A 72089-nucleotide genomic window follows, 5' to 3' on the forward strand; every position below is an offset into this window, starting at 1 on the left:
AATGATAATATTTTCGGCTGCATAAACTATACAATCAGCCAATGAACGAGGGTTTGCTCGTTCATCGGCTGATCGTTGCCCTGTTTACACAGAGCAATATTCTGGAAATAGCGTTCAATGAACGCTCGTTTGCCCAATCATTGGCCTGTGGAAAAGGGCTTGCAGCGTGGGCCCCTATCAATTCATGGAAGGAGGTGAAATATGGAATACGAATCAATCCATTCCGCAGGCTGCTCAGTTGTTAGTACAGAAAGTAAATCTTAAGAGACTTCTCTGAGCAGTGACGGAGACACAAGGCACGAAATACAAACGTCTCTGTCCTATATCACTTATGTTTATACAGACGTCAATAGCTGCAAGGAGACCTGGAGATGCCTTTGGAATATATCTTTCTGCATTCAGTGATCTCTCAAGTGTCACATATTTTCAGAATTTACAAACACAGAGGAGTGTGGGGGAGGGAAAACTGCAGCCACGTGAGATTTAATATAACAGTCTCATAGGAGAGCAGGTTAAATTTAAGGAGATGTTCACACGCGGCAGATTCGTTGCTACTGAGAATCTGTTCCTTACAAGAGAATGAGGTTGTTTCTGCAGCAGGTGCATGGATTTCAATAAATCCCATTCAGATGTATGGAACAGTTGTAGAAATTTCTGCAACAAATGTGAATATACCCTTTAACTCCTTAACGCCGAAGGACGGATATATCCGTCCTCAGCAGCTGCTAGTTCGCGCAGGAGGACGGATATATCCGTCCTGTGATGGCGCGGGTACTGTCACTGTACCCACGCGATCAGCGGCAGGAGCACGGCTGTTATACACAGCGTGGCTCCTGCTGCAACTGCCGGAATCGAAGCGCGCTTCGATTCCGGCAGTTTAACCCATTAAATGCCGCTGTCAATAGTGACAGCGGCATCTAATGTGTTTGACAGACGGAGGGAGCTCCCTCTGTCACCCGATCGGCGCCCCCGCAAACAAATCGCGGGTCGTCGTCGGGTTTCCATGACAGCCGGGGGTCTAACAAAGACCCCCAGGTCTGTCTTCAGCAACTGCCTGTTAGGCGATGCCGGAGGCATGACCTAACAGGTTGCCTGTCAGTTTTACACTGACAGGCAATAATGCTTTGGTATACTAAGTATACCAAAGCATTATATATGCGATCGGCACATCGCATAGTGAAGTCCTCTGGTGGGACTTAAAAAAAAAAAATGTCAATCAGTTAAATAAAGTTTGTAGAAAAAAAAAATAATAATTACAGTCAAAATCAAATAAAACTACTTTTTTTGCCCAAAAAGTGGTTTTATTCAGTAAAAGTGTCAAAACAAATCACACATACACATATATGGTATCCCCGCGATCGTAACAACTTGACCAATAAAATTAACACATTAATTAAACCGCCGGATGAACGGCGTCCAAAAAAAACGCAAAAAACAACGGCAAAATTCTCTCTTTTCTCCCATTCCCCCCATAAAAAATAAAATAAAAGTTAATCTATATAAGTCCTATGTACCCCAAAATAGTACTAATGAAAACGACACATTGGCCCGCAAAAATCAAGCCCACATACGACCACATCGACGGAAAAATAAAAAAATGACGGCTCTTGGAACGCGGCGATGCAAAAACAAGTAATTTTTTTCTAAAAGGGTTTTTATTGTGCAAACGTAGGAAAAACATAAAACCTATACATATTTGGTATCCCCGTAATAGTGCCGACCCATAGAATAAAGTGAACATGTTATTTATGCTGCATAGTACACGGCGTAAATTTATAACGTGAAAATTAATGCTGGAATAGCTGCTTATTTTCAATTCTCTCCTAAAATAAAGTTAATAAAAGTTAATCAATATATTGTAAGCATCTAAAAATGGTGCAATTACAAAATACAACTCGTCCCGCAAAAAACAAGCCCTTATACGGCTATGTCGACGGAATAAAAAAAAAGTTACGACTCTTGGAATGCAACCGTGAAAAAACAAAAAATAATCCTTGGTCATTAACGTGCAAAATGGCCCGGTCATTAAGGGGTTAAAGGGGAAGTCAAATTGATTTCCAAATTTACCTGAGATTGCTTTGTTGATGTGAGTTTGAGAATATAAGCTGTATATCCATCAATAAGACACGTCAGAGGAAAGCTCTCGTGGTAGGGTGATAATATAGGGAGGGCAGAAGGGGCAATTGCCAGGGGCCTCCAACACCCTCCAGCCCTTCCTAGAAAGCTCCCAGGATCCAGCCATTGGAGTTTCATCCAATCAGCAGGTGCCACAATGTGAGCATGTAAATAAAAAGCCCAGCAGGACGGAATCTCTCTCCAAAAAAAGGCATCCATATTTAGAGGCCCACTTGGGCTGGTCTTCAGTCAGCTAGAATTAGAAGTGAGTGGCTACTATCGTATGGAACCCATAAACTGGAGGGAGCCTCCACCAAATTCTATGTCCAGGGCCTCCATCAACATTGAACGGTCCATGGTTTGTGGCCTCTAAGTTAAGACCCAAACAGATGGTAAGAATTTTAGGGGTCAGAGATGACCATGTTAAGCCAGAGGAGCACAGCCTTTAGCCTACCATGGCCATAGCTACCGAGCAAGTACTATGGGGCCCTACATCGGCACTCAGAGGTGAGGTATAGTGATCACTGTAGATGATGGGGAGAGAAGAAGGGGCAGTAAAACATTTTACACAAATCACTGGGAGTATAAGGAAAGGAGTAAAAGACATAGGGACACAGTAGAGGCCAAAATACCCATAAGCATGTCATGTCCTGATCTCACTTGGTCATGGTGGAGTGGGGCCCCGTTCTGTGTTTTACTATAGGGCCCAATGATTAGTTGTTATTCTAGTTTAACCCTAGGTTTTATATATCGATTAGACCTATCAGTGGGGTCAGATTGTAGGTTTGTGTGCTGTGCCTCATTGGTTTTCATTCTGATGATATCTTTTTTTAGTCTACTTTTTCTACAAGATTATGGGGCCAGTCGTGTTGCTGCAACTGCCGTTCCAGAGATTTTTTTTTACAGCAAGCGCCTTGATAAGAAAACAAATCTAGAAATGACCTGTTAACTTCTATTGGAAACTGTAGTGAGCATGCTCTGTGACTGTGCTCTGAGGGAGGAGCGGTGTCTACTACTTATTACCAATGGTGTGATCCGAAAAACATATGTTTAACACTCGATATGGGCATGATACTTAGATTCCTATGCATGCTTTCACCCAAACATACATACAGAGGCATAACTTTAAGCTCCTAATGTGAAATCTTTAATGGGGCCTCCACTTAGCATGTGTCATTTCTTCGGTCTCTTCTTCGGCGATAGAGAGGCTTTTGGGCCCCCTGAGCACCAGCCCGGGTGCAATTGCAAGCTCTACCACGTCTATAGCTACGCGCCTGCATACAAACCCCCTCCGACTGTCGTATATCTATAGGTTTGATAACAGACAAAACACAAACCACAAAGGATGATAGAAATGAGTTTTATTTTGTAAAAAGTTAAAAAATGAATATTGTACAAAAATAAAGTTTGTAGAGAACTTTGGTTGAATAACACAAATAAACAAGACATAACTCATAGGTGAAATTGAAACTTTCAGATAAGCAAATAGTTATAGCTTCATACCATTTTGGAAGAATATATACGACAATCACAGACTTTACCCCTTTCTCCAGAATGCAATGAACCAAAAAGCAGGCAAAAAGATATATTCCACATAAGTCAGTCCTAATTCACAGACTGCAGTACAGCACTTCATAATTCTCAAGACTTCTGAGTGGATAATTCCCGACAGTCCCTGCTGGTTCAGGGTCTGCACAGTGCTTATACTAGTGATTTACAGTCTATAAAGTAGTTGCTGTACTGTAATATGGTGTAAGTAAAACTAACGATTGCATTCTAGAAGCTTTGCTAAAGGGAAGACAAGTTTTCTGACCGTTTCCAATAACAGGATGTAACTCTGCATCAGTAAAATGTAAGTTATGTAATGTTTGTACACAGTGACTCCACTAGCAGATTAGTGAGCCCAGCTTTGGACTGTAATAAAGGATATAACTCAGGATCAGTACAGGATAAGTAATGCAATGTATGTACACAGTGACTCCACTAGCAGAATAGTGAGTGCAGCTCTGGAGTATAATACAGGCTTTACTACCAGAATTTAGCAAACATGTATCGGCCATACAGTTTACATTTTTGTTTTGTAATAAATGAAATATATATGTTATCCGTTTCCCTGGACAAGCTAAATATGGAAAAGCCCACAGGGTCCTGCAGCTGAACTGGCCCCTTCCTAATCCGATTGGTATTACGCAGCATTCTTACAGAATGGGCAACTAATTGGAACCAGGGCAGAAATGAGCTTTATGGCTTAAAGAGGGCCTGCCAGCTCTCCTGCCGGTCTTCTCCAAAAAGTAACAATCCTGGGGCATCTTTTCTTAGAACTCTGCATTTGCCATCCCTCAGTTATTCCTCCTGGAAATGTATGAACAATCTGGGTGTCTTTATACAGTCTGACACTCTAGGCACTGATTGAACAGTTTTAGACTGTGTAAGGACACGACCCGTTGACAAGGGTACTGTAAACACCCAGTTGTCAATTTATTCATACATTTCCAGGATGGATAACAGAGCAACAGCACAATGCACATCTTTTTGGGTTGAGTGTCTGGTTTGAGGCCTGCACCTCCTAGTATAAAATTCACTATAACCAGCAAGGGCCGCTTTTAGTTGATGATAAATGAAAGGAAGTATGATTGCAGGATCAGACTACACAGGGATTGTTTGTAGTCTGTAAGCATGGAGACACATAGTTCTGAATAAAAGCTGTATACACAAAACGGTAGAAGTTTATTATTTTTTTTGCAAAGTTTAAGATGTATTTGAACAATGCAAATCGTAGTAAAGGTGAACATAGCCTTAAACATTTTGGCTTTTATCTGCAGTCACCATAGTAATAGTAACCGTTTATGTACAGCCATGCCATAGGGCTCTCCAAATAATAATAATCAGCCATTGAGAAATAATTAGCTTCCTCTATATTGGGGTTGTTTGGGTTAGAAAACCCATTTTCATTCACCCTATTAGGGAATTCTGAGTTAATAGAGGGGGTTCCTCTGTTTAGGATCCTCATCTATTAACCAGAATGGAGAGCGGCTCTAGAGGACCCAGTATGCATATGTATTACATGGACACCCCATTGATTTTAATGAGAAGTATGTTATACTCAATTTTTCCTGTGGTGGCGCCGCAGGGAAATTTTAATATTTCTACAAGTTTCCCCAATGATTACAGCTGATTGATGAGGATCTCAGCAGTAGGACAAGAAAGTATTGTCCAAAGTGGACAACCCCTTTAAAATTGAACAGTAGTAACTTTCTAATCTTCATAGTTGTAATTTACTGATATAACATAACAATTTATAAAGTTCTCCCTTTATATTATAGATATATACGATATCCTAAACTCTGGAACCGATCACTGTTTTATTATAAATCATGAATACATAAGGAAAAATAGAGCTGTGTGTATTATTTAAAATAAAGTTTCCTCTGGACAAGGTCGCCTGACCATTTTATGCTATAAGAAAAAGACTCACCTCTAATGGGTTCATTTTAAAGGGGATGTACAGGACGAGAAAAAATATCTTCTTTCTTCCAAAAATGGCACCACACCTGTACACAGGTTGTGTGTGGTAGTGTAGCTCAAGTCCATTAACTTCTATAGAGCTGAGTTGCAATACCAGACACAACCTGAGGAGACGTGTGGTACTGTTTCTGGAAGGAAGTAGCTATCTTTTTCTAATCCTGTACAACCCTGCCTTCCAAGAGCAGAAAAAAAAAAGGGTAAAGTCTGTGATTCTACAACTACCAACATACACTTGCTTGCATCCATCTCATCGTAGTTTTGAGAGCATGCTTTGCTTTGGCACCATCAAAGAAGAAATTGCAATAAATAGGAAAAAGAAACATTCATAACTGGACTGTAATAAATAGCAATAACTTAATTATCAATAAATATATTCTATATCTTCATGTATCTGAGTGGATGCATGGCATCAAGTAGTCTGCTTGATCTCTTGGACCAATTACCAATGTACTGTCAAAAAAAACATAAACCCTAAAATATGTCCTGTATATAGATTAGATGTTAATGAACTGTGGGTGTTAAGGCAGCCCCAATAAAGGTCCTAATGCTGGGGCACATTTGCGTTGACTAGATGTCCTCAGTAGGCATGACCATATAGTGAGTTTTCAAGGTAGTTCCCTGAGGACTTGAGTGGGTATATCTGAAGGCATCTTCAAGTGTGTCATACCAATGCCTTCCAAAGGTGTAACTTCTACTCAGGGACTCAAAATTACTCAAAAATGCCCAATACTTTTCCACATTAGGCTCCATGTACATTGGATTATGGCTCCGTTAATGGGCTGTATATTCAGTCCTAATGACGCGGTCTCATCGTTTGAGAAAGGCCTCTCTGATCATATAGGATAGGTTCCGATCCCATTCTTGACACTAAATATACAGCCATATGCAGAGGCCCTAGCGTTATTTTTATCATGGCTATATGTTATGTATTGGCGAACGTGGAATTCGGTTATACCTGTATACCTGTATAATATACTGGGCAGGCCATTTTGGCCTGTCCTTAGACCCTACCCTCTTATGTACTGCACTGAATAATGGTGGTACGCCTTCTCTTTTTGTATATAAAAAGATATATTAGGTAAATCATAGTGAAATTTCCCAACATTGACAGCCTCAAGTCTTCAGTTGGAAGCCCTCATTACCACCTCCCAACAAAGCCCAATTCTCAGTCAATTGTAACAAAAATAAATGACCTGTGTATGGTTGTCTTAAGCAGATCTGATCTTTTTGTTAGGGCTATGACCCGGTTAGGCTTTTATATTGTTTTTAACATTATATATAATATTGTGCATTATTAAACAGGCATAACTGACGTCCACTTTCCCATAATTTGGGGGCAAAAATAAAAAAAACACATGAAATGGAAGTTACGTCGTTGTGTACAGTTACCTGTAGATTGTACTGAAAAGGACTTAGCAGAGTACAGTATGGACTAAAGTAATATGTACTGTAAGTATGTAACAAAAAATTTAATTAAACCCCAAAATACAGAACGGATTATGTAATACGTTTTTTTTTTTGATGTAACAAAAAGATTTACAGGAAAAACCTGACATGCCTGATGTATAAATGCCGGTGCTTAAAAGCTGCTTATTGACCTTTCCAGTCAACACTGCTGGTGAGTCATGTATATAAAAATTGGTGAAAATACATCCTCCGTATAAGAGCAGTGTCTGCTGTCTGCATCTCTCTTGTGGAGGTATTTAATTTTATCCTTACACTCATTGGATAAATGCCACAACAGGTTTCCATGATAGCTCCATGCTCAACCATTCTTGGTCCTCTTCATTATCTCTGTCTTCGGGAGACCTCTACGGGAATCTTGATCCCTTGCTTTGCTTCATTTCAGGAATGCAATACACACTGCCGCATGGCTATCCAAAAACAAAATCATACACATCCACATTTCTTAGCGGAATGTTGCCTTAAGGTGTGGTAAACTAGATTGTCATCCAAAAATGAAACATCGTCATCAAAGGAAATTGGCCTGCAACATGCTTGTTTCACTTTATCGTTAACCAACTTTTTCTTGATTGTCAAGTTTTTGAGAATTTGGTCGTAAGTTGTCTCTGGGTTATTGCAGGACCCACTGCAGTACCGAAACTTAAGTTCTTCCTTAGCTTCATAGCCCAAACCCAAGTCAGTCACATTCAAGTGTATCTCCCTAAGGACACATCCTTTGTTTCTCCTTTTTCTAGTCTCCTTGGTTGTCTTTTTACTGGAATTCCGAGTGTCTGTTGCAGCAGCTAGTCTCCCTCGGTCTCGTCTGGAGAGGGATTGCTTGTTGGATGACCTCCGAAGTCTTTTTATAGTGTCTTGAATAAACTCCAACACATCATCAAACTGATCTGGATAATCGTCGGGTACTTCAGCTGCATTTTTAAGAAAAAAAACAAAACATATTAAAATATCATGCCAGAATAGATGCTAAATTAAGTATTTTCTTTTTAGATTTGTAAGTGTGAAATGCTACAAATTTGCTGTTCTTTTTTTGTTCTTCGGGACTCTAGAGTCAACACAGATCTACATTCCTTAATCAACAAACAAAAATTTTGTACACATGTACCATGAAGTAGTACGGTAATAGTCAGAGTACACTAGTAAGAAAAAAACATGAAAACAGACACATTGCCGACAAATCAATGTGAGTCTGGCTCAAAGAAAGACTAATTGAGTGGGGTCCCAACCAGAGGACACACCTCAATAGCATCCATATACCCTGATAGGACATATAGAGAGGGATTGTTCTGTTGAGACAATTAATTTAAATTAAAGGAGTACAATTTCAATAGACCAAAAGCAACCATATTAGTCTTCATTCAGACAACATTTAAGACTCCGACTGTCCACTAATAAAAAGTAAAGTAGGAAATTTCTTTTATATTTTGTACTATTTTGCACACGATCCATATAACGCTTTGTTCACCTATTTATTTCTGTTGCTTATATAATGCGGACATATTCTGCAGCATATACAGAGATTGTCCATATTTACATTAGTTTCTGTCCCAAATGGAGCTCCTAATTTTCATATCTCGAAAACACACAGATACCAATTTTATAGGAAGCCAATTATCCTGTCAGGGTGTTTTGGAGTGTGGAAAAAACAAGAGGACCCAGAGGAAGCCCACAAGAACACAAGGAAAACAAACAATCTCCATGAAGATGTTGCCTTTGGTGAGATTTGAGCCAAGGGCTGCAACCTCTAAAGCACCATATGTAAATTTTGAGACGGTTATCTCTCACAGGAGTCTCTGCCGTGTGGAACTCACATTCTAATTTTCCAATTTCGGACACATACAGTGGCCAATTTCTTACTAAGCCAATGAACCTATCAGTATGATTTTGAAGAGTGGGAGAAAGCCAGAGAACCCGGTGGAATCCCGCAGGAACTCGGAGAGAACATATAAACTTTGAATCACCCTATACAGGGGATTTGACTATGCCCACATTTTAGACCAGCTTTGCAATGTATGAAAAATGCAACTAATTATTATAACAGATTTAATAATTTATCACATTGGTGAAAATGCATGAAAAGCGTGATATAGAGCATATAAAAATTAATTTTAATCTCTACTTTAAAGATTTTTTATCAAATAATAGATTAACAATGTATAAATATCAAATTAAGTTCTTGAATTTGATTGAGTTGTTTTGGGGTTCCCGCAGAACCCATTGCGGTTCCCAAATGTTATCATGTTAGAAAGCTGTGTTATATAAATATTATAGTATTTGCTATATAGTTATTAGCTTGCTATATAGTTATTATAGTTTATGCATCAATTGTGTTTCCATTCAGGTAATTAACAGCACAATAGATAATGGTCTAAGTAGCATTGTAGGTAATCGAGCCCAGTCTTCGTAGTTGGTTTTTTTCTTCAATTTAATCTCCCAGAACCTACTTATTGCATCCCTTCACTTTTAAGTTCTGTCCATGGTAGACAGAGATATTGCCACATTACTATTCAGTCACAGCAGACATTTTTACAAATGTAACAACATGAATTGCAGCCACATTGAGTTTGAGAAGCCAATTTAAAGGTAACAACCCATATGGCTACACTCCATGTAGTCATTTTTCCAAAGGATCTCTTCAATGAGTATGCAACTAATGTAATTCTAAATGTACTGGAATGTGTAATGGTCACTAGAGACCAAACAGGCTAAGGAGAAGCATTAATACAATTTATTGTGATTTCTTAGGTGCAAAGATTTACCCATGGCCGTATCAAATAAAAATGTCATGGAAATACAGAGGAAATTGATCTGAGATCCATTCACTCAGAATACAACCCTATGTCTGTTTCTATATTTGCTTAATGCAGTATATACAAGACTATGCAGTATATACAAGACTGGCTAGTTTATTAAAAAGATCTGTGCTCAGCCCAAACTATGTAATGAAGGCCACATGACAGCCATATGTTTGAATATGGATCTACACTATTATTGTACCAATACATTCCATCAGCAAATAACACAGCTTTGTAGTAAAAATGAACAAATTCTTTATAGAAACTTTTTAGACATAACAAAGAAGTGAAAAATTGAGGTTCATGTTTCTTTTAGGATTTTATAGTGTAGATATGGTTGATACATAGGAGAAATCTGGTCAAAGACATAGTCAAACTAAAGTCTGGTCTCGGGCCACATGGATTTTATAAAAAAAAAAAAGAGGTCTCTATAGACACTCAAACCCCTTTAGTAATACACAGAGTTTTCTGCTACTGGGAATCTGACAACATTCTTAGCATAAATATCACAATTTGGACTGGCTAGAAGCTTGCAAGAAAGATTGTGTGAACAATAATATATTATTTAACGGAATGGGCTTTTAGAAAATAAATATATAGAATTAAGCTACAAAAAAGTTGAATTACTTTGTAAATACATCAAATTACTTATTTTCTACTGATACTGAGTTACAACCTGTATTGAACGCCCGACCTGCACTTACAATTCTGCTTCTGGAGTCACTGTGTACATACATGACATTACTTATCTTGTACTGATCACGAGTTACACGTGTATTATACTCCAGAGCTGCACTCACTATCCTGCTGGTGGAGTCACTGTGTACATACATTACATTACTTATCTTGTACTGATCCCGAGTTACACGTGTATTATACTCCAGAGCTGCACTCACTATCCTGCTGGTGGAGTCACTGTGTACATACATGACATTACTGCACAGAACTACAATGTAGGAAAACTAAGGGTATGTGCACACACACTAATCAAGTCCGTAATTGACGGACGTATTTCGGCCGCAAGTACCGGACCGAACACAGTGCAGGGAGCCGGGCTCCTAGCATCATAGTTATGTACGATGCTAGGAGTTCCTGCCTCTCCGTGGAACTACTGTCCCGTACTGAAAACATGATTACAGTACGGGACAGTTGTCCTGCAGCGAGGCAGGGACTCCTAGCGTCGTACATAACTATGATGCTAGGAGCCCGGCTCCCTGCAGTGTGTTCGGTCCGGTACTTGCGGCCGAAATACGTCCGTCAATTACGGACGTAATTAGTGTGTGTGCACATACCCTTAGTTTTCCTACATTGTAGTTCTGTGCAGTGTTTGATTAAAGACCACACTTCCCAGAATGCAAGCCACTAAAGTAAGCCCTGTGCAGACTTGAGTCAGAAAGGAATGCTGGGACATTTCAGCTATGAAACCTGTGACTTTGTGACTTCAGCTCTGCAGTATATAACTTTTTATGTAGATTATTTTTATAAAGAAACTGTAAAATTGTGTCTGAAGGTAGACATGTGCTTAATCTAAATTGGTCCTAAATTCCGTACTGATGAATATATCTTAGTGGCAACCACTAGGGGGAGCTTGCTGCATACGGTTCATTAAAGACCATAATAAAATAGTATACAGTAAGCTCCCTCCACTGGTGGCAGCAGTCAGATTTGTTGCATTTATTTCTACGTTTTTGTGGGGATTTGGAGTTCTGTGTCAGAAAAACGGAGCACTGACCCTTACAAAGATTTATTAAGAGATGAATTGGCACAGGATGTTGGGCCTAAAACAATGTGGTGTTCACTTTAAGGGTAAGGAGAGGAAGGGAAACCGAGTTCTGTAGACATTAATGTAGCAGTGATGTCTTGGAACAATGAACTTTCAGGGGAGGATATATGTCTTGACTAGAGGGGAGTCCTGAGTGGGGTACCCCCTTCTGTGACGTCCATATGCCCCAATAGGAAATATGGACAAGGGTTGTCTTCTAAAACAATCCCTTTAATGTACAGCACTGACCATCCCTTCCTTAATTCCTAATAATACTGTATATATCCCAGTGTTTAGGTCACTTTGACTTCAAACCTTCAGGAAATACACGAAGCAATGCAATTCCACCATAGCTTTCAATGACAGAAATGACAGAACAGGTGCAATGCATACTAAGCCCAGCATCCCATAAGCCTAAGTCCAAATGCACAGCGCTCCACCTGTCTGCAGGTTGTGTTTGGTAGTGCAGCTTGGCCCTATTACTTTCAATGGAGCTGAGCTGCAATACCAGACACAACCTCTAGACAGGTGTGGCGCTATTTGTAGAAGAAAGCAGCCATGTTTTTCTAATCCTGAACAACTCCTTTTAATCACAGTCACCAATGGAGCTAAACCTAAGACCAGTATAATCACCAGATGTTAAGTTTGCAAGTCAAAAGACCGCCTGCTTATAGTTCATATAATAGTCGTCTCAAATGTCCCCAGGAGCTTTCCTGTGTATAAGTAGCATACAAATGTGGATCAAGTTATTCACTTGTTCCATTGACATTCATGATGTCTTGTTTGCTTGATTACTTGTTTTTGCTCCAATGAATATTCTATTTGATTATTCAAATCCTGCTCGAAAGGCTGCATCAGTATAGGGTTTCTTATGTATCTGAGGCCTACACAGGCTTCATTGTGTTCTCCTGCAGTATTACATTAATTGAAATAGAGAGTTTCTTAAGGTAATGTATAATTGCAAAATTACATATTATTTAAATATTTTTTTTGTCATAAATACCATTTTGGTGGTGCTTGTTATTGTTCTTAAAATTTTACCATCCATATAAAGAAAATCTTGAAATATTGCAGTTCTCACACTGGGCACTAGCGCAGACATTATATACTGACATTTCCTGTTTTTGCAGCTCACTTTTCAGCTTTGCTGTGTAGACTTGGACGCTATGAGCAGAGTCATATCATTAGAGGGTGGGTGAGTTAATGATAGATGACAGCTCTATTGTACTGCTGGGATTCTGGATAAGGTTGGATTGTAACAATATACACACAGGCAAGGCTCTGAAAGCAGCACCCCTGCCGCTCTCTTGGGGACGTGCTGTGCTTCATCACTTCCTGGAGACTGTTGTAGTCTATTGACATTTCTCTGACTATTAACGCTCATTCATTGCAGTAACCATAAAGCACATACACCCTGCTGCACTACCTATGTGGACCACACAGGAAGGAAGTGTGTGCCTACAAAAAAGCTACAGGATTTAAAAGAAATAGTAAACATATTGGGATTTTTTTAAATTAATTCTCTCCTTAAGAAAGACAATATAAAATTAGACCAGACGGGCAGAAACGGCGCCAAAATTAGCATAGGGGCGCACTTGCTAGACATATTAGACACTTTGGCGGTAATTCATTAACCTTTCTGGCATAGAAAAGTCACAAAGGGGCTCAAATGTTTTGGCCTTTTTACACTGTTCTCACCACTTCTGAGGAAAGGGGTGTGGCTTCAAAAAAAGGGGGCAGAGTCACAATGGCCCAACAAAATAATTTAAATTCACTCTATGAGGCGTACCAAGGTCGAGGCCAATGCTGGGCCCCTACCTTGCCAATCCATCAGATTACCCCCCGCTCCCCTCCTTGATATGATGAGGGACCCAGAGGTGGAGAAGAGGAACGATGAGGTGTGTATGTGTTTGTTTTATTTTATGGTCGATGTAGGGGGAATGTATGGTGCCTCTTAATAAATGTGTCGTATTTTACGCCAATTTTTTTAATTTATTAAGACTGGCATATAAGAACGCCAGTCCTAATACATTGCACCCTTTAATCTTCATTACGGCACCACTTGGTTGGCTTATTTTACACCAATATTTTGTGCTAGGTGCACTTCCATAATAAATCTGGCATATTTTAGAACACCTCTTAGCCACACTCCTTTTCTGGACACTTTCAAAACGGTCTAGTGAGGCGCAAAAAGGTTTTAAAACACATAATAAATCTAGCGCACGCCATATACACCAGTTTTTTTGGTACAATTTGAGGCCGAATTCTGGCAGATTTTGCTTAGTAAATTCCCCCTATTGATTCTCTTCACAGACTTGAATGTAATTAATAAAACTAATATTAGATACATGAGACATTCCCTTTGATAACCAGTGGCTTGTGCCTAACATAGAAGAGAAGGTGACTACCTCAAGCTCCACAGGAGTAAGGAGATCTGTTGTAGTCACCCTCCAGTCTACAAGCAGTTATCTACACTGCACAGAGTAAAATGTAAATGGAAAAAAAAAAAAAAAAAGGTGATGAAGACCGTAAAGAGGAGCAAATGACTAGTCAGCCACTAGTGGAGTTTCACTCTAAGAATCGCAACATAAATGGAGAGCTTGTTACATTTGGCGGAAAACAGCGGAAATATTGAGGCCGAAAAACTGATCTGAACGTTACTGTTATAAAACAGCATCCATCACCTGTCAGAGAGGCACACATAGATATTTAAATGAAGGCCTACAGCTCAGAATAGCTCAGAATACCAGGATATCGCGTATCACCAGTGCACAATACAAGCTCTTCTGTTGCAAGTTCATACTGAATGTTGCTGAGTGAGGTATGTTACACAAGATTCCAAAAAGTTTAGGTGCCGTGCCAGATTGCAGTGCTAAGGAGCTGCTAATATCCTGATTCAGAGAACACTATGGCACTTCTGTTTTGTGGCTCATGTTCCATACGTGGATGCTGACATATTTGTGTCGCTTAGAACATGCAGTATAAAGAAAAAGTGGTTACCCAGGATCATGTCGGGCAAAATGGGCAATACCAGTTTTATAAAAAAATCCCTTGGTGAGTCCTCTAACATGTAGAATGATGTAGCTGAAGATCATTCCAGTTCCATGTGCCAGACTAGACTAAACGATTGGTCGAATTTTAACTCTCTGATTCCCACACTACTGAATGTTGACTTCCAGCTACATTACACAGTTATTATTTGTACACTACATCGCCAAAAGTTTGTAGACCCCCTACTTAATATTGGGTGCAGGTGTTTCAGCTACACCCATTGCAAATAGGTGCATATGTCAAGGACACAATCATATAATCTTCATAGACAAACATTTCTATTAGTATGGGTCGTACTGACTTTATATGTGGCACTGTCATATGATGCCACCTTTGCCACATGTATGTAAGTAACCTCATGGGTCATTTGTTTACATAAACACTACTAAAATATTTGGAGATTCAATCATTGGATTGATACCCGAGACAAGAGCAGGTGTTTCTATGTCTACCACTTCTATATGAAGAGATGTTTTTCTTCAAATGGAACGTAAAAGTGGACTAAATTCTATATTCTGATATTTCATAGGGACATATGGGAAGATAGTATCGGGGGGAGTCAAAACACTGAGACCACCGCCAACAGCTAGAATAGACATGAGGCACTATTCATTAGACTGTTCCTAACTCTGAGCCTGACCTTGACTTTGACCTTAACCTTGTCTCTGGATTCTGCTACATCCTGCTCTTTCAGATTTGTCGGCTGGTACCTTCTGAATTTGACCCCTGGCTTATCTCCTAACTAAGTCTTCGTCTCATTCTCTGGTTTGTCGCATCTTGACTGTCCTACTAGTGACTTCCCCTGATTCTATTCCAGACTTCGCCCTTGCCTTGTCTCAGCCGTTCCAGCAGGATACTCGAGACCAATCAGGGACTACTCTGAAGACAGCGACTTGGGTTCTCCAGCCTGGAAAGTCGATACCTCTTTTGCAGGGGTTAAGAGTAAAAAAAATGGGGTGATTCCTTAGACACTACACCAGTTTAGCTAGGGCAAATCCAATTGTGGCTCAATAATCTAGTCCTCCAGTGAATATCTTAAGAACATCAAAGTATACTAACTGAATGATAGTTGAAGGGACTATGGCAGTAAAAATTCCGGTGGTGATGAGATACATTGGGTCCCTCCACCCATTCTGATACTTTCTCTTGACTTATAGTCAAACAGAGAAGGCGCCTAATCCAGACAGTAGACAAATATAAATCATTTCATCACATATCAGTCTTCAAGGAGAGATATGTGCGTGCCGTTGTAAATCTGTCTGCCACAGACCAAATGTAACTTCAGATGAACTAGTGTAGAGGAAGACAGAAACTGTATATTATACAGCCTTATAAAATGTCACATAACACCAAAGACGAAGGGATGGCTATAAAAATATTGTGGAGTTGAGAGCCTCAACCACTGCTGAACAAATAGTCACAACCTTCTATTGCATCATGAGGTCCTACAAAATCGGGCAAAATTCGACTATTACTAAAGATGAGCAAACCGATCTTCCAGAATGACTATTTGACCCGATCTGCCAGCCCAAAAAATACAATGGGTTAATTCCTTCTCTTTAACTTGTCAAAAAAACATCAATTTGATTGGCCCAATGTATCCCAATGGAAAGCAATTCAATCTCCAAATCGAAAAACCTGATTCTCTTTCCATGGCTGGTCGCTCGAGGGCCTTCGTTTCTTCATAGCCAAAATCTAAGGCTCTCAAGTCTTAGATTTAGGCAATGAAGAAGCTTGGCTGATCTTATCCTCTCGTGTATTCCTTAGACTTGTGTTCCATTGGGCAATGCCGTTTTACCGTACTGCATCACTTCCTGTCTACTCTCCCTCCAAGACATTCTTTCATTCGAGATAAGACCATCTTTGAAAATCTTTGCGTGGGCAAGGGATCAGTCAGACACGTACTATCGATGATATACCAGGTACTTTCCTCATGTTCCGTTTCTTCCCTTCTTGTCTTTGTCTATCCCACTGTCCTATTCGCTCCTTAAAAGCCCAGCATGCAAAGTTGTAATGCTCTCCCTTTCCCCATTCCCACTTTTCCCATCTATCCCTCCTTCTTATCCCTCAGAATATAGATAAATCACCATACAAGTTTCAACACAACATATTTAATAATGATTTTCTTTGGCAGTTAATTCCAGCAAATGTTGCGGCATGCTCTGCATGGAAGGGGCCACCTTTCCATTTTTGCCCCCTAGGCACAGAATCACAGTTCCTCTTTAAAATAACCTGGTACTGACTAGGCTGAAAACTTAAGGAGCCTGTAACAATGATATTCTTTCAAAAATTCCATTATGTTGGTCTACGTGGGTCCATGGCCTAACTGTATGGAGCAAACGCCCCATTTGCCCTTTATACAAAATATGTGAATGACAAATAACGTTTATTTTCTCAAGTGTCTGAAGTTGGTAAACATTTCAGAGCTGTCTTTACTTCCTTGTAGAAACCCTACAAATTTTCTTTTATACAAACAGTAAACATTTTCTAAATGAGAAACACGTTCATCAGTTTCCCAATACCATATGTGATCTAGATGTAACATGCAGAATGTGAAGAATGCACAAAAAAAAAATATTTTGTAAGTAATCTATGAAATAATGAATCCACCATATTAACTTATGCATTGCCAGGTCCTGAAATATAATTTAGATTACCAATAAAACTGCGCTTATTGTTGGGAACTCATTCTTCTATGGGAGCAGTAATATAGTAGTTATATTCTTGTATATAGGGGGCAGTATTATAGTAGATATATTCTTGTATGTAGGGGGCAGTATTATAGTAATTATATTTCTGTACATAGGGGCAGTATTATAGTAGTTATATTCTTATACATATTGGAAAGTATTATAGTAGTTATATTCTTGTTCATAGGAGGCAGTAATATAGTAGTTATATTCTTGCACATAGGAGGTAGTATTATAGTAGTTATATTCTTATACATAGTGGAAAGTATTATAGTAGTTATATTCTTGTTCATAGGGGGAAGTATTATAGTAGTTATATTCTTGTACATAGAGGGCAGTATTATCTGGTATCTGAGGCCCAGTTGAAAGGACACGTGACATCCCGTGAGGGGCGTTCCAGCAATTCAGGAAGAGGTGTGGACGGTGGGAGAGAGCCTGGAAGTTGAAACAACATTATACTGTGGGAGCAGCTATGTGGTGCATTATACTGTGTGGGGCAGCTATGGGGGCGTTATACTGTATGGGGGCAGCTATGTGAGGCATTTTACTGTATGGAGGCAGCTATGGGGGGGGGGGAGTATAGTGTGGGGGCAGCTATGGGGAGCATTTATATAAATTAACAGACCACTTCAGTATTATATATAACAGACCACTGCTATTATAGTAGTTATATTCTTGTACATAGGGGGCAGTATTATAGTAGTTATATTCTTGTACATAGGGGCAGTATTATAGTAGGTATTTCCTAATCGTCCTTGGCATCACAACACAAATGGGTTTTAGTCCCCGAGGAACAATTAATCAGAGACAGGTTAATTAGCAATAAGCATTAAGCAATTAACGACTTCCCCCTATAAGTATGCACCGGTTACCGGGCCCCAGCGTATTTTTTCTCTCTCTCTAGGTTCGGTTCAGAGACCGTTGCATATCCTACCGAAGGAAAAGATTTTATCCGGGCTGTCCCTCAGCCTCGAAGGTGTACCAAGATGGTGGACGTTCCTTGGTACACGGTGACGAGGCACTCGCCACTCCCGGAATAACGGCGTTCGGAAGAGGTATGGTTCTTTCCTAGTGCACCCCCGTCGCCGAGGTCCGGGACGAGTTGCCGGATCACTTGCCTGCACACTTCCGGTGACCGGAAGTGCTGCTCGGCATTACAAGGGCATGGATGGGGGCGGAAGTGATATCATCCCTGGCTCCGCCCCCCCGTATATGACGCGCAGACACGGCAGGCTTTAAATGCCGGCGTCTTTTGAAAGGATGGCGCGCTCTGCCTCTGGTCCAGCCCTCTGCTTGCTAAGGTTGGTATGGCGGTCTGATTTATGGGTCGGCATGTTTCTCTATGCGGTCGTTCCTAGGCACGTATTGTTCTACCATACTTTTTGTCTCTGCTCTTATCTAGATGTCGCCCTCTAGAAGAGAAGGTAGGAAAAGGACCCATAAATCAAGGCACAGACTTAGCAGGAAATGCCGTCAGCCCCTTACTGATGATATTGAGTCAGATCTCTGTGTATTGTGCTCCACCCCAGTTAATTCCTCTCAATGCAATGCAATGGTTCAAGCAAGAGTTATCTGTAGCTTTTGAGGAAACCAAGTCATCACACCATTCTAAAAGGGCCAGACACTCTTCCTCTCAACTCTTCCTCAGTACCAAGAGGTTTCCTCCTCAGCAGGGGGGTTGAGACTCAGAGGTGGTCTCTGATGCTCCAGATTCTGACTACCCTGAGGAATATTATATCCTGAATAAGGATAAGCTGCATGATCTTCTCAGAGCTGTGAAAGATACATTGGAGACGGGGAAAGAAGTTGAACACAAACCTAAAAAGGACAGACGTTTTTATTTTCCCATTTCCAAAAGGGAAACATTTTCCTAGTCATCCTGTCCTAACGGAATGGATGAAACGAGCTTGGTATAGGCCAGAAAAGAAGGCAGATCTGGGCTCACGGCTCAGAAACCTTTACAGGCTGGATGAATCCTACTCAAAGGAGTGGGAAAATGTGCCGAAGGTGTATTTACCAGTAGTGAAATTGGCAATGAAAGCTGTTTTTTCCTCTAATGAATGAGCATTACTGAAAGACCCCATGGACCGCAAAGCGGATTCCCTCTTGAAAAAAAGGCTCGTGCAAAGCCTCCTTGTCTTCAGTGGCAGTGGTTAGAGCACTAGAGGAAGGAGTCCCAAGGGCAGAAATCCTCCAGTCCCTCCCAGTAATAAAGGTAGCCTCGGAGTTCCAATTGGATAACAAAGTATGCATCTAGAGCCCTATCCCTTTCAAATGATGCCAGAAGAGCTCATTGGCTTAAATTTTGGTCAGGAGATAATCTCTCCAAATATAAATTTGGTAGTCTCCCTTTCCAGCCAGAATCCTTATTCGGTCCCCAACTTACGGATATCTTGGAATCCTTAGGGGAAGGCAAAGGGGCCAGGTTTCCTGAACCTAAAAAGAAGGAATCAGAAAAGAAGATCCCCAAGGTTTAAAAGAAGGTTTCCAGACCATCAGCACACGTTTAGAACTAAGCGGGAAAACCCTTCATCCTTTCGGAAGAAAAACTCCAATCAAGGCTTCAGAGGTGCTCCTCTCGGTCGTCGGTGACATCATCTGACGAGTGGGTGATGGCAACCATCAAGAGAGGATACTCGGAGTTCAAAATGTTCCCCCCAGACCACTTTGTTCTCAATGTGCATCACAATCCTATAGTCCATCAGCTTTTACATGTTTTTCTTCAGAAAGCAGCCTTGGAAGATGTTCCAGTCTTAGAGAGGGGGCACGGAGTCTACTCCAGAGTGTTCCCGGTGCCCAAATCAGACGGCAGTTGGAGACTAGTTATAGACCTGACTTTCCTCAATCAATATCTGTTGAGGAGAACTTTCAAGATGGAGACCATCCGGTCGGTGATGAACCTTCTGGAGAAGATTGATGTTCTTGCAACGATCGACCTTACGGAATCATACATGCATGTTTCGCTCACAAGAAATTCCTTCGACTAGCAGTCCAGACTCAGTGTGGAATAAAGCACTTCCAATTCATCTGCCTACCCCTCGGGATCTCGTCAGTACCCCGGGTGTTCACAAAAATTGTAGTGGTCTTTACTGCAGCACTGAGGCTGAAGGGAATATGTGTGGTGCCTTACTTGGACGACTGGCTAATAAGAGCGCCATAAAAATCTCTACTCCAAGAACATCTCCACGCCACACTGGAATTTCTTCACTTTCACGTGTTCCTAGTGAACTTCAGAAAGTCACAGCTCTCGCCATCACAGAGTCGGAAATTTTTAGGGTTCATGGTGAATTCTTGGTCAATGACGGTCAAGTTGTCTCCAGAGAGGATTGCTACAATACGGGGCTCAATAGAACACCTCATTCACCATCCGAAGGTATCCGGTCGAGGGGCTATGAAAGTCCTAGGTCTAATGACCGCATCTATAGATGCGGTCCCCTGGGCAAAAACCCACATGAGGTCATTGCAGCTCAACATCCTCAGATCCTGGGACAAGAATTTCAGAAACCTGGATGCTCTCTTCAATGTTTCCAACTTTACTCTTCAAGACCTCAGCTGGTGGTTAATCCCAGACACTCTATGGTCCGGCAAGTCGCTCGTTCCCCCACCTCAGAAAGTCCTCACAACGGATGCCCCCTCCTCGGGTTGGGGTGCCCATGTAGATAATCTATGGGTTCAGAACAGATGGAGTCAGAAGGAAATGTTACTATCCTCCAACATGAGGGAACTCAGGGCAGTAAGACTGTCGCTAATGTTTTTCCAAACTTATCTAAAAAATCTTCAGATCCTGGTCCAGTCGGACAACCTAGCAACTGTTTTTTATATAAACAAGCAAGGAGGAACGAGGAGTGTCTCAACTTTGGCCAAATGCAGACTACTTATGAGGAAGGCGAGAACAACATTCTTTAGGAATTTCAGCGGTTCACACACGTGAACCACACACGTTGAACCACACTGCGGATTTCCTCAGCCGCAACACCCTCCATTCGGAGGAGTGGAGTCTCAACCCTCAAGTCTTCAGCAGTTTAACTACCACATGTGGAATGCTAGACTTGGATGCGATGGCATCAGAAGAGAACAACAAGGTCCTCAGCTTCTGTTCTCTATACCACACACGCCATGCGGTAGCGTTGGATGGCCTGTCTGTCAGCTGGAGGGAAAAATTAATTTATGTTTTTCCTCCCCTTCCCTTAATACCCAGAGTATTGAGAAAAGTTCAGGACGAAGGAGTGAAAGCCTTTGCAGTCCTGCCATTTTGGCCCTGCAGGGCCTGGTTCTCCCTAGCGTGGTCTCTTTAGAAAGGCAGGTTCCTGGAACTACCGGTATCACCGGACCTCCTGCCCCAGAAAGGGGTGTACCACCCGAACCCTCGCAGTCTACATCTCATGGCCTGGAGACTGATCGGGAGAATCTGACGGAATTGGGGCTCTCTTCCGAGGTTATTAACACCCTATTGTCAGCCAGACATCGCTCAACTGTCAAAGTATACAACAGGGTTTGGACCCTTTTTGTCTCCTGGTGCTCTAGAAATTCAGCAAACTCAGTCTCTTTGAAGACAATCCTTAAATTTCTTCATGAGAGCTTCAATAAAGGGTTGAAACTAAATACCCTTAAAGTGCAGTTCACAGCAATCAATGCCCAACCTCAAAACCATTTCTCTAACCAACAGTTAGTGAAAACCTTCTTCAAAGCTTTAAGAATGCTTAGCCCAGCTTCTGAAGTACCCTCTCCTTCCTGGGATCTTTCAGTGGTTGTGTTGGCTCTAACAAAGCCTCCGTTTGAACCAATGCAAGAGTCATCCATCAGATTTCTCTCCTTCAAGGCTTTCTTTCTGGTGGCAATCACATCGGCCAGGCGCCTAAGCGAGCTCCAGGCCCTCTCCTTCAAAGAACCCTATTTGAGAGATCTTGGAGATAGTCTTCTACTACGTACCATGCCTGGGTTCTTGCCTAAAGTTCCTTCTTTCAAAAATATCAATCAAGAAATATTGTTGCCAGTACTTTTCCCTCATCCCCAAGGTGAAGATCAGGAGAATTGGCATACACTGGATGTGAGAAGAGCCGTTCCCACCTACAGTATATTGGAACAACAAAGGCTTTTAGAAAAGCAGAAAATTTGTTCCTCTAGCAGGCCCGTCCTAACAAGGGTCAAAGAGCAAGTAAAGCCATCCTAGTCAGGTGAATTAGGTCAACCATTGAGAAATGCTATCATTTTAGTGAGCTTCAATCTCCTCTGCAGATCAGGGCACATTCTACACACTACAGCTACCTCATGGGCAGAAGTCGGGCATTTTCCCCTGGATCAAATCTGCAGGGCTGCTACGTGGGCATCCACATCAACCTTTATTAAGCACTACAGGCTCGACTCACTAGCAGCAGAAGAGTGCTAGAAATGGCGTCTGCTATACCTCCCATATAGCTATTGCTTGGCAAGTCCCATTTGTGTTGTGCTGCCAAGGACGATCAGGAAAACGAAAATTTACTCACCTAAATTTTTATTTCCTGGAGTCCGTAAGCAGCACAAGCTTCCCCCCCTAGCAGAACTTATATCTATTGCTTCATCAAAATACGCTGGGGCCCGGTCACCAATACATACTTATAGGGGAAGTCCTTAATTGTTTAATTGCTTAATGCGTATTGCTAATTAACCTGTCTCTGCTTAATTGTACCTAAGGGACTAAAACCCATTTGTGTTGTGCTGCCTACGGACTCCAGGAAATAAAAATTTCGGTGAGTACATGTTCGTTATGCTTGTATATAGGGGGTCAGTATTATTGTGGTTATATTCTTGTATATAGGGGGCAGTATTATAGTAGTTATATTCTTGTATATGGGGCAGTATTATAGTATGTATATTTTTGTACATAGGGGCAGTATTATAGCATTTATATTCTTGTATATAGGGGGCAGTATTATAGTAGTTATATTCTTGTATATAGGGGGCAGTATAATAGTATTTATGTTCTTGTATATAGGGGCAGTATTATAGTAGTCATATTCTTGTACATAGGGGAAGTATTATAGTAGTTATATTCTTGTATATAGGGGGCAGTATAATAGTAGTTATAGTCTCGTACATAGGGGCAGTATTATAGAATTTGTATTCTTGTATATAGGGGCAGTATTATAGTATTTATGTTCTTGTACATAGGGGCAGTATTATAGTAGTTATATTCTTGTATATAGGGGCTGTATTATAGTAGTTATATTCTGGTACATAGGGGGCAGTATTATAGTAGTTATATTCTGGTACATAGGGGACAGTATTATAGTAGTTATATTCTGGTACATAGGGGGCAGTATTATAGTAGTTATGTTCTTGTATATAGGGGCTGTATTATAGTAGTTCTATTCTGGTACATAGGGGGCAGTATTATAGTAGTTATATTCTGGTACATAGGGGGCAGTATTATAGTAGTTATATTCTGGTACATAGGGGGCAGTATTATAGTAGTTATATTCTGGTACATAGGGGACAGTATTATGGTAGTTATATTCTGGTACATAGGGGACAGTATTATAGTAGTTATATTCTGGTACATAGGGGGCAGTATTATAGTAGTTATGTTCTTGTATATAGGAGCTGTATTATAGTAGTTCTATTCTGGTACATAGGGGGCAGTATTATAGTAGTTATATTCTGGTACATAGGGGGCAGTATTATAGTAGTTATATTCTGGTACATAGGGGGCAGTATTATAGTAGTTATATTCTGGTACATAGGGGGCAGTATTATAGTAGTTATATTCTGGTACATAGGGGACAGTATTATAATAGTTATATTCTGGTACATAGGGGGCAGTATTATAGTAGTTATATTCTGGTACATAGGGGGCAGTATTATAGTAGTTATGTTCTTGTATATAGGGGCTGTATTATAGTAGTTATATTCTGGTACATAGGGGGCAGTATTATAGTAGTTATATTCTGGTACATAGGGGGCAGTATTATAGTAGTTATATTCTGGTACATAGGGGGCAGTATTATAGTAGTTATATTCTGGTACATAGGGGGCAGTATTATAGTAGTTCTATTGTGGTACATAGGGGGCAGTATTATAGTAGTTATATTCTGGTACATAGGGGGCAGTATTATAGTAGTTCTATTCTGGTACATAGGGGGCAGTATTATAGTAGTTATATTCTGGTACATAGGGGGCAGTATTATAGTAGTTATATTCTGGTACATAGGGGGCAGTATTATAGTTGTTATGTTCTTGAACAAAAGGGGCAGTATTCGAAAAATTATATTCTTGTATATAGGGGACAGTATTATAGTAGTTATATTCATGTACATAGGGGCAGTACTATAGTACGGGTATCATAAATATATTCACCTTAGTTTCTGAGAATACTAGTTAATTTAATTTGGAGAGTGACAACCATTTTTTCTGAGCCACAAATGTGCTCAGGGCAGTTGTCACTTCCCTTCTCCCACTCCTCTTGGCAGAAGATACAAAAAGTGAACTACTCAACAGGGACATAGAAAGAATTGACCCATCCTGGGGCAAGACCGGAATAAAAAGTTGATTGTACAAAACATGTATGTATCAGAAAAGCAACCCTTACAGCTACGGTGAGACTCTTCAGACTTACCTTCACATGGGGAAAGGATTCTATTCACTGCACTAGCCCTGTATCCAAATACCTTGTCCAAAGCAAAGCAGCTTGTTGGAGCATCCCATAGCAAATGGCCCATGAGTACCCCTAGCTACACCCCTGGGGCTTTTGGTGAGGGGTCCAAAAACCATATTGTCCAATCCTCTTTCCATGGGAAATTGTAACTTGTGTGTGGCTACCCCTCTGCAAATACACATAAGGGTAGGTTCACACGGCAGCGTCCGTAACGGCTGAAATTACGGGGCTGTTTTCAGGAGGAAACAGCCCCGTCATTTCAGCCGTAACGGCATGTGCTGGCGCTTGAACGCCGCGTCCATTACGGACGTAACTGGAGCTGGTTTTCCATGGAGTCCATGGAAGACGGCTCCATTTACGTCTGAAGAAGTGACATGACACTTCTTTGGCGCGGGCGTCTATTTACGCGCCGTCTTTTGACAGCGACGCGTAAATATACGCCTCGTGTGAACAGACAAACGTCAGCCCATTGCTTTCAATGGGCAGATGTTTGCCAACGCTATCGAGGCGCATTTTCGGACGTAAATCGAGGCGTAAAACGCCCGAATTACGTCCGTAAATAAGCCGTGTGAACATACCCTAAAGGTAGCAAGGAACAAGTTAAGGGGAACTGGCGTGGGATTTTTGTTAATAAGGGGCATATAGGTGGGTGTGGGGAGGCTTTTCTTTGCTATATGGCCCACCCTTTGCTATAGGTCCACCCATTGTGTTCCATGCCCAACTATATTTGCCTATAGATGATTATTTTAGTTTTATACAGATGCCATTACCATGACATCCTGTTGCCACTATCACATGATTGTCCTGCATTAAACCTTCATTCACAGTCCATTTCAATTTTGAGTTTGTTGAATTCAAATTCCGTCATTTGAATAATTGGCGCACGATTCATTTAGCTAAACAGACCGTGCCTGAGTAAATATACAACTCTATATATATATATAGGAGAGCCGTTTCGTTCATTGTTGTTGTCTAGGGGGAGGGGGTATGCACCTGCTGACATCTATATAGATGCCTCCACAGCTCAATTCTGTTTGTTATTTAAAGCCTCGGGATTACAACATACATAAATCATGAATCTCAGGGTCCTTTGTAGGTAAATTCATCTGGAACAATTGTGATACATTTAACTAGTCACCTCCTAGTTATTTCTACCTATATTTCCTGCAATAGGCTTCAAGCTCAGCCTCTTTACGTCTGATTATGGACAATTTGGGCAACTCTTTCCATGTGACCCATTAAAAGGACCCCCTTAGGTTTAAACACTGATGTCCTATCCTTAGGATAGGTCATCAATATTTGATTGGTGGGGGTCCGACCTCCGGAACCTCAATCAATTGGCGCAATGAAGCTGCTGTGGTGCTCCTGCCGCGTCCCTTTCATTGTATGCAACTTTCTTTCCCAATGAGGAACATTGAAATCTCATGCAGACGAGGTAATCCACGTGATTTTACTGTGGCCAGTAAACAAAGTCATGTAGCAGTGGAGCACTAGCCTATAACTCCTGTACTGAGAGCAAATAAGTGTCAAGATGGTGACTCAGGGGCAGAGCCAGCCTTTGGGGTGTGTGATCACTTCGGACACATAGGGCACCACATATGGCAGGCACCCAAGGCTTGTGACCACCATAATCTAATTGTATAGCGCTGTTATTAGATCACTTTATGTATGGAGCTGTTATCTAATTAATATATGGCTATATTATTTGAGCACTGTATGGGATGCTTGAGAAAGACCCTGACAGTGTTGAAAGGTTGCAAGTCCATATTTTGGTGAATTAAAGAAAAATTTTTTTTTCTATTTGTAGTGCTACAGTCTTTTTTTTCTTTTTATGTATGGAGCTTTTATCGAATTACTATATGGCTATATTATTTGAGCACTGTATGGGGGTATTATTTGGGCACAGTATGGGGATATTACTTGGGCACTGTATGGGGGTATTATTCAAGCAGTGTATTGCGGTATTATTTGAGTACTCTATGGCGGTATCATTTGAGCACTCTATGGCGGAATTATTTGAGCACTCTATTGCGGAATCATTTGAGCACTGTATGGCGGTATTATTTGAGCACTGTGGGACGATATTATTTTAGCACTGTATGGTGGTATTATTTGAGCACTTTATGTTGGTATTATTTGGTCACTGCATGTTGGCATTATTTGGTCACTGCATGTTTGTATTATTTGATGACTAGGTTGGTTTTATTTGAGCACTGTATGGTGGTATTTGAGCACTGTGGGGCGGTATTATTTGAGCACTGTGGGGCGGTATTATTTGAGCATTGTATGGCGGTATTTGAGAACTGTATGGTGGTATTATTTGAGCACTGTGGGACAGTATTATTTGAGCACTGTATGGCTGTATTATTTTAGAACTGTATCGCGGTATTATTTGAGCACTGTCGGGCGGTATTTGAGCACTGTATGGCAGTATTATTTGAGCACAGTGGGGCAGTATTATTTGAGCACTGTATGGTGGTATTTGAGCACTGTCTGGTGGTATTTGAGCACTGTATGGCAGTATTATTTGAGCTCTGTATGTTGGTATTATTTGGTGACTAGGTTGGTATTATTTGAGCACTGTATGGTAGTATTATTTGAGCACTGTATGGGGGTGACTACTTAGGTGTTATTTGGCGCTGCTGCTTAGACCCTTAATTCTTTTTTACTGGTCCTGGCGGCAGTATCTACTATTATTATTTTAACCAACTATTTAATATTGTTATTTGGCCAATGTATGGCACTATCTAGGCACCATACATTATGGTGCTTATACTTAGGCACTGTTTGATATGGTTATTTGTACACTGTATAACAGTACACCATATGGGGAAGAGGTAGCGCCAACAGATGGTACCACACGGAACCATTCATTGTAAGACCAGTGGCAGCTTCTAACATCTGTTGGCAGATTAATATATTGCAGCATGAAACGAATTATGTTTAGTACTTTGAATGTGTTTCCTGATTACAGCGATTGGTGGGTTATACGGTGACCTGTCTAATATATACAAACTGTCACGATGACACAGACATACATTAACTGGAGTGGTATTTGTCAGTATTAAATGCCACGTGACTATGACTCAACAACTGCTCCTAAACTATTTGACTCAAAGCAGCAAGTTCCCCAGAAGCAACATAAGACATTACCTATGAGTGAGTCAAGTGGAAGAACTGGAGCCCCAGGCCTGAGAAAATTAGCTGCGATTGTCTTTTCTCCCATAGGGTATTGAATTTGATAAATAGTTTTTCTTTTCCCCAATTTTTAAAAAATTTGTTCACACAGCAATTGTATTATTATTATTATTATTATTTTAGCAACCTCTTCCCACCCGTATAGCAGCATTGTAGTGGCCACAAACTATGGGCCAGTGAGAAGAATTACCACAATAGACAAACATAAGACTCTCCATATCTAGTTATCTATCTATCTATCTATCTATCTATCTATCTATCTATCTATCTATCTATCTATCTATCTATCTATCTATCTATCTAATATCTATCTATCTATCTCATATCTATCTATCTATCTCATATCTATCTATCTATCTCATATCTATCTATCTATCTATCTATCTATCTATCTCATATCTATCTATCTATCTATCTATCTCATATCTATCTATCTATCTCATATCTATCTATCTATCTCATATCTATCTATCTATCTCATATCTATCTATCTATCTCATATCTATCTATCTATCTATCTATCTCATATCTATCTATCTATCTATCTATCTATCTATCTATCTATCTATCTATCTATCTATCTATCTATCTATCTATCTATCTATCTATCTATCTATCTATCTATCTATCTATCTATCTATCATCTATCTGACAAATTAAGGTCATTGCTTTCTGTGAGTACGGAAGTTAAATCTACTAGGGAAAGCTCATTGCATGCACATTAATGAGTACTTGTTTCCTCTCCCGACAGGTCTGTTTTAGTAAATAATTGCATTCCCCATTAAATAACAATTCTGGAGGATATTTTTTTTAGAACTCTAAGTTGTGCCGTTGCTCTGTTATTCCTCCTAGAAATGTATGAATAAATTGACAACTTGGTGTTACTAGTTGGGGGGTGTGGTCTTACACAGACTGACACTGTCCAATCAGTGCTGACAGAGTGACACTGTGGGGACACGCCCCTTTGACAACAAGAATAGTAACACCCAGTTGTTAATTTATTCACAGTTTTCTTGGAGGAATAACAGAGGAACAGCACGATGCAGAATTTTGAAAAATATGTTCAAAAATTGTTATTTCATGGGGAATACAAGTATTTACTAAAATAAACATGTCAGGAGAGGAGACAGGTCCACTCTAATTAATACAGTTCAAATTGTACTTAATGGGGGCTCCAAAAATTTGTATGCAGTGATCTCCCCCTAGTGGTGGCCGCAAGGGATTTGGAGCACAGTATTTGGGCCACTGTCGGCCCTTTTAATGCTCTGGGCCCTGTCTGAGTGGTCAGTCCGCCTCTGCATTCACTATATTTATTCGCCAAGGTGGCGTTTTAGCCCCCTAGGTATTTTGACCTGATCGTGATTAATCTGAACTCCATTGATGTAAATAAAGCTCAAAAACGCTTTCCCAGAATGCAATCTTAAAAATATGCAATTCTGCACTATTGCCAAGTACTGTATGTACAAATTGGCCCCAGACTGTGAGTAAGTATGAATAATAGTGGAATGATATGAGAGATTACAATCTGTGTGCAGCGCTGCAGTATATGTTGGTGCCATGGGGTAATATAATCAACAATTAAAGGCAAAGTCTGCAGTCCGTATCTGTGCCCATAGACACCGGAAAATAAATTCAGACTGTATTTGTGTAGTGATAGTGAGCGTGCTACAGTTATATCTTCCTTGTATGGTTCACCATCAACACGTTGCGAAGTTCATCCAGCATGCGATAATATCTATCAAACATTAGAGCTCAGTGGGAGCCCAGTTACTGCCGGGAACATCTGGCCGGCAGCTGTTTTTCTCAGCAGATGTTGGAAGGAGGCATATGTCTAGCAAACCATGGCCTCTCACCTAAACTACTGCGCGGCAACACTTACTGCGGTGTCCACCGGCCACTTCTTATAATAGCCGGGTAATGGGGCAACAGCCCCTCTGCTCGACTTCTCCTGTATGACATGAGACCCATTATAACTGCCAAGCAGGAGAAGTAAAATCTCCAGACTTTGGGCTTATTCAGACGAATGTGTAATACGTCCTTGCTACGCGCGTGATTTTCACGCGCGTCGCACGGACCTATGTTAGTCTATGGGGCCGGTCAGACTGTCAGGGATTTTCACGCAGCGTATGGCCACTGCGTAAAACTCACGACACGTCCTCCTATCTTTGGCCGTTTTTCGCACATCACGCACCCATTGAAGTCAATGGGTGCGTGAAAATCACGCGCAGCACACGGAAGCACTTCTGTGGGACGCGCGTGATTCGCGCAACAGCAGTAAAAACTATGAATGAAAACAGAAAAGCACCACGTGCTACAAACATACAAACAGAGTGTCATAATGATGGCGGCTGCGCGAAAATCACGCAGCCGCACATCATACGCTGCTGACACACGGAGTTGTTAAGTGCCTTTTGCACCGCAAAACGCCGCTTTTTGCGCGCGCAAAACGCACACGCTCGTGTAAATCCGGCCTTTGTGTTATTATTGGAATAGTTCTGATAATCGTTCCATATCTACTGTAGGGTTCATATACTTTACTGCATCTAAAATTGGGACCAAGTCTGTTATACATTTTCATCTGGGGGGTGTGCAGGAAATGTGAATTTCCTCTAGTATATATGAATTGCTCCTGTAGCTAACATAACTTTAACCATAGGGCCCCCTGGAAGTGGCACCATTTTTTATTATACCTGGGTAATCAAGATGCGGATACAGTTGAAAACCATGGCGGAGCATGGAGCCATGGGATCCCAGCACCGCCATTCTTGACGGGACGAGGCACTGGAAATACAATGGTATTTCACTATTCTCACTGTGACAACTGCCGGGAATGGCATGGCGCAGACAGGTGCGATGCAGTGACATCATCGTGCCGGCCTGTGCCGAGCCACATATCTCACAGACTGGAGGAGACCTGCAGAGGGATCTCCTCCATTAGCCGTGGGCATGGAGCTAAATAAATATTTCTTTTATTATTTTTAGGAGGCACTATGGGGTAATTTTTCTGTGCGGTGAGGCACGGTGAGGCATTATACTATGTGGGGCAATGCGTGGGCTTTACACTATGTGGGGATCACTTTGGGGGCATTATACTGTGTGTGGGGGCACTATGGTGGCATTATACTTTGTGGCGAGGCCCTATAGGGGCAATATATGTTGTAGGGGCAGTTATGGGGGCATTATACTGTGTGACTGTGGGCCACTATGTGGGCATTATTTTGTGTGGGGAGGCCCTATAGGGGCAATATACTGTGTGGGAGCACTATGGTGGCATTAAACTGTGTGTAGGGAACTATGGGGACATTATATATTGTGTGTGGTGGGCACTATGGGGGCATTATACACTGTGTGTGGGGGCACTATGCAGGAATTATACAATGGGGGCATCATAATGTGTGGGGAGGCACTATGGGATCTACTGTATGTGCGGGCATTATACTAAGTGGTGGGGCACTATGGGGGCATGATAATTTGTGGGTAGCACTATGGGAGCATTATCCTGTATGGGGGCACTATTATTATTTTACCTCTTGCTGGAAAGGGTGTGTGGACCCACTCATGACATCTTTGCGCTGAGCACAACAATGTGTTAAAACGACCCTGCTAATCTGTTGTCTTGAAACTCTACATTGCAGTTTCAGCCTTTGTGCACCATTTATTTCCCCAATTCATCCATGAAAAATAAAGCGCTTTTGCGAAGTCTTGCATAAAAAATATCTCCCACCGTTTAGTGTATACAGCTCCTATGCTAACCTATGCCTCTTGTTGGTGACAGATATAAAAGAGGGGTTAAAAGTAACACATGTGAAGGAACAGATAACAAACAGGGCTTAATTGTAGACTGTAACCGTGGACACACATAGCTCTGCATAGGAGCTGTTTACACAATACGGTTGAAGATTTTTAAGCAATAAAATTTGCAAAGTTGCTGAGTTTTATTGCATTTCTTTGACTTGATATCATTTATATCTGTATGTTGTCAGAAGCAGCGCCATATATTTAGACACATACACGGCTTTATTACACCCATGTGCACACAGGCATCAAAGACCTCTTACATAATAATACTGAACATGCCAGAGGGTAATCCAGAGCAGGACTGAGCCCTGCCATTTGTGCGCCGTGAAGGAATATGACATGAAAGGTGCCGAGGTCAAAGCCTTATTCTTAGTGATTAATAAAGGCTTCTTTCTCCAGCTCATTCACCAATTCTTCGGGTGCAAAAAGACACAGGATTCCTCTTCTTATAGCTCTAAAGTTCTGCCGAAACCGACACGGCTCATAGTATCACCTGTCCCCGTATTAAATAACATGCCCTGTCCGTGCCCATGCACTTCCACTTACCAAAACTGAGGCCTCAATCTCACCAAGGGGGGTCCCTATCTGCACCACCACCCCCGAAAAACTAAAAAAATCTCATGTACTTGAGCGTGTATTTTATTGACATGCAGTTTCCAAAATAATTTTTTTCCTTACCATTTAAAGTCATTGGGGCGGCACAAAAAAACCCAAAACAAATAAAATACAATAGGTAAGTAGACATAAATTATTAAAGGGTTGTACAGGTTAAGTAAAACTTGGCTGCTTTCTTCCAAAAACAGCACCGCACCTGCCCATGGGTTGTTTCTGATATTGCGGCTCCGCTCCATAGAAGTGAATGTTGTTGAGCTGCAATACCACACACAACCTGCGGTAGGTGTGGCGCTGTTTTTGAAAAAAAATAATTTTTTTCTTATTTTGTACAGCCAATTTAAGTAGTTGGGTGGACTGTGGCCCAGGTTGTGATGGTGACGAAAAATTTGGTTGGTAACATCCTCCCCAGCCACTCCACACTTAAGTCAAATTTTTCTTCTATCTCTTGGCGGGCAGTCCATAGAATACATGGAATTGTGGAGAAGGGATGCCGAGATGAGACAACCCCTATAAAATTGTTTGAAGTCCTCATGTCTGTCTGATGGAGTCTCTGGGAAGTGGTGGAGGTGACCAGGTGGTGAAGGTCCCACCGGTGGGTAATTGCCCCTTCGGCCCTCACTACAATACAGCAATATATATAATATAATATAGCCCTCCCTGCCTATAGCAATAGACACAGTCCTCTATTATGTCAACCAATGGAATATTTTGATTCTCCGTGAAATTTTTGGCAGTCGCTCTTTAATAAATAACTATTTATAATCTATATCAGAGATCTCCAACCTGTGGCCCTCCAGCTGTTGCAACACTACAACTCCCAGCATGCCCAGCCAGAGGCAAAACCTGGACAGCCACAGGTTGGAGGGCATGCTGGGGGTATAGTTTTGCAACAATTGGAAGATCACATGATGGAGGGCATACTGGAATTTGTAGTTATGCAACAGCTGTAAGATCACAGGTTGGAGAGCATGCTGGGGGTTGTAGTTTTGCAACAGCTAGAGGATCACAGGTTGGAGGGTATGCTGGGGATCTTAGTTTTGCAACAGCTGGTGGATCACAGGTTGGAGGGCATGCTGGGGATTGTAGTTTTGCAACAGCTGGAAGGCCACAGGTTGGAGGGCATGCTGGGGATTGAAGTTTTGCAACAGCTGTAAGATCACAGGTTGGAGGGCATGCTGGGGATTGTAGTTTTTCAACAGCTGTAAGATCACAGGTTGGAGGAAATGCTGGGGATTGTAGTTTTTTCAACAGCTGTAAGGCCACAGGTTGGAGGGCATGCTGGGGATTGTAGTTTTTCAACAGCTGTAAGATCACAGGTTGGAGGGCATGCTGGGGATTGTAGTTTTGCAACAGCTGGAGGGCCACAGGTTTTAGACCACAGCTTTACATCTTGGAACAATCCTTTAAGAAATTCTAAAGAGTATTTCCACCCAATTTAAGAAAATCTTTGACAAGATATTTCTCTATTTATATGATTCTTAGTTAGGTGCAACGTGGTTTTCAAAATGGGACAACTAATTGATTAACGACTAATGGGACCACGACTAATGGCCACCTTTACAGCTCTTATAAGGGTCATCCTTCTCCCTGAATGGAAAATCTGTCCAGTCATACGACAACATGGGGGTATGGGATGTATTACAGCATAACTAGACATGTTTGCCTATCGGGGGACTGAGAATGCTGTTTGGGGGGGGGGTTGTAATGGTGGCCATATCGGCTGACCCCAGCTAAGACCAGGTTGACATAGTGTATGAATACTGAGGCAGCAGTAGCAGATATACATAGACTAGCAGCTTGTGTATACAGTGTGGTAGCACTTACAATGATGTTGTACTTGTTGTGGCCCCTGCACGGCAGTGGGACGTTCAGAATCGGCTTCGTACATCCCCAAAGCTGTGTCCTCGTCTTCCAGCAGGGAGTCTGGACTAGATCTCTTCTTACCAGATGACCAGCTTGAAGGCAATGGAGTGTTGGACACAGATCTCAACAGCAAAATGCAGACAGCCAAGATAGCCCATAACTTCATCTTAGAAAGGCTTCCAAGAAAGGGACCTTCCGGGGGGCAAGGAGAAGACAACGTCTTAGTATTTCAGTTTCGTTACAATGTATCTTGCAATTTTCTTATCTTACATTTCTTCATTATTGATATGGGCCAACAATATTCAGCCATTTATAAAAATATCACCTGCTAGAAACCGGCTACATGTATAGATGTAGCTGAGCTGAGTTTGTTGTATAACTCTTAGGGGGTGAGTTTTGCCATTGTGATGACCCTGAGTCATTAGGGGATCACACATGGCAGATTTGTTGCAGAAATTTCTGCCACTGAAAATCCATCCTGGTCATGTGAACGGGGTTGTATCTGCAGCATGTGCATGTGCATGTTCTTACAAACCCCATATAGCTTTATGGAACAGTTACAAGAATTTCCTACAGTTGACCAACTCAACTCTTCTACATCGATATGCTAATGGCTTACATAAAACATGTGGGAATTGACTTTATCCAAGATTGGATTATTATGGATGAAGATATGAAATGGCTCATCAAATAGGTTTTCATTTTCTTCATAAATGTAAAAACATGGAGATGTAGCAGAGCTAATTTTGTAATTGAGTCGTTTGTTTTTTACATCCAAAGAAGGGAAGCATTTATATAGAAAACCACACATAATAAACTCATCTGTACTATAAATACACCGAGGTCATAGACCAGAAGCCGTGCCGGTGTCCTCCATTTACCGAGCTATCATATAATGCCGTACTATATATAATATATAATATCTATATATGTCCATTACTGTGCTTATAGAAAAAGCCACTTATCTTTCTTAAAGGGGTTGTACGGGATTAGAAAAACATGGCTGCCTTAATATTTTTTGAAGCTCCTCCCACTACGGCAACGTCTCGCCATTAGTTTGGTGTCAAATATCTTCCCAGAACCTAAATTGATTTCTTTTGCAGCTCAGCCTTTAGGACATACTTGCCATCAGGGAGACCCTGAGAAGTGGTGTATTAAGTGACATGTAAAGGACACTGCGCCAATATATTTTACCATATGCCCCGCCCATTTATAAAGGACACACCCCCAACCTAAGGCATTTTTATGGCAAATAGTGCATATCAGTTTCTTGATCACACCCCAAAATGTATACCCCAGACCAGAACCTCTGAACTAATACAGACCTCAGACTAAAACCCCTAAATAAATACAGACCCCCTAAATACAGAGTCCAGACCCCCTAAATAAATACAGACCCCAGACCAGACTCCCAAAATACAGAACCCAGACTGAACCCCTAAAGAAATACAGACCCCCTAAACCAATGCATATCCCATACTAGACACCCTAAATATATTCAGACCCCCAGCCCAGACTCCTTAAATAAACCCAGACCAGACTCTAAAGGTACTCATCTGTCCTTGTTCCTGCAGCTTGCAGTCATCTTCAATCCCGCGAGCTGCCGCAAACAACTAGGAAGTGAGTATTTAAGGACGCATGTCTTCCACATGTCTGGGAGGTGTCCCCTTTTTCTGGGAGCCTCCTAGACATTCTGGGAGAGTTGGCAAGTATGCTTTATTGTATCCTGTGTGTGTGTGTGTGTGTGTGTGTGTGTGTGTGTGTGTGTGTGTGTGTGTGTGTGTGTGTGTGTGTGTGTGTGTGAGAGAGCTGGGGCTGGGTTGCCTAGCAACCACTCACTTCCTGTTTGGGTGACCACTATTAGAGCACGTGTGGGTTAAGGTCACAGGATTTTCTGACAGGAAACTGAATTCTTTGATTAACATGTGATCACCTTGTAGCAATGGGGCATCTAATTACCAAGAAGATTCCCTCTGTCCACGGTGACTCAACCAATGAGATGTAAGAGCAGCATACAACATGGTGTCACTTTAAATTGTTGGGAAACACTAGCGGAAAGGTTTCAGGCAGGACAGTTCACAATGTGATCGCATGTCCAGAAGAATGCAGTAAAAGCAAAGTTTACACTACGAAAATACTCTGTGTGGGAAACACTAGAGCCAAGAGTATGCAAGGCCAAAATAGACACTCACTCCTGTCTCACGTAACCCCTTCATTCCCTGCAGCACACGGAGAAGAAATTAATAAGCGCCCTGCGGAACTTTACCCGAAAATGGAGGTAAACCTTCCTACTGGTCCTACTTAGATGGGACCGAGTCTTCTCTAGATACATGCCCCACTGTCCTTCATCCTGTATAAATTCCCGGTTGTGGGCAAAAAGGTCAACGAGCCACATTATGGGGTCCTCAAAAATAATCCTTACTCACCCAGAAGGCCGTAAATCATGTTCAGCCACGGCCGGGTATATAGTAGATGTACCCACACACATAAAATACTTTTTATTCACCCATTCTGCCAAGGTCTGCTCTGGTTTTTGTTAGGGAACACAAACCAAAAATATAGTCATATATGTTCTGGCCCTGGTGGAGTGTTAACAGAGCCAAAAACATTGGTCCTGCCTAGTGAAGGTTGGACTGGCCCACCAGAGTACTGGAGAACCCTCTGGTGGGCCCAGGTTCTGACACAATAATAGGCACCAAAGGTCCGGCAAAAGAAATCCACATTTTGAGCCAATCACTTACCACCAGGGTCTATTTTTTATGGGATGACAACAAATAACCTATTAGATCTTATAGATGAGCTGTCCTGTGTGTACAATGATAACAACAAAGATTATGATGTGATTAATAGGGGACATTCTGTATAGATGGAGGGTGGGTCTTCAGAGTCATTTGCCCTTGTGGGCACAAGGAACCCAATTCTGACACTGTTCCGATCATTAAACTGGCATGGTACTATGCCCTATTTTGATAGGATGTAGGCTGTGCAGCATATACACATGGGCCACGTGTGATCCTCAGACACCATGGCTGTCCTCCTCTCAATAGAATCAAAAGCTTTGGAATTTATAGACTGGACCCCCAAATTTTTTGTTCGCCTTTTAAAAATATATCTTAAGGGGGCTGTTCAAATTGTTAATCCCCTTTTTGTTTGACGGGCTCATAAAGAAAGATAATTACAGGGTGTTCTTCTGCAGGAGAACCCGGCAATGAGTGTTTAATTCCCCTGCAGCGCCACCACAGGGGAAATGAAGTATTACATGGTGTCCATTGAAATGAATAGGCTGTCTGTGTAATGCACAGATGTGTCGAGTCCTCCAGGGAGGGACACTCTTCATGCAATTACATGGTATGAATGATGGAAAATGTGTTTCCTAAGCCAGACAACCCCTAGCACAAAAATCCAAAATGTCTGCTACCCAGGTGAAGCTTGGAGAGACGCAGAGTGCACCTATATTACCAATGGGGACAAGAAGCTTTTGGGAATGAGAACCCCCTGAGTTTTTGAGTTCTGGAAAGTTTGTTTGGTCGGTGGTTGAAAAGGGATACTGGATTAAAATGGTTTTACAGATGGAGACATGTTTACGGACCACAATATACATATCTTTACAATACAATACTGCAGATGTAGCAGAGTTAAATTAGTGATGCAACTCTTTGTGCATTGCCCTATCTTTCTAAGTTAAGATAATGCAAGAGGTTTGTCTCTGTAATCCTATGTAAAACCACAGATTTGCCAAATGACAAACTCAGCTCAGCTACACCTATATGTGTTCTATGGTAGTATTAAGCTTTTAGTTTGGACTATTATGTGTTGGGTTCTATAGAGGTTTAATGAAATCTGCATCTTTTATAAGATTAGCCTGTGAGGCCATGGCGGGTAGCAGAGCGACAGGTTTCACGTCTTACAATTTCACCCATCTTGCATCTTGTTGGTATTGCAGATGCTTCGGCTTGTGGTTTGTAACTGGAGATGTTGAGTTAATCTCAGCTGAACATGTCACACATGGAGACGTTACACAGAGCTACCAGGAGTGTTTAAACAAGTCCTATACCTTTCCAACTCCAGACAGATCAGCGCAATATTCATTTTACTGCTACTATTTTTAATCAGGCGGCTACAAAAACATACTGGGACCCATACGTGACCAGTACAACCAGGATCAAGTTTGGTCCAATCCTGGAGATAAGCGGAACCACATGTGTCTTGTGGCTGCTTATCTCTACCCTTAGCGTCAAAAACTTGGAGTGGTACAACTTTATGATCAAAAATTAGCAATTCTGACTTTAGGTCTTAACAGGAGGGCCAAGATAGCAGATCTGGGGGCCTTCACTAGCCTCCGGCTGCCAATACAACCCATCGGCACCCTGTGGTGTTGCGTGGGGCCTTGAGGATGACAGAGGGGGCCCTCTCCTTTTATGAAGGTCCATTTGTTTCACTGCATTTAGTATTACATGGCACCCATTGAAATCAGTGGGCCGTCTGGGTAGGCAACAGGCAAGCCAGTCCCTTAAGAGGGCTTTTTTTTTTGTTGCTCTGGCTAATAGAATTGGGCCCCAAGTGGGGCTGTGTATTTAAAGGGGTTTTGTAGGACTATCATATTGATGGTCTATCCTGAAGTCATTTGAATGGGACTGAGCTGCTGTGAGCTGCAGTACCAGGCACAGCCACTACTAAATCTGTGGTGCTGTACTGGGTAAACAATGAAGGGGATGCAGGCGAGAGTCGGACCCCCGCCGATCTCATAATGATTTCCGGTCTTAATAATAGGTCATCAATATTATAGTCCCGGAAACCCGATTTTGAACTGCAGCCCAGGACAGGAGAGAGATTTGTGCTGCTGCTTAACCCCTTAACCTTGAGGACAGAACAATTTTTTTACATTTCCCTCTTTGCATCCCGACGCTCATAACGTTTTTATTTTTTGTACGACGTAGTTGTATGAGACTTTGTTTTTTGCGGGACGAGTTGTACTTTATGTACGTACCATTTTTTGGTACAAATACATTATCGTTTAATTTCTATAAAGTTTTATTTTGGCGAAAATGCAGAAAAAAAAAGCAGTTCCGCAGCAGTTTTAATATTTATTTTTTTACACCATACACCGACCATCATAAATAATGTTTTACATTTGTTGTATAGGTTGTTACGGTCGTGGTGATACCAAATATGGCTATATTATTTCATGTTTTGGGACTTATATTTTAATAAGTTTATTTATTATAAAAAAAAAATTGTGTTTGTGTATTTTTTTTTACTTTTTATTTATTTATCATTAGTTTTTTTTACATTCATTTAACTTTTTTTTTAAATCCCATAAAGAGATTTATCTTTTGATTTTGTAACTAATGTACTGGCATAGATCTATATACTGATTGTACACAGGCAGTTGTTAGGACATACCTCAGTATGCCCTAACAACAGGAAATAAGTTCAGACAGCCCTGGGGTCCTTCAATGAACCCTGGGCTGTCTGGCCATACAAGTTATGGGCTTTGATCGCGTCACAGTTATCTTCTGTGACGTGATCAAAGTGCAGTCCCCTCTCCTTGAACGCCGCGATCAGCTTTCATCGCGGCATTCAAAGCGTTAACGGCGGAGAGAAGATGTGTATTAGGGTATGTGCACACACACTAATTACGTCCGTAATTGACGGACGTATTTCGGCCGCAAGTAGTGGACCGAACACAGTGCAGGGAGCCGGGCTCCTAGCATCATAGTTATGTACGACGCTAGGAGTCCCTGCCTCTCCGTGGAACTACTGTCCCGTACTGAAAACATGATTATAGTACGGGACAGTTGTCCTGCAGAGAGGCAGGGACTCCTAGCATCGTATATAACTATGATGCTAGGAGCCCGGCTCCCAGTACTGTGTTCGGTCCAGTACTTGCGGCCGAAATACGTCCGTAAATTACAGACGTAATTAGTGTGTGTGCACATACCCTTACAGCCGTTGCCCCGCTCTCGATTGCGCGCACAGACGGCTGTCACACAGGACGAGAATGCTCGTCCTAATGCGCAAAGTACCCGCCGCTCAGGCTTAGCATTCTCGTCCTGTGTCGGCAACCAGTTAAAGAAGTTTGTCTACTTGTCAGCCTCTAAATATAAACAAGAATGTTTCAATTCACTGACAGTAAGCAAAGATCTTGAAAATGGTGAGGAATCATAACACAAAGAATATTAGAAAGTTGCAGCACTTTCATTACATAATCATTTACAGAAGGCCCGTCTGGCCCTTACCCCAGCCCTGCAAACATTGAGGGACAGACTGACGGACAGGACCCCCGTAGAGTCGGATTAATGACAAGTAGAGCACAGACAAGCCCTCAGCCTAAAATGCCACTACGAGTAATGATACAGTGTCACATCACTGGGATCGAGCAGTGATCAAACAGATCGGCCACAGGGTGACAGGAGGACCCACCGAAGACAAATGAGCACCGTGAAACCAAGACCCCAAAGCAAATGACCTCTGTGCCCTCCATACACAATCCTCATGTCTTACTTCCCCTGCTCCATAATAAGCGTCCTAACTCAATCCCTTAACCTGGCCCATAATGGGCATTGACATTTGTGCAGTGGGTACAGTAGCTCATTGGAACGGGTGTAGAGCCCACTATGGATCAGGGGTGTGCACACAAAAGGGGTTTCCAATGGAAGGGGCTCCCTTCTTGTACTGGCTAATGCCCACACCATGCCATTACGGGACAGGAGGGCTTAGATTTTTTTTTACCCCCTCCCTTAACTCCTCCTCCAATATTATGGTGGGTACAGTAGGCCATTAGAGAGAACATAGGACTGATGATAGAGGAAAGGGGGCTCCACGCAGATATCAAAATTAGACCCTTTCTTGGTCACGCCCTCCCCCCCCCCTACTCATACCTTGTGGCCTAGATTTCCCCTTTACAGACCCCATAAAACCTGCACCCCATAAAATTAAAACTTCCGGGCCCCAATGCAAAATCTGTAAAGGGTCCCCCCACTTACCATGTACTATATATAATACCGGTGACTTCTTATAGGACAGGGAGCCCCGTGGACACACTGAGGAATGAGGGCCCACGTACGACTGCTGCCTATGCACCCCTATATTGTCGCTACGCCACTGCCTATGAGAGCTGTAGACCCTGTATAGGAACATTGCATACATTTTATATACAGAAGCAGGAATGTTAATACTCCTTACATGTGTAAACCAAATATACACACATATGTAGTAGAGCTGAGTTTGTTAGTTGTAGAGCTGAGTTTGTTAGTTGTAGCAAAGCTGAGATCTTCATTTTGCACAGCTCATTGGGATATTATAATTTGTTATCTCGGGTTTACAGGACTGTCAGTAAACAACTCTAATCTACAATTACGGAAGTCCCAAAGAGTTAATTTTTATTTAGCTCTGCTGCATCTGTAAATAGATCATATAAAATGACTTCTATTAGTATACTATATTCATCTATTTTTAATATCATCATGTATGGCGCAAACGTTTAACTGCTAGTCTGATTAGAAATGTTGGCTCAGAAAAGTGTGTTATTCGTGGTCTATTGATCTGTGATACCGATGTAGCAAAACTATGTTTGTCAGGTGTAGTAAAGCTGAGTTTGTCACTCAAGGCAACTCATTGGATTTACTAAGCAGAATGCATTAGAATTCTCAAAAAGAAGTGGCGTACATAGAATTTATTTAGTGTTTTAGACACTATTTACTCCATATTTGACTGTTTTAAAAAATATCGAAACAAAAGGCTAAGAGGCGTCGTTAAAGGCGCCAGAATTATCGACATCCACCATTTTTTGGGACGCAAATATTGGTGTAAAGTACCCCAACCGTGAAATGACATAAAAAAGAATAAGAAATTGTCTAACATGTTAAAAAAAGTAAGCCAAATTTAGCATTCTGCGCGCCATTTTGCTACTTGCGCCATTTCCTCCGTCACGTAAATTAATACATTTTATGACACCAGGGCAGATTTATTAATATCATTCTAAAATCCAGACCAGACAGGCAGAAACTGCGCCAAATTTATCACAATGTCACCTATGCTGTCTGATAAGTTTGGCGCATCTTCCTAGATATGTTAGATACTTTTGCGCCAAAGTGGCGTAAATTTACTATTTGTTTTAGACACTATTTTCACTTTTCACTGTCCAGAAAAGGGGCCACGGCTAAATACGTATTCGTAAAATGCGCTAAATTAATGTCGTGCACCATTCTTTTGGCTACAATACTTTGCACCAATATTTGCGCTCCAAAAATAGCGGATGTCGTTAATAAATGTGGTCATTTTAGGACTCATCTTAGCCACGCCCCCTTTTCTAGACACTTTCAATGCTGATCGAGAAAGTAGTAAAAAAAGTGTCTAAAACACAATAAATTGTACGCCACTTTTTTGGCGCAATTTGTACCAGAATTCCGGTAAATTTTGCTTAGTAAATCCCCCCCCCCACTGATATCAGGGTGTATTATGACACAGGACTGCAGGTTGTCAGGATGAGTCAGTGATGTAGCCCTAAATAGCTCAGTTACCAGTTCAGCTCTGCTACATCTGTATGACATGCCAGGACCAGCCTATATCCCATCATATTGTATGGATTCTAAGAACTTCCTATACCTTTATCTGATATTCTTTTCTTATCCACAAATCTGCGTCTGTTTATTGAGAAAAAAGAAGCACATGTACGTGAGCCCGAGAGGGATCGGGGAATGGGGGGGGGGGGGGTATAGTTTTGTGTTTTGAAACACTATACTTTAATGAAAGCCACTCGCGCTGCCTCCTCTCAGCTATACTTTGCACAGTTTGGAGGTAAGAACTTCTAATAGTTGTGTATGAGAGTACAGTCCCATAGCAGATGTCACCCAACTTTTCAGCCAATCTGCCTAGTTAAAGAGAAAGGGACATATCACTAGACAGATTAGCCATTCAGGAATACGGCAAAGCTGAGTATAAATCCCTGCAATTCACGTGGTCATGAACATGCACCAGACCCACCTCTACTAACCAGAGCAGAATGCTGCTGAACCATGGGCACATGTAATACCACATTGCTCCTGTAGTGGCCACTGCAGGATAAATGTGCAGTTTCTCCCGCCAGATCCTCAGCAATCATCTGATCACCTGGTCTTTGTTAAGAGATGGGGGTCACTCATTTAATACTTAACCCTTTGGTGGCACAGTGCATATCATGGGACCCAGAGGAGTAACTTGAAGCTCCTGGGCCCGATGCAGAATCTGTAACAGGACCCCCTCCCCCCCCCACCTACCATGTGCCATTTATAATACTGGTGTCTTTTTATGTGGCACCTGAGCGTGGTTACCACTGCTACCCCTATGGCTAAACCCCTGATAAAAACCCAGTTACCAACCAAGGTGGTATCAAAATGCAATAGTTTTACAAAAATCTCCTGCTACGCTTGAAAGACAGACGGATACATTATTTTGGTTCCATTATTATATTCATCCTGGAGTGTGTGTGTTCACATGTGTTCTTGAGATTTATAGATGCAGCAGAGTTGAGATTGTGACATGTAGCAGAGTTGAGATTGTGACATGTAGCAAGGCTGAGTTTGTTATTTACAATAACTGGTTTCCTGAGCATAGCTTGAAGCTCCTTGGCCCTGGGGCAAAATCTGTACTCTTGCCAACCCTCTAACCATTACATCTTTGCACTGCACCTTTTAGGGTATGTTACCGCAACAAATCTGCTGCATGTGAACTCTACCCTTATAGTACTGATATTCTATTGGGTAGGTGGGCTTCGGAACCCTTCAGACACCAAGGCCTGTGTCCAATTGCAGCCTTAGCCCCCTGTATATAGTTATGTAACATGATGTAGTTTTAGATAGGAGTGGAGTATTACATTCAGCACTGCTACATCTGTAAATTGTAAACAGTAGTGTGGTAACTGCTGCAATCTTATTTTGCGGTCTATATATGATATAGTTCTATGTATCATATAGGTACATTTACTGTCTCAAAATTGAAAAATTGACTAGATCTTATGCGATATTGATGGGACAATGTAGGTTATCTGATTAGTGTACTTCCAATACCTGACCACTAGAGGGCAGCAGAGAACAATTTCTCTGACACTACTACCCTGATCAAATTCTATTAGTAGATAGTGGAGATTTTTTCTACCCTGTATGTTTAATTTGGTTTAGAATTGGCTTCTTGTATCGTGGGTTGTGAGGGTAAACCCCCCATTGATGCTTTTCTGTACCCATAAAATTCAATAGACATCAAATGATCTGAATGGACGTTGATGGACTTCCAGAGCAGAAAGATGCTGCTCCCAGCTCTAGCTAATGGAGTGGGTACTGATCAGCTGCATGTGAAACAAACCGCACTGATCTATACATAAGGACACATGTAGCAGAGTGGAGTTTGTCAAGTGATACATTACTTTATGAGATCACTATGTTATATGTGGTTTTACATAGGACTGCAGGTAAACACATTGCATTATCACTGTCAGTCATGCAGAGAGATGTTGACTTCTACTGCCATCACTATTTTGGATGTGATCTAGAGAGAAGTTTCTGAAAATCTGAGAAAATCTGAATAGAGTTGTAACTATACGTGATTTTATATATATATATATATATATATATATATATATATATATATATATATATATATATATATATCCTGTTATTTCATTTTCGTTCAGAATATTTTATGTATATTTCATACTTATTCCCTATTATTATTAGTCTGGTATTACATGTCTAGTATTGGTAGCGGAGGATGCAGCCAAACATTGTCAGAAACATAACATTTTGGTTAAAATAAAGTTTACGGTTTTGGTTAAAGCTTTGAAACCTTTTTTGTATTGGTTTTTTTTACGTTCCATTTGATACATGTAGCGATGTGAGTATTTGATACATTATTACATGTTAGGTTGATACAGGTAGGTATTTGATACATTATTACATGTTCGGTTGTTACATGTGACTATTTGATACATTGTTACATGTAGGGGGGCTGGTTAAATGTGGGTATTTGATACATTATTACATGTTCGGTTGTTACATGTGACTATTTGATACATTGTTACATGTAGGGGGGCTGGTTAAATGTGGGTATTTGATACATTATTACCTGTTACTGGTTCATATTTGATCATATTTGATACATTATTACCTATTAGGCTTTTTACATGTAAATATTTGATGCATTGCTAAGTATTCGATTCCTTTCAATGTGAGTATTTTATACATTGTTTACAAGTTAGGCTTGTGACGTTAATATTTGATAGATTGTTACTGGTTCATATGTAATACATGGTTACAGGTTAGGTTTGTTACATGTTAGTATTTGATGCATTGGAAAATGTTAGACTTCTTTGCATGTTATTTTATACATGGTTACATGATAGATTTGTTACATGTTCGTATTTGCTACATTGTTACATGTTGGGGGGGGGGGGTTATATGTGAGTATTTGATAGATTGTTACATGTTAATATTTGATACATTGATACATGTTGGGGGGTTATATGTGAGTATTTGATAGATTGTTACTTGCTAGGGTTGTTTTATGTAAGTATTTGATAGATTGTTACATTCTAGGGTTGTTACATGTAAATATTTGATACATTGTTACATGTTGGGGGGTTATATGTGAGTATTTGATAGATTGTTACTGGTTCATATTTTATACATTGTTTCACGTTAGACTTGTTCCATGTGAGCATTTGACAAATTGTTACATATTAAGCTTATTACATTTTAGTACTTGATACATAGTTACTTGCTAAGGTGTTTACATATTAGTGAACCTATACATTGTTGCATATAGATTTGTTTGACACATTGTGTTATGTTAGTTTTTGATACATTGTTGCTCGTCGTGTTTTGATACATTGTTTCATATTGCATGTGATACATTGTTAGGGTATGTGCACACACACTAATTACGTCCGTAATTGACGGACGTATTTCGGCCGCAAGTCCCGGACCGAACACAGTGCAGGGAGCCAGGCTCCTAGCATCATAGTTATGTACGACGCTAGGAGTCCCTGCCTCTCTGCAGGACAACTGTCCCGTACTGTAATCATGTTTTCAGTACGGGACAGTAGTTCCACGGAGAGGCAGGGACTCCTAGCATCGTACATAAGTATGATGCTAGGAGCCCGGCTCCCTGCACTGTGTTCGGTCCGGTACTTGCGGCCGAAATACGTCCGTCAATTACGGACGTAATTAGTGTGTGTGCACATACCCTTACAAGTAAGTTATGCATAGATTGCTTTATGTAAGTTGATGGCTGAGTGTATGGTTGAAAGGTTACACTCAGACAAGACACCTACCGTTCGTCTGGCCTCTCTAGCCCTAAGATGGACATTAATCCGACCTCCTGAGGATGAGGGACCTGCTGGGAGTCCAGGGATCCTAACAACTTGTCCTAGGGGGGAGAGCAAAGACCAAATCACAATGCTGGGCAGGTGGGCTGTGTACCAGGTTCACCAGACCTGTCCCTGAAATGAACCAGCTGCTCTGATCTCCTTCCCTCCAGTGATCAGCAGGAGAAAACACAGCAGCAATTCTGCACAGTGTAGATGTGGATGCTACAATCCTGCTGAGGAATCCAAGGATCACACACCATCAACAACTGTGGGGAGTCAAATAAAGACATGGGGGCTCCTGTAACAGCAGCTGGTCCAGAGATAACCACAGAGGGGGCAAGCAGCTGAGGGGGTCACAGGAAGGCTGGACACCACAAGGACTTTAGACTGGTGCAAAGCAAGACTTTCTCCAGGGTAAGATCCAAGTGGAATGTGTAGATGGATGACTACTGCAATGCAAACTCCGTCCAGTGTGAAGAAGAAGAAGAAGAAGAACAGAAGAAGCGCAGAAGAAGAGCCTCCTAATCCTACAGGGTCCTGTGCTGGAAATTCTGGCTCTACCTGCACAATGCACTGGGAAGCTGGAGGGCAGATGTGCCGCACTCCACACATGAAAAGGAATATTTGCCAAGACAAGAAGCAGGGGGAATGGATTTATAGGCTCCCTGGGTGTGACTACTCTTCCAGTCCTCCTCTCATTGGTTCTGCTGCACATCCAGGACCTCTCCAGAGTTTCTGAATATCTTCAGGGTGAAGTCAGGGTCTAAAACCATGTTACTCTGCAGGGCATGGTACAAGGGTGGCATCTCTTCTGTACTGACCTCTGGGGCATTTTACTGCCCAGATTATGATCTATAGCTGCCATGGTGGCTAGGAGCGGATCCCCAGCTCTATAGGATTTACATACAGTCCTTATAGGACAACCCCTGGAACTTCCTGCAGATTCTGGGGATAAGTCAATATTCTGCTGATTGTGAGGGGACACAATGCAAATCAGTCTGTGAGGGCTCAGCGAAAACAGAAGGAGCCCAGAAACTAATTATTCAATATGGAATCCTTCACATGTCGTGGGTGTTTTTGATAAAAGTGACCTAAACATCTATCTGTCTGTCTATCCATCTATCTTGTATCCATCTCATATCGATCTGTCTATATATTTATTATCGATCTGTCTATATATTTATTATCGATCTGTCTATATATTTATTATCGATCTGTCTATTTTCCCTCTCTCATATCTATCTGTCTGTCCCTGACATTTTGTGAAAAGTGTCTCTCCGAGAGTCACTTTTCTGATTTTCCATTGAAAATGTATTTTATGTACAGAATATTGACTGTAAGGGCACATTCACACGTGGTGGAATTCTCCAGCGGCCGTTTTTTACATTTGTTTCAATACATTTTTAGGCAAGTTAGTTCAGACGTTGCGGAAAACTCCGCTGCGGACCATAGAAGAAGCGGAATTTCACTGCGTATTTCCGCCTTTGCAATGCAAAAACTGAAATCTGTGGCAAGTCCGCTGTGTTTTCTGTAACGTCTGAATTACCTGTCAAGTATGCAAATGTTGGTGCAGATTCGTTGCGTGATTGCCCCAAATCTGCAGCAACATTTGCAGCGGAAAAACTCTGCCACATCTGAACGTGCCCTAAAGGCTATGTCCATTACTGAACACCATTGACTCATCTTGTACATCCTGAATTATACTCCAGAGCTTCACTCACTATTCTGCTGATGGAGTCCCTGTGTTACATACATTATATTGCTACTCCAGTACTGATCCTGAGTTACAACCTGTATTATACTACAGAGCTCTACTCACTATTCTGCTGGTGGAGTCACTGTGTACATACATTACATATCTTGTACTAATCCTGAGCTACATCATCGTGCCACTTGCGTCGTTGACAGGCGCTGATTGGCAGGGCAGAATGACTATGGGGCTCTATGGGGGGCACTGTCTACAGGGAGTTCTATGGGGGCACTATCGACGGGGCTCTATGGGGGTTATGGTCTACATGGGGCACTGTGTGTGGGGGACACAGTGTATGGTGCTATTATAATCAGGGACACAGTGTATGGTGCTATTATAATCAGGGACATTAATATAAAGCAAAAGGGAAGGTAGGAACAGAGAAAAGAGGGCAAGAAGTTGAGATATTAAATCTCTTTATGAAAGACCGACCGTGATAATGTTAAATCACCATATAGGGATAGGGTGAATGGTCCCTTGTAGAACACCCTATATATCAGATCCCACTTAGCATATGATGTAATGTAAATCTTTATGAAAAGCCAAGTGGGAATGGAGAGGTTTAGTGAATTGATATAACTCTGAGTGAAATATTGTGTGTTCAAACAGCAACAGATAGTATATTGTCGTGTAGGCAAGTGCTGGAGTACATACTGACAAACAAGTTATAAATATTGAGTAACCTGGAAGTCAGCTTGTGTCATTTCAGACTTTCCCAAAAGACACAATGAGAACGCAAGATATAATCAGGGACACAGTATATGGTGCTATTATAATTAGAGGTGCAGTGTATGACGCTATTATATTTAGTGTGTGGCACCATTGAGAATTTTATCTTCGTTTATAGGTACAGAAATATTTGATAAGTCAGACGCTGAAGACATCTGAGCGGAAAACTGCAGAAATTGGCTGTGGCCGGGAGAAGTCATCATAGAGGTCTGGACCGAATGGAGAAGAAAAGAGAAAAACAACAACTAGATTCTGTGAAGACGTCACCGGTGAGTCACTTAATGTAAATGTTTATTCTGCCTCTAATCAGCACTGTAGTCACTGTATGATCTGCAGCGAGATATTGGGTAGTACGATTTTTTTCTTTTTTTTGTGAGGCTGCCAGTGATGTAGAACAGCCAGGGGGACGTCAATCAAAATCTGGGGTGCACCATTTCAATTTATGCCTCAAGCAGCAGAAAGGCTAGAATCTGCCCTGCCACCTGCTGGACGCCTAGTGACAAATACGGCCCTGGATAGATAGATAGATAGATAGATATGGGATACATGAGAGAGATAGCATTTTATTTTCTGTATACAAGCAAACACAACATCTGCTGCTATCACTATGTTCAGAGAACTCTCCTCTTTGTTTCTCTCTGCTCAGTCTTCTGCTTCTGGTCCTTCACACAATTTAGCAGTTTTAAGCTGGAAACAATTGCTCGACTATCAGAATTCTTGAATTATCGATTCTTCATGTTTTTTTCTTCCTGTTTTTTTTAAGTACAAATACTTGCACTAAGCAAAAGAATAATAATGTCACATCTGTGGATAATGGAGAAGCTCCTCCATCAGGACAAGCACTGCTGCCATCTTGCTACTCCCTACATAGAGCGGAGGATGGGGGGGGGGGGTCATAGTCATAGTCACATGCTGGGTGAAAATATTGTGGGGGTATGGTATATTGTATACCAAAACAAAGTTTTAGAAAATGTGTTTTATATATATACATATATATATATATATATATATATATATATATATATATATATATATATAATAGTAATCTTTATATAGCGCCAACATATTCCGCATCACTTCACAGTTCGGGGGGTACATTGTACGGACAATATCAGACATTACATAGTGCCAAAAGTAACTTACAATTCAAACAAGGGGAGTGAGGACCCTGCTCGCAAGAGCTTACAATCTATGAGGAAATGAGTGAGACATAAAGTGTGAAAAGTGCTTGTTAAGTTCAATGGTCCGGCCATCTTTTATACACATGGGGTAGTACACATAAAGCTGCATGAGCCGGTCACCAGCCAGTGTCTGTGTATGACAGACATGAAGTGTATTAGGGTGCAAGGAGTGTGGGGGATACTGCTGAATGAAGGGGTCAGGTTCTGATGACTGTAATAGGGGGGCCAGGGAAAGGAGTCAGATTAGGGAATGGTATAGGCCTGTCTAAAAAGATGTGTTTTCAGGACACATTTAAAACTGTGGATATTGGCAATTAATCTGGTTGTCTGTGGTAGAACATTCCAGGGAACTGGTGCAGCACGAGACGGCGGATTTTAATCTAAGGTCGTTGGCAGAATGTAGAGCCCGAGTAGGGTGGTGGACAGAGATGTAAGGAGGTGCAGCACCGTGGGGAGCTTTGTGGGTGAGAGTAATAAGTTTGAATTTAATTCTGAACGGTATGGGCAACCAGTGCAGTGGCTGGCAGAGGGTAGAGGCGGTGGTGTAGTGGTTGGTCAGATAGATGAGTCTATCTGAATTGAGGATAGATTGGAGAGGGCAGAGTTTAGTGAGTGGAAGACGGATTAGTAATGAGTTACAGTAATCAAGACGAGAGTGAATCAGAGCAACAATGAGAGTTTTGGCAGTTTCCTCAGTAAGAAACTACCATAACCCCCAGGCAGCATGCCTGCTGTCTTGGCGTTAATTTTGACTCAGAGATGGAGACATCCGGTTTAGGGAGGTTAGTAGATGGTGGGAACACAAGGAGCTCAGTTTTAGAAAGATTCAGTTTCAGATAGAGAGAGGACATGATGTTAGAGACAGCGGACAGACAATCACTGGTGTTCTGTATTAGAGCATGGGTGATGTAATGGGAAGAGGTATATAATTGGGTGTCATCAGCGTAGAGATGGTACTGGAAGCCAAATCTGCTGATGGTTTGTCCAATAGGCACTAGAGAGAAAGGCGGAGCGGACCTAGGACTGATCCCCGAGGAACCCCGATAGCAAGAGGAGAAGAAGTAGAACCAGCAAATGACACACTGAACGAGCGGTTAGAGAGATAGGAGGAAAACCAAGAGAGCCGTGTCTTTAAGGCCAATAGAGTGGAGCATGTTAAGTAGGAGTTGGTGGTCTACAGTGTCAAAGTCTGCAAGAATCAGTAGAGAGTATTTGCCATTAGATTTAGCCGCCAAGAGATCATTTGAGACTTTAGTAAGGGCAGTGTCTGTGGAGTGTTGAGTGCGGAAACCAGATTGTAAGGGGTCAAGAATGGAGTTAGCAGAGAGATAGCGGATAAGGCGAGAGTAGACCAAGCGTTCCAGGAGTTTGGAGATGAAGGGCAGATTAGAGACTGGTCGGTAGTTGGCAGCGCTGGATGGGTCAAGAGTTGTTTTTTTCAATAATGGGTTTATAATGGCATGTTTAAAAGCGGAGGGAAAGATACCAGAGGAAAGAGAGAGGTTAAATATTTTAGTGAGGTGACTAGTGACAGCTGGGGAGAGGGACTGGAGGAGGTGTGAGGGGACAGGATCACTAGGGCAGGTAGTAGGACGAGAAGAAGAGAGGAGCCTCGAGACTTCTTCTTCTGTTATTGGGTCAAATGCTGAGAGTGAAGAAGAGGGAGTGCGGGAGGGAAGGGGATCGATGTTACTAGGGGACTGGGAGAGAATATCATGTTGTCAATTTTAACGTTCAAATAAGTAGCCAGGTCTTCAGCTTTTGAGATCTGTGATCGGCGTCTGCACTTTAGGACTAAGGAGGGAGTGAAAAGTATCAAAGAGGCGTTTTGGATTGTTAGATAGTGTGGAGATGAGAGAAGTGAAGTAGACTTGTTTGGCGCGGTGAAGGGCAGAGTTGTAAGTTTTGAGCATAAATTTGTAATGGAGGAAATCTGCATCCAAATGCAATTTTCTCCACAGTCGTTCGGCACTTCTCAAGCACCGCTGAAGAAAGCGGGATTGACGTGTGTGCCAGGGTTGTCGTCGTCTTTGTCGGGTGGTTCGGAGTGTAGGGGGGGCTGCTTCATCCAATGCATTTTTGAGAGTGTTACTATAATGTTTGGTGGCCAGATTGGGACAGGAGAAGGAAGAGAGAGGGGACAATGAGGACTGTAGACTGTCTATGAGTTTCTGAGTGTTAATGGCATGTAGATTTCTGTATGTCTGATACGTAGGTATGACCTGAGGAGGCAGAGAATATTTGATAGTAAAGGAGAGAAGATTGTGGTCAGAAAGCGGGAGAGGAGAGTTAATAAAGTCAGAAACGGAGCAGAGCCGGAAAAAGACCAGGTGAAGCACAGCACAAGCATATATATATAAAACTAACATAAAGCGGGGGTCGGATACGAATGGTCGCCTGCCGTGTGTGGTTTGCTGGAGGCTGCAGGATGTAAACATTGTGTGTAAATAATATCAGGTTACTCATCTATATTTATTTCCATGTACGACCTGAGAACGAGGTCTCTAGATACAGAAAGAAACATATAAAGACTCCATTGAATGAAATTGTGTTACATTTGACAGCTATGAAGGAAATACAGATGTAGCAGGGCTGAGTTTGTAAGATGTAGTAGAGCTTAGTGTAGCAGACTACAGGTAAGGTTGTGACAACTCATTTTCATTTACAGGAAAGTGGAAATCCATCTATACTTTATCTAATATCTATTTAAGATGACGTGGTAATGAGGTCTCAGTATACAAAATATAGAAATCAAAATATAAAAACTTGATGTTAATTGTTTTTCATTTTACTATAAAGAAAATACAGAGTAGCAGAGTCAAGCGTGCAAGATGTAGTAGCGACTAGTGCATCATCTATCTATCTATCTATCTATCTATCTATCTATCTATCTATCTATCTATCTATCTATCTATCTATCTTTTATATCTTATCTATCTCTTATCTGTCTACTTATCTTCTACAAATCGAGGAAGTAGCAGGTCCCGCTAAGATCTGCAAATGATCATATTTTCTATCGCCTAGCTCCAATCTGTGGCATGTGCAGGGGGACGACGATGACAACATAAAAGCCAGAATGAAAGCAACGTTTTTTAGCCATATGAAACCTTAAAAAACTGGATCAAGTGGTATGGGATGATTGTGCGATGCCTCCTGTTAGTTGGCGTGCCAGTTATTGCCACTTGTCACAAACTGAGTGGGGCAGAGTCCTTGAACTGAGAGACCTTGGTTTATCACTCCGGCAGATCGCTATGCGCCTAGGCCGAGATGTCAGTACTGTTCAACGTTACGTGTCCCAGAGGTCGGGAGAACAATGGACGGGAATGACAGCAAGAGGCGCGCAGAGACGAACCTCTACACTGATTGAAAGAAAGGCGCGTAGTGATCCATTCTATACTTCAAGTGAAATTGGACGTCACATCCCAAGCCTTGGGCGGCAACCAGTGTCGACACAAACCATCAGAAGGCATTTGCACGATATTGGGCTACGAGACAGACGTCCAGCTACAGATGTTCCATTGACCACACGCCACCGCTATCTTAGGGGACAGCAAGACAACAACGGAGGCTGGAATGGAGGTCTATCCTCTTTAGCGATAAGTCCCGCTTTTGTCTCGGACACAATGATAGCCAGAGATTGGTTTAGAGACCAGCGCCATGAAGAGACCTTCACAAGGGACTGTCTCACCGGTCCTACTCCTGGGATTATGGTGTGGGGTGGCATAATGTACAGTAGCCGGACCCCTCTAGTTTTAATTTCAGGTACACTAACAGCTCGGTGTTACATTGACTTGTATGTGGAACCAGTGGTGAGGCAATGCCAGGCTGCATGTTGCTCGTGGTACTGTGAGCACCCTGCGTGGCCTAAATGTGCTACCATGGCCTGCAGCGTCTCCGGACTTGCCTCCACATCTGGGAGGTCATTGGTTGGCAATTGCAAAAGGGAGCTGGCAGCAAAAAAAACTTGATGATTTGTGTGCCCAAGCGCATTCAGTGTGGCATAGCATTCCTCTGACAACCATTAATAACCTCATTGATAGCATGCCAAGATGTGTAAGTGTGTGTATTTCTGTGTGTGGCGCTCATACTCGATAAAAAATAAATAAAGATGTTTGGAATATTTATTTTCAATTTTTTTATCATTTGCATATTATTAACACGTCTATCGATCCTGTGATTTCCACAATTCCAAAACCTTTCCTTCTTGGTGGTTTGATTTCAATGTTGAGGAGTGTATTTATCTATCTCTCTTCAGTGGCACGGTTATAGCCGTCCCAGCAGTCCCATGTGCGACCGGACCCTGAAGCTAGGGTGGCCCATGGCCCTCTGCACCACTTCTGTCAACAGTTACTATAGTGACTGGGTCTATGTAGTTTTTAATAGATGAAACTACATGAGCCCCTTTTATTACAATAACTCTTCCACATACTTACCCTACGCGCTCCTGAGTCGGGTCATCTTCAGCTATGGGCACAGCACTGGGTTCTCTTTGGCTCCGGGTTAAGCGCTGAGTCATAACGCTATGTGTACCACGCATACAATACAACGTCCTGAAGCTGAACAGCTTCAGGGACCAGCGCTGTGCCCAGAGCAGAGAATGACCCAGTGCTGTGTCCAGAACTGAAGAAGACCCATCCGTATAATCCGAATTCTCCAGGAAACAACAACAATACCAATTATGTCGGTGTTAAGTGGGTAGTGTAGAGTCCACTGATTGATAGGATACATTATAACCTGTACAGTAAAGTATTTGTAATCTGCTCTAGGGCAGGATGATAAATAGATAGATACAGTGACGGCTCATCGTTAGGGCGGTTCGGGCGGCTGCCCGGGGCCCAAGACCGCACATGACCGTACGGGCCCCCTCATTCCCGGTGGTGTCGCTAGCACTGGAGGGGGCAGAGGCATAGCTAGGTTCTCCAGCACCCGGGGCAAAGATTCAGTTTGGCGCCCCCCCAACCTCTTTCCCGACATCTCCTTCCCCCTCACGTGTTTGTTTTCTCTACCAATCGACGTGTCATTTCTTTTTATGTAACGCGAGCATAAAAACATTTGGACATTTCACCAGCAATATGGTTCTATACACAACACCAGAACCAAGCTCAGTACATAAATACAGCACCAGCACAAATACAGCTCAATTTAGTGCAACCCCTGCTGTACAGGTTTGTACGGCGTAAAACTACAGCTCCCAGCATGGCCCGAACAATGATAAGGATATGCTGGGAGTTGCTGTTTCACAAAAAATAAATCCTATCATAATCATCTAGCTGCAGATCATACAGTGACTACAATACTGATTAGAGGCAGAATAAACATTTACATTAAGTGACTCACCGGTGACGTCTCAGATTCTAGTTCTTTTTCTCCATCCGGTCCAGACCTCTATGATGACTTCTCCCGGTCACAGCCCATTTCTGCAGTTTGCCGCTCACATGTCTTCAGCTTCTCACTTTTCCAACATTTCTGCACCTATAAATAAAGATAAAGTTCTCATTATACCACACACTACGCCCCTAAATATAATAGCGCCATACACTGCACCTCTAATTATAATAGCACCATACACCGTGTCCCACACACACCGTGACCCCTGTAGATAGTGTCTGCCATAGATCCCCCTGTAGATAGTGCCCCCATATAGCCCACCCCTGTATATAGTGTCCCACAAATAACTCCCCCTATAGTGCTCTACAGATAGCCCACCCCTGTATATAGCCCCGTGTAGATATAGCCCAGCCCTGTATATAGTGCTCCACGTATAGCCCAACCCTGTATATAGCCCCCTGTAGATATAGCCCACCCCTGTATATAGTGCTCCACAGATAGCCCACCCCTGTATATAGCCCCCTGTAGATATAGCCCAACCCTGTATGTAGCCCCCTGTAGATATAGCCCACCCCTGTATATAGTGCTCCACATATAGTCCACCCCTGTATATAGTGCTCCACATATAGTCCACCCCTGTATATAGCCCCCCAGTACATATAGTCCACCCCTGTATATAGTGCTCCATTAGATAGTCCACCCCTGTATATAGTGCTCTACAGATAGCCCACCCCTATATATACTATATACAGGCATGGGCTATCTGTGGAGCACTATATACAGGCGTGGACTATCTAGTGGAGCACTATATACAGGGGTGGACTATATGTACAGGGGGGCTATCTGTGAAACACTATATACAGGGGTGGACTATATGTACATGGGGGCTATATATAGGGGTGGGATTTCTGTGGAGCACTATAGGGGGAGCTATTTGTGGGATACTATATACAGGGGTGGGCTATATCTACAGTGGGACTATCTACAGGGGTGGGCTATATCTACAGGGGTGGGCGATCTATGGAGCACTATATACAGGGGTGGGCTATATCTACAGGGGGGCTATATACCCCCCCCCTGTAGCTATAGCCCACCCCTGTATATGGTGCTCCATAGATAGCCCACCCCAGTATATAGCCCCCCTGTTAGTATGCAGGGACACAGCCCTGTGACAAGGGGAATCGTAACCCCCGTTTGTTAATGCTTGCCCAAAAAGGTAGTGTTAACAATAGTTGCGGCAGGACCGCGGTTACGGAAGGGGGGCCCAAGTTTGGGTAACAGCCCAGGGCCTATGGTCTACTTAATCCGCACTGGATAGATAGATAGATAGATAGATACAAAAAAACAAAATCCAGCAGCACCGGTGAATAAGAAGATGTGGGTGCAAATCCCAGGGAGCCGACCAAGCTCTCAATATCAACAGAAATGCAAAAATAGGCAGCACACCATAGATGAAGTGAAAAAAAGAGGGTACTTTATTGGCCCCAAGTGCGACGTTTCAGCTCTATCCACTAGAGCCTTTCTCAAGGCTTGAGGAAGGCTCTAGTGGATAGAGCTGAAACGTCGCACTTGGGGCCAATAAAGTACCCTCTTTTTTTCACTTCATCTATGGTGTGCTGCCTATTTTTGCATTTCTGTAGATAGATAGATAGATAGATAGATAGATAGATAGATATGAGAGATAGATATGAAATAGATATAATAGATATTAGATAGATAGATAGATAGATAGATAGATAGATAGATAGATAGATAGATAGATAGATAGATAGATAGATAGATAGATAGATAGATATGTGATAGATATATATGAGATAGATAGATAGATAGATATGAGATAGATAGATGGATAGATTAGGGGATAGATAGATAGATAGATAGATAGATAGATAGATAGATATGAGATAGATAGATATGAGATAGAAACAAGAGTGTACGTACCATAGAGGCAGATTATGCAGCTGCTATGGGGCCCTTCGAGAAAGAGGTTCAGCCCTGATTGTTCCATTTCTTCTGCTTTTACTTTTAGGTACTTAGAACCTGTGCAGGACTCCCTTCTCTAGAGAAACTCCATTATAAATGATTCGGGTCTGGTAGTATTACAGATCAGTAGTAAACAGAGTCTAGTTTATAACCTCCCCTTCACCTCTGTATGTATTCTGCTCCATTTACTTATAAAGCACCAATGGTAAGTTTTTGAAGTGTGGAAGAAAATTTACTTCAATACAAACTTTATACATATGTTGGATTGAAAGGCTGTAGATATAAAACAGTAGGAAAATTTTAGTCTAGACTATTTATAAAGTGGCTTCAGTAATTACCCTCTGAAGGAACACAAAATTTAGAAACTGCACAAAAAATAAATAAAAGAAATCATAGCAGTTCCTCTCTTATTCTTCTTTACATGTCCCTCTCACAAACCTCTGTTTGTCTGTAAGGCAACTGGATGCAGCAGGAGCCCTCCCCCATCACTCCGTTTGCTACAGATCAGAAACTCTAAGCTCCACCTCATTGATTAAAGTCCACCCCCTCAGCCGTTTACCAGCCAAAACCGGAAGGGATTGGGAGGAAGTTAAGAACTGTGTTCTCTGTAAAATTTCTACACAACTTTTTAATGCTAGTTGCCAACAGTCCACAGTTCCTGTATGGTTTTATTTTTTTAAATGTTGCAGATATTTACTGTTTTTTTTTTTTCAACCTTACCATGGAGCCGCCATATTGGAGACACACACTTCTTGACTGTATTGCCTGTATAGACAGTGCAGCAGGGTGTGTGTGCTTTATGGCAGCTGCAGTGAATGGGAGTCAATTGACAGAGAAATGTCATAGAATATTACAGTCTCCAGAAAGTGATGAAGTACAGCCCCTCCCCCAGAGACCATGGAGTAACAAGGAGTTTTACTCCCCTCGCCCCTTTCAGCGGCATGTGTCCCCAAGCACCAACCGGTACTGCTGGATGATGTCGTCCTTGGTAGCCTATTTAATGGGAACTCCAGGGTTTACTCTCTTGCTGCAGATCATGTTATATCCTTGCCTGGCTTTTGTTCCTAACTGTTATTGACGCTGTTTCTGGATCCTGATCCTGACCTCGGCCATGTTTCTGGATTACGCTCCTGTCTGGAATTGTCCTCTGCTACTACTCCTGGTATAGTTTCCTGGCCTGACTCCTGACTATGATTCCCTTTCGTTCTCTGACTTGTTGCTTCCTGACCATTAATCCATTGAAAAGCCTGGCTACATTCTTGACTTTACTACCAATTTTTTACTACAGCGCATCCACCGCCAATTGGCGACTGATCGAGGGACCTCGACCTGCGAATCCGACTGGAAAAGTCCATACTTCAGTAAGGTTGGGGTGCAGTCCTTCTCTTAAAAATATGCTCTTTTTGCATTAAATGTATAGATTTATGTAATGTTGACCTGTTTTCCCTCCACAGGTGCAGATCCTGGAGATAAGGACTGTCGGTGCTTCATTGATGAAAAGTTTCTGTTCCCGCCTAACAGAGTCCAGTATGCGGGCTTCAGCCCTAGGGCGCAGTGAGTGCTGGCGTGCACCAGATGAGGAGAGACCCTGAGGCTGGATGGGTCCATTGCCAACAAGTATTAGTTGCCAGGGAGAATCCCCGCAAGCAGAAGGAGAAGCTGGTGTGCCACCTTTGCCCGCATGACCGCCATATTCTTTTACCTGCTGTAACGTTAAAAGAGACTGTGAGAAGTTTTTTGCACCCTCTTTTGGCCATGTCTGAATACCACTAGTCAGTATAGAACTTATTTGAATCACCTTCGCCTACTGTATGTCATCACTTGCAACTAACCCCGTGGCCCTTGCCGGTACTCGGCTTACACCTTCTTGCGGGGGTTAAGGGTGAAGAATGGGGAGATTAATTAGATACTGCACCCCAGTCTAATCAGTGCCAAACTGACTGCGTCTTAGTGAATCCATTTCGCTAGTGAGATACGTAACAGGGAGCTGTATACAGAGCCTTATCTGTGTGTATAGTGTTACTATCCTAAAAAAACACTGAAAAAAGGCCATACTTACCAATGGACACAGCCAGGTCAGAAACGCTGATGAAGGAGAGTGAGCAGGTGCTTTAAATAATAATAGCCACTCCCACTAGTCTTGAGGGGAGTGGCATGTGGTGCATGGGATGTGTAGTAAAAAATAATAAATGAATAGTGTATGTGCAAGTGATAATAATAGGGGTGAAATATAGGGGGCGGTAATGAGTAAAGTGCATAAATAAAAATAAATGAATAATGGGGTGCCAGTGTGTGAAACATGGAGGGATAGTGTGTAGGTTATGAGGCGCAGAGTATATATCCAGGTAGGAGCCTATTTGTGACGCCTTGATAGTTCATAGAGCGGGCTACCCTGCTTACTATGCCAAACAACAGTACACCATGCTCTCCCAGCATCAAAGACCCGGCTGTGTCCAAAAGAAGCAAATATAAGTAAGAATGAAAAATACCTGAGTTATTAGTAATCATTTTGGCCAAAAGGACACAAGCTCGCAATCCACGACAAGGATCCCCAGTCTTGCGAGTCCCTAACTGGAACGAAATGTTCCTGATACACAAACAAAACAGATAAAAACAAGGGGACATATACCACACAAACACCGAAAAAAGGCCATACTTACCAATGGACACAGCCAGGTCAGAAACGCTGATGAAGGAGAGTGAGCAGGTGGCCTTTTTTCGGTGTTTTTGTGGTATATGTCCCCTTGTTTTTATCTGTTTTGTTAGTGTTACTATCCTGCCTTATCTAGAGCTCCATCAGTACAATAGAGCTGTCATTACCTCACCCTCCTTCTAATAATAATCAGATGAGTCTGCTCATACAGACCCAGTCTATATAGTAAAGCTGCCAAGTTAGCTGCAGAAAACATGAAGCTTCTACTGCAATATTTTAAGATTTTTTTTATGTGAATAGTAAAAAAACAAACAAAAAAAACAGCATAAAAATGTAAAAAATATGTTCAGAATAAAAATCTGATTTAACTATTATGCAATTTTCTTATGATATATTCCCTTTAAAGTGAATTTCTTTTCTTCCTAATATTTTTCTCTAAATGCAGAAAACCAATGAAAGGAGACACTATAGTATTTTGAGAGATCCCTTCACTATCAAAGCCGTAGATGATGTTTTATTTAATGTATTGTCAGGACACAATGGTTGACATTGCAATTCCACATTCATGGGGAGAACAATGGCTCGCGGCTTGTAATATATATTATGTGGTTTGTGTTTCCTGCATGGACAATGAGGATGGGGAGCTTCAGCTCATTCACTCTATGACCACGTGGAATCCTCTATTGAGGGGACGTGTTTGCTTTAGTAAGTGATACTCTGCACTAGTGATAATTTGTTGGATTAGTAAATGCTATTTCATTAATCAAACGTAAAGGGGTTCTAGGAAATGGGTAAAACTGGACGTAATCACAGGACCGGAGATATACATGGACACTGGTAGAGATCTAAACATAGTGTCAATAGTCCCTTAAAGAGAACCTTTCACCTGCCCATACATGTGCAGCATGTAATGGGCTGAGCTGCACAAACCCTGGGGCACTACATTTTTTTCCTATCTTCCTCCATTATTTAGATATCGGTGCCGTTATATTTGGCGCCCGATATTTAAATAACCTGCTGAACTGCCAATGGGGCGTGTAATTGGCAATGGGGCCTGTAACAACGCTGTGAAACCGTCCAGTCCGCTATGAACAGTGCCACAGCAAGAGCTGGAGAGAGGAGGGCGAGAGCGTGTGCGCACACGCGGCTCCACCGCCACCATGGAACAGAAGAGCAGAAGAAGAATGTGAATTCTTCTACTTCTGTTCCACGGCGGCGGGTGAATCTTCGGCAGCGGCATCGCGCACGCTCTCATTCTCTTCATCTCTCGGCATACAAGGACAAGACTGTGTGATCTCTCACGAGAGATCACACAGTCTTGTTCAGCTTGTCTGCCGAGAGCTAAAGAGTGTGTGCGTGTGCTCGCACAGCTCCGAGGTGCGCGTGCGCACGCTCACACACTCTCCTCTCTCCAGCTTTTGCTGTGGCCCTGTCCATAGCTGATGTACAGTGTCACAGCGATATTACACGACCCATTGACAGTTCAGGGGGTTATCTAAATATCGGGCGCCAAATATAACAGCACTGATATCTAAATAACGGAGGAAGATAGGAAAAAATTGTAAAGTGCCACAGGATTTGTACAGCCCTGCCCATTACATGCTGCACTCAACTGCACATGTATGGGCAGGTGAAGGGTTCTCTTTAAAGGGGTTTTCCACTTTCTGAAAACTAATGACCTATCCACCTATGAGGTCACCAGTATATGATCGGTACGTATACGTCACTCGGACCCCGCACCGATCCGGCACTCCGGCTGCCTCCGGGCGCCGGACGATGTTGCCGGATACAGATGGCGCCGGTCAAAGAATAGCGGCCGAGCTGCAATATTGCAGCTCTGCTCCTATTCTAGTGAATAGGAGCAGAGCTGCAGTTTCGCCGAACGGCCGCTATACAGCTTCCGGCTCCAACAACGGCTTCCCGTTCCAAACATCCGGTGCACCGAGGCAGCCCGGTGGATAGGTCATCAGTTTTCAGAAAGTGGACAACCCCTTTATTAAGGACAGAGACAATTTTGGCCTTATGGATTGCTTCACACGCAGCGTTTCTAGGAAAAGCTGCACTTTTTTGTAATATTTTTTTCCTACCGTTTTTTGAGGCAAAAAACTCTGCCGCCAGTTGTTAGCTGGAAGTCAATTGGGAGTTATAGAATCTACTACAAACATTGCGTTTTTTTAGGTGTCATCTTTTTTTTGTCTTGTGTCTTTTCACTCTTTTTTTTCCCTTAGCCAGGACATAGGTTCTAGGTTTTTTATTCCTTTTCAAAAAAACGCAAGTGTCTGTGTACTGTGTGTTTTCTATGGCGTTTTATGTTTTTCTGCAAAGAGCAAAAAAAAAAAAAAAATGCAAAAAACTCCATCAAAAACTAAAACCAAAAACGCATGTACCATCTTCCTAAAAGACATGGGCTTTTTTAGATGCGGTTTTTTTTTGGCCAAAAAAATTACACACAAATTGTATGTGATGGAAGCCTAAGGGTATGTTTACACAGATCGGATGTGCTGCGTAAAAGTACACAACGTACCTGACCTAGCACCTGCAAGGAATTCCGGCCGAAAGACCGAATCGTTTGCTATTTGTTGTGGCTTTTACCACCCCATTGAATCCAATGGGGAAAACCCGCAACAAAAGTGCAACTATTCCGCAGCATAAATTGACATGCCGCGGATTTAAAAACTGCACCGTAGTTAAATTTATGCACATTTTCTCAGCTCAGATTTTTTTACCGCAGTGTGTGGAAGAGATTTGTTCAAATTTCATCCATTTTGCTGTTACTGTTTTATGCTGTGGATTTTCTGCAATTTAATCTAAAATGAAAGTATGCAGCTAATCCGCCCAGTGTGAACATACCCTAAGGCCAGGTTCCCACGGGTCAGATATGCTGCGTAAAAATCATGCAGCATGGCTGACCTGGAAGAGGTACATTCCATTCGAAAAATCGCACCACATTGTGGTGTGGTTTTTCGAACTTTCGAACAGAATTTCCGATGCGATGTCTATTCACTCTCCCGACACTTCGATAAAGTTTCTGTGGGACTTAATCACAGCACAGCGTGATCTCTCGAGATCATGCTGTGCTGTGTGAGTAAGTCCCACAGAAACTTTACCCAAGTGTCGGGAGTGTGAATAGACATCGCCTCCTGGCTGGAGGTGATGTCTATTCACTCTCAAGACACTTCAATAAAGTTAATGTGGCTGTATGTTACAAGATCACGCTGTGCTGCGAGTACTGCCAAAAATGAATGGAGAGAAGTGTATGACGCTCATTGGTCAGCGTCATACACTCCTCTGTACAATGCCCAGTTGGTAAAAAGGTAAAAACGCCCAGTTGTCTATTAAGAAAGTAATTAGCATAAATCTAAAATTGCTCATAACTTGCTCAAAATTGATCGTTTTTCAAAGTAAAATCCACTGTTATCTACATTACAGCGCTGATCACATTATGTAGGGGATAGGGCACTTATAATCTTGTGGCATTCCTTTATTGTAGGTGTCATTATAAATACAGGGAAAAATAATATAATATAAGGTGCATTTCTTGTTGTTTATTGACTTCTTTGTGATTTGTGCTATTTTTTATAATACTTTTATTTAGTTACTGCAACACTTTTTTACTTTTATTAGGGGACTTTTAAATATTACGGTAATAAAGTTGTGTTATATTTGTATATAGCATACTGTAAAATGCACAGGCATCTATTATTACATACCTAAGTAATAACAGGCACAGCGCTGTCAGTATTAAACCATCAGCCCTGGCAATCGCAATGCCCGAACTGACAGGCACAGACTGACAGTGCAGTGACCAACATCTGTGCCGGCGTGAACACCATGATGTACATGTATGGCATCTAGTGGAAATTACCTCCATTAACCCCTTCCTGAATATAGATGTACAAAAAAATACAAAAATACAAAAAAAGAAACATACATGTATTTGGTAAGATCTCGGTAACCGTAACATCCGTACTGTAAACTTATAACTAATGTATGCCTAAAAAAAAAACAAAAAAAAAAAACAATGGCTAAATTGCTTCTTAATGCATTCCACCATTATAAAATACTTCATATACATTAAACGCTAATTAAAAAGTATCTGAAAACTATGCTTAAAATTCTACGTCATGTCCTGCAACAAACAAGAACTAAAAAAAAAAAACAACCTAAAAAACTGTAAAATGCGGGGAGATGAAAAGTAACAATTTCATGCTTAAAGTGGTATTCCCATCTCAGAGATTTATAGCTTATCCACAGGTGAATACCACCTCTGGAGAACAGGGCTTCCCCAACCCCCCCCCGCGGGGGGGGGGGGGGGGCTGCCATCTACAGCATTTAGGCAGAAAATGAAGGGAGAGGTGGTCGCACAACTCTCTCCTTTCACTTCTATGAAAGTTCGGAAACAGTTGAGCATCCTGGCTGTGAATATCCCATAAATGTCTGAGATGGGAATACCCCTTTAGGGTCAAAATTGGCTAGTCCTTATGGGGTTAAAGCCTCTGCTACTGTCCTGTGTTGTGATTAGAAGCAGTGGCAGTAAAGCTGCCTCTGTTGGACGTGGAAATCATGTGACTGATCATGTGATTGCTGATCGCCCTCAACATAGCAGAGCTGGTGCACCTTAGCAGACCTAGATCAGCTCTGCATGTGACCACAGGGGCTGTTTTCCCCTGTAACTGGAGCTCCTGTGGATGCCGCACATACAGTGAAACAATACTCGCTAAAAAATGAATAAAAAGTCTAATCGTCCTCCAAAGGTGTTTAATGGGGAAATATTATGTAAGAAAATAAATATACAAACATTTGTCAAAGAAAATTAAATAAAAATGTACATAAAAGAAAACAAAAAGACAGTGCCCACGCCAATCCAATGCGTACCCATAGCCTGCCCAGAGTCCATAAATCAAATCTACCGCAACAAAATGGCAAACTTTTTTTTAACACTTTCATTGTGTGAATTTACAAAATGAAAATTAAAAACCTATTGAACATTTTTTAACATTTTACCCCTTATAGTAGAGACAAAAATATTGCTACAAAAATGGTATAAAAAAATTGGCATATGTAATTCAACAAAAATGTGCACAAATTATTTGGTAGCCCTACAAATATGTTAGGGCTGTTAAACCACCATGTACGCAAAATCGCTTCAAAGTTTCCGGTAGGACCAAAACTCTCTGGCCGTTAAGGGGTTAAAGTGTATTTTCCCCCTGTAATAGAAAAACAAACAAAAAAAACCATAGCAGTAAAAAGTAACTACTTACGGTATGTCGCCCTCTTCTGTCAAGTTGTTAAAAATTCTACTCAGTCATTTCCCTATGTCTGAGAAAACTGGAGGACAATTAAGGGCCTGTTCACATCAGCGTTGGCTTTCCGTTCCCGGGTTCCGTCTGAGGTTTCCGTCGGGTGAACCCCGCAAGGGAAAGTCAAACTGAAACCACAGCTTCCGTTTTCGTCACCATTGCTAATAACGACGGAATCAATAGCGGAGTCGACTGCGCTATTGATTCCGTTGGAAAAACTGAAACCTGCCGGAATGGTGACGAACGGAAACCATTAGCAATGTTTCCGTCACCATTGATACCAATAGTGACGGAAACGGAAGCTGTGGTTTCAGTTTGACTTTCCGTTGCGGGGTTCACCTGACGGAAACCTCAGATGGAACCCCGGAACGGAAAGCGAACGGTGATGTGAACAGGCCCTAAGATGGCCGCCCACAGGGGTTGTCGCCCAGAATTCGGAATGACATATCTGCCTAGGTATGGGGCAATTAACCCTTTCCGCATTCTGGCATACATGTATGTCAGTGTGATCAGGTGGGCACAAAAGCTGTGCCAGTGTGGGAGGGTAGCTGTGATTGACAGCTGTTCCCAACTCCTCCCGGAGCAACACCTGCATTCGAAGAAAACTTGGATCCTGGCTTGTTAGCCCTTAAAGCCTCATGAGACATGTCCCAGTAAGCCCCGGCACCGCCATCGCAGTGTTAAACACTGAGCCACCGTGATGCCCCAATTTGAATGTCAAATTGCAGGAAATTTGGTAACCTGTCCCTGTTTTAGACGGGAAAGCCCCCAAAAGGCCAGAAACGCCTTTTGAATAAAATTGTAAATAAACCCCAGCCCTTTCGTGTTGCAGTCCAGCGCAAAATTGGACTAGTGGCAAGTATGCATATTCAGAAAGATCCCCTCCTAACTTTTTGACCTATAGCAACTGTCCAGACAGCAAGCAGTTTTTTCTGACTTACCATTTTAGCAGAACAAGAACATTTTAAAGGGTTTCTATTTTCTGTAAAGACATTGGGACAGATTTACTGTACTATTAATGTTTCACCAGAATTCTCCTCTAAGTCTCAACTTAAGGGGGGATTCACACGAGCGTGTATTCGGTCCATGCGGGCCGCGTGGTTTTCACGCGCCACGCATCGACCAATACAAGTCTATGGGGCAGTACAGACAGTCCGTGCTTTTTGCGCAGTGTTTGTTCGCTGCGTACAAAACGCGACAGGTTCAATAACTGCGTATTTCGCGCATCACGCACCCATTGAAGTCAATGGGTGCGTGAAAACCACGCAGGTTGCACGGAAGCACTTCCGTGCGAACCGACTGAAACAGCGCACCAGCTGTCAAAAGGATGAATGTAAACAGAAAAGCACCACGTGCTTTTCTGTTTCCGAACATCCAAACGGAGTGTCTTTGAGACGAGCGAACCCGGACAAGCGAACCGAACTTCACCGGGTTCGGCCGAACTCGTTTTGGCCGAACCCGGCAAAAAAATGTCCGGTACGCGACGTCAGGACATAGTCACTGTCCAGGGTGCTGAAAGAGTTAAACTGTTTCAGCACCATGGACAGTGACTACCAATCCCAAAAAACATGAACCTGTAAAAAAAAACCGAAGTTCTGACTTACCGATAACTCCCGGCTTCTTCCTCCAGTCTGACCTCCCGGGATGACAATTCAGTCCAAGTGACAGCTGCAGCCAATCACAGGCCAAGCACAGGCTGCAGCGGTCACATGGACTGCCGCGTCATCCAGGGAGGTGGGGCCCGATGTCAAGAGAGGCGCGTCACCAAGGACGCGTCACCAAGGCAACGGCCGGGAGGGCAGATCTCGGTAAGTACGAACTTTCTTTTTTTTTAACAGGTTGCTGTATATTGTGTTCGGCATTCACTGTCGAGGGTGCTGAAAGAGTTACTGCCGATCAGTTAGCTCTTTCAGCACCTTGGACAGTGACGGGCGTCGACTAGCCTCATCTCTATGATGGCGGCTGCGCGAAAATCACGCAGCCGCGCATCATACACGGATGACACACGCAGCTGTCAAATGGTTTTTGCGCGCGCAAAACGCAGCGTTGTTTGCGCGCGCAAAAACGCAACGTCTGTATCTGCCCTAACAGTAATTATTTTAGACAAAATTATCATTGAAATGTGCCAAAAAGAACAGATTTTTTTGAATTGACTGACAAGGTGTGGGGCTTAGGGTTAAGGGACAAGGTTTAAGATGCACCAAATTGCACCCAAAATTTAGGGCAGAGAAAGTGAACTAAAGTATGCTTTGCAACAGGTGGTATAGAGTTAGCATGAGCCACTGTGATAAATGTGGGGCATCTAGGCTAATCCTAAGCCATCTGAATTGAAGACACTATTAGTAAATCTGCCCCATTGATGGCAATGGCTAGGAAATATGTTACAGATGTGATGTGTGTGTGTGTGTGTGTGTGTATGTGTGCGTACTTTTTATATATATATATATATATATATATATATATATATATATATATATATTGTATAGATGATGTGTATGTATATGTTTATATTTAATATGTTGTATATATGATGTGTGCATGTGTATATTTTATATGTTGTATATGATGTGTTTGTACTTTATATGTTGTATATGTTTATACTTTATATGTTGTATGTATGATGTGTGTGTATATGTGTATATTTTATATGTTGTATATATGATGTGTATATTTTATATGTTGTATATGAGGTGTATATTTTATATGTTGTATATGAGGTGTTTACTTTATATGTTCTATACATGATGTATGTGTATATTTTAAATGTTGTGTATATATGATGTGTCTATATGTGTATATTTTATATGTTGTATATATGATGTGTGTGTGTATTTTATATGTTGTATATATGATATGTGTGTGTGTATTGTAAAGGATCTGCCAGGCACTACGTCTGTGGATACTCCCAGGATTAATCAATCGACACCTGAGGCCGGACCTCTTAGACTGACTCCGGCTCCCACCAATCAGGGTGGCAGGCTCAGGAGTGGGAGAGCCTATCGCGGCCTGGTCAGTCGGAGTTAGCTCAGCCCCCTGTCCTTTTATACCTGCCGTTTTCTCTTCCTCATTGCTTGTGATTCTTCCTGGTTTCCTGGCCCTGCTCCAGCCTTGCTCCAGCCTGCTACTGCCTTGCTTCAGCCTTGCTACAGCTTCCGCTTATCCTGCTTCGCTCTGACCCCGGCTTGCTTTCTCCTCCTTGCCCTGCGTTTGTATACTTCGTGACATCCTTATTCTGACTGGCTCGTTGACCACTCTGGTTTCCTCACGGTGTTCCGTGGGCTACAGCCCCTTCCCTTGCTTGTTCCCTGTTTGGATTCCCTTGCACTTAGTCAGCGTAGGGACCGCCGTCCAGTTGTACCCCGTCGCCTAGGGCGGGTCGTTGCAAGTAGGCAGGGACAGGGCGGTGGGTAGATTAGGGCTCACTTATCCCCTTCCCCTTCTTCCTGCCATAACATGTATATTTTATATGTTGTATATGATGTGTTTGTACTTTATATGTTGTATATGTGATGTGTATGTATATGTTTATATTTAATACGTTGTATATATGATATGTGTGTGTGTATATTTTATGTTGTATATATGATGTGTGTTTTATGTTTATACTTTATATTTTGTTTATATAATGTGTATGTTTCTGTTTATTCTTTATATGTTGTGTATGACGCGTGTGTTTTATGTTTATACTTTATATGTTGTATACATGATATGTGTATATGTATCCACTTTATTTCCTGGACGACCTTCAGGCAGCACAGAAGGGTTTAAGGGGTTTTCCCATGAGGGACATTTATGACATATCCACAGGATATGTCATAAATGTCAGATAGATGTGGGTCCCACCTCTGGCACCTATCTCTAGAACGGGGCCCCCCAAACCTTCGTTCTTGCTTTTTGTGCTCACGCTGACTCCCGGCCACTTCCTGATTACATGGTCGGGACATAGTCGGGAGTTATGGAAACAGCGTATCTCGCTGAGCTACGCTGTTTCCTTAACTCCCATAGCAGTGAATGGCAGTTACGGAAGCAGCGTAGCGTGCGAGCTATGCTGTTTCCGTAATTACTATTCAGTTCTATGGGAGTTATGAAAACAGCGTATCTCAGCAAGTTACGCTGCTTCCGTAACTCCCGCCAATGTAATCAGTAAGTGGCCGGGAGGCAGCGTGAGCACAAAAAGCTACAACAGGGTTTAGGGGGCCCCGTTCTAGACATAGGACCCCCATATATCTGACATTTATGACATGTCCTGTGGATGTGTCATAAATGTCCCTCATGGGAAAACCCCTTTAAGTTTATACGATCCCCTATTGAACAGAAGGTAATAGATTAATTAGTAATAATATTAAGCAGCTTGACTCCCTTTATAACCCCCTGGAGACAAGGATCGCACATGTTTTGTTCTTCTGTTGAACAAAAGAAGATAGAATCCAGAAGATTTGGAGTAGTTTGACTCCTTGTTCCCGGGTCTGGAGTGGTCCAACCCTAAGGAACCATGCCACATGATTGCAGACCCGACTGTGGGTTTTTGTGGTGGCATATGAAGTGCGGTCCCTGAGTGTTTGGGGGGTCCTGCACTCTTATATGGATGGCAGCGGTTTATCTTGTCTAAGGCAAGTATTTGTTTCCCTCCCTCCTGGGTTATATGCTCTGCTGCTATGTTTGCCTGTTCCAGGCTCTTTCCTTGGCTGCCGCTCGTTTGGTTACAGTGGGCGGTACTTACTATGACACTGCAACTTGCGCACCGCTCCCCCTTCTGGGCAGAAGTAGCGATGCCGTGACCTCCTCTCACTTCAGGCCAGCCTATAGGAGTGAATGACTTCACCAGTTCTCGTTGGGTTTCAGCGGTCGGAAGCTGCGTCAGTACACCTGTTCAGGGAACATGTTTAAAAAGTTTGTTTGGTGCTACATTCAATGCAGACAGCCTTGGCAGCAGAGTCTACCCGCGGTTAAAGTAAGTCCCTGCACAGGTGTCTGTCTGGGTATCTTGTTATATGGTGCTGCTCTCTTCTAAACTGCTGGAGCTGTTTTATTATCACTGCTTCTGACGCATGTTTTTTGTCTGACCTATGCTAGATGCCCTCCCATAGGAAAAGTCAGAGAAAGAGCAGGCACAGGTCATGCATCAAATGCCAAACTACCCGAGGACTGGGAACATGATAATTGTGACAACTGAATGTCTATTACAGAGGAATCTGTGACAGCTGTATACTTCTGGGCCCTCTTCTGCTGCTTCTCCTGTGGGGGGGTTCTTTCAGAAGGAGAGGTTTTGTCTGATGACTCTACCACAGACCCAAAGGATTACATCCGGTGATGTTCCAGCTAAACAGAATTTTTGTGGTCTTCCTTTTCAACCAGATCGCCTTTTTGGTCCAAAAATGGTCCGGATCCTTGAGGCCCTCAATGACAATAAAGGGTCCTCTTTTCCTAAACCCAAAAATAAGCAGAATTCAAGGCCATTCCGCTCCAGATTTCAAAGATCTCCCAGAGATAGATGAAGTTTTAGGGCTGTAGGATGAAGGAATTTACAGGGCAAGAAGGACCAGCCTAGGACCGCTTATAACAAAATATCTTTTGGGGGACCCCCAAAAACAATGAGTCCTGACACCAGGCCTTCCCCACTAGTGGGGGCGAGTCTTTCTCTATTCACCCACGCATGGTGCACAACATCTGCAGACACCTTGGTATCAACAATAATTCAGAGGGGCTATACGCTGGAACTAAAGTCCTATCCTCCAAACAGATTTCTTCTGAACATGCCAACCATTCTAGTGGTCCCCCTCCTGGTGCTGGAATTTGTCGCAAAAGGTGCGCTAGAGAAAGCTCCTGCTTTAGAACAAGGACAAGGCATGTATTTGAGATTTTTTCCTGTACCAAAGCCCGGGGGAATGTGGAGGCTGATAATAGACTTGACATCTCTCAACACTTACATGGTAAAAGAAAATTCAAGATGGAGTCCATACGATCAGCCATAGCCATCATCTCAGAAGGAGACTTCATGGCCACCATCGGTTTGAAGGACACCTACTTGCATGTCCCAATTCTAAAAACTCACAAGAAATTCTTGATAATAGCTGTCAAGGAAAAAGGAGTCACTCTACACTATCAGTTCAAGTGTCTACCCATTGGGCTCAGCTCTGCAGTTGCAGTGATCCTAACTGCAGCCCTTAGGCTGCAAGGCTTTTTTATCATACCCTATCTGGATGATTGGTTGGTAGTGGCTCAGTCCAGGGTTCTTCGCATCTTCAAATAACCTTAAAAGTCCTAGAAGATTTTGGATTCCTGGTGAACAATTAGATCATGTCTAATCCCATCAACCAGGAGA

General features: G+C 42.1%; 1 protein-coding gene across 1 annotated transcript; it reads right to left on the minus strand.

Annotated features, from left to right (window-relative positions):
• Nucleotides 1–5754: 5754 nt before the first annotated feature.
• On the minus strand, nt 5755–46881 carry GDNF (glial cell derived neurotrophic factor). The gene is made up of 3 exons (XM_075854996.1): nt 46808–46881; nt 34465–34695; nt 5755–8012 (listed from the first exon to the last, which is right to left on the minus strand). The coding sequence occupies exons 2-3, from the start codon at nt 34667–34669 to the stop codon at nt 7531–7533; spliced, it is 687 nt and encodes a 228-aa protein (XP_075711111.1). The 5' UTR covers nt 34670–34695; nt 46808–46881; the 3' UTR covers nt 5755–7530.
• Nucleotides 46882–72089: the final 25208 nt, after the last annotated feature.

Source organism: Rhinoderma darwinii, chromosome 1 (genome assembly GCF_050947455.1).
Source record: "Rhinoderma darwinii isolate aRhiDar2 chromosome 1, aRhiDar2.hap1, whole genome shotgun sequence".
NCBI lineage: Eukaryota > Metazoa > Chordata > Amphibia > Anura > Rhinodermatidae > Rhinoderma > Rhinoderma darwinii.

What these genes read in the sequence shown, in the direction of transcription:
- GDNF (XM_075854996.1), bottom strand. Translation starts at nt 34,669, where the DNA reads ATGAAGTTATGGGCTATCTTGGCTGTCTGCATTTTGCTGTTGAGATCT. An exon ending in ACAACAAGTACAACATCATT is followed by an intron (nt 8,013 to 34,464) that starts GTAAGTGCTACC and finishes TTAAAAATGCAG; the next exon opens with CTGAAGTACCCGACGATTAT.